This window comes from Molossus molossus, unplaced genomic scaffold, assembly GCF_014108415.1.
Source record: "Molossus molossus isolate mMolMol1 unplaced genomic scaffold, mMolMol1.p scaffold_m16_p_3, whole genome shotgun sequence".
Lineage (NCBI taxonomy): Eukaryota > Metazoa > Chordata > Mammalia > Chiroptera > Molossidae > Molossus > Molossus molossus.
This window is the reverse complement of record NW_023425366.1, coordinates 58080683-58152771: the sequence shown is the minus strand read 5'-3', so window position 1 is coordinate 58152771 and position 72089 is coordinate 58080683. Positions and strand designations below refer to the sequence as shown.

The 72089-nt window shown below is 35.1% G+C and overlaps 1 pseudogene; it reads left to right on the top strand.

Moving 5' to 3' along the window:
• Positions 1-16593: 16593 nt before the first annotated feature.
• On the top strand, positions 16594-62083 carry LOC118642020 (annotated as a pseudogene).
• The last annotated feature ends 10006 nt before the right edge of the window (positions 62084-72089 follow it).

Below are 72089 nucleotides of genomic sequence, written 5' to 3'. Positions count from 1 at the left end.
AACACTGGAAATAAAAACTAATTTGTATCTAATAAAATTAAATTTAATTAAAACCAAATTTAAAACTCAGGATTATTTAAAATATTATTAACCACGGTTTATCACAATGTCATTCATTGACTGCTGACATTTTGGCTCCACATCTTGAAGAACATTTTATATGTATGTATGTGCCATGTATAGCATTTAGTTTAAATTTGCTCATAGGAGTTATGGCCTCAGTTGTGCATATAAATGATAACATTTTCTGGAACAATTCATAGATTTAATATAATGTATTATGAATCAGTCCAAACATGAAATATCCTGATGAATAAAATGCATATCAAACTTGACCTTACAAGTACTCCGAAACACAAAATATGAAAGTCAACTGAATGCTTTTAAAGCAATTTGATTGTGTTTATCAAGTTGCATAAGAAAATTTACAGACATGACAGATGATTTTTTTTTAATGTTTTTATTGATTTTTTTTTTTTGTATTAGAGAGAGAGGAAGGGAGAGGGAGAGAGCAACATGAATCAGCTGCCTCCTACACACCCCAACTGGGGATGGAGCCCGAAATCTAGGCATGTGCCCTGACCGGTAATCGAACCAGTGAACTTTTAGTGCACTGGATGATGCTTAACCAACTGAGCCACACCAGCTAGGCTGACAGATGATTCTTTTTGTTTTTTTTTAATCCTCACCTGAGGATCTTTTTTCATTTATATTCAGATAGAGGGGATGGGAGGAAGGGGGGGAGAGAGAGACAGAGAGAGAGAGAGAGACATCAATGTGAGAGAGACACATTGACTGGTTGCCTCCCATACAACCCCTACCAGGGCCAAGGACCAAACCACAACCAAGGTACGTGCCCTTGACCAGCATCAAACCGAAGACTCTTTGGTCTGTGGGCCAATACTCTAAACAGTGAGCCAAACCAGTCAGGGCCGGAGAGATGATTCTTAAGAGCAAATTGTAGTTTCTGTAAATGGTAAATTATGCTCATTATTAAATTATACTCATTTTTTATTCTGTACATAGCCATTGGGTGTGCTATTTGTTGTTAATATTAATAAAAAATTTTATGAACGGAGACCTATATTTGACTATATCTAAAATAATTTAAAAATATAAAATGTTTCAGAAAATATTAGAAAAAAATAGAAAAATACATCATCATTTTCTTTCCAATATCAGGAAAATAGAGCAAGGACACAAACATTTCTGACTGTATTAGAGAAAATTCTCAAATGAGTAATGCTAAAATTAATTACTATATACAACTATTTTGCCATTGTATATTATTAAGAAAAATCCTGCTGAGTTCCTCACTATATAGTAGTACTACTCTCGACACTTCACTTTTTTTTTTTTTTATCCTCACCCGAGGATATTTTTCCATTTTTTTGTACAGATAAAGTGGGAGGGAGAGAGAGGAAGGGAGAGACAGATAGAAACATCGACGTGAAGGGACACATCGAGTGGCCGCCACCCGCACGACCAACCAGGGCCGGGGACAAACTGCAACCGAAGTACGTGCCCTTAGCGGGAACCGAACCCGGGTCTCTCCAGACCGCAGGCCGACGCTCTAACCGCTGAGCCAAACTGGCCAGGGCGACACTTCACTTTTAACATTTGTGTTTACCAAATGTGTGGGTTTTCCACACCAAGCTATTTTTCCAGCTCTGAACATCAGCTGGCTAGATTCAGTTTACTTCTGACATGGTCCATCTGGGGATAGATCAGACCCTACAGATTTAGGGTTCATTCCCACAAAACTGCCCCCCACTTCAGATGCCAATTGCAAGTCCAGATTGTACTTCTGATAGCCTGGTTATAAATGGGAGGTTTCCATAATCTCACAATATACAAGCCTATTATAAAAGGATATAATTCAGGAACAGACAGATGCAAAAGACCCATACAACAAGGTATAAAGGAGGGGTTTGGACCTTTCGTGTTCCCCCCGGGATCACTAAATACCCAACTAGTTCTTCCACAGAGTCACCAACCCAGGAGATCTCTGAACCCTGTCCTTTAGGGGTTTTTATGGAGGCTCTATTAAGTAGGCATGATTGAGTACATCAGTGGCAATTGGTGAATAAGTCAGTCTCCAGCTCCTCTCTCCTGCCCAGCTGTGAAGGGAGGTGCTAGAAGTTTCAACCCTCTGAGCACATGGTTAGTTCCCCCAGCAATCAGCCCCCATCCTAGGTGGTTTCCAAAATCTACCTTATTAACATAAATGCAGGTGTATTTGAAAGGGGTTTGATATGAATATAAATGATAACTTTAAGGCTCTTATCATTTAGGAAATTCCAAGGGTTTTACATTTCTTCTTACAAATCACAGTATCACATATATAAGGCATATTTCTGGCTAAAGAGAAATTTGAACAATGTGATTATTGCATTTTTAAATATCTTTCTTTTCTTCATTGATTTTAGAGAAAGAGGAAGGGAGAGGGAGAGAGACAGAAACATCAATGAGAGAGAACATCGACTGGCGACCTCCAGCATGCCTCTCACTGGGGACTTGGCCCAAAACTTGGACATGTGCTCTGACTGGGAATCAAACCAGCAACCTCTTGGTGCATGGGTCGACACTCAACTACCGAGCCATACTGGCCGGACTGATTATTGCATTTAAAAATTTTTTTTATAATGTCCCAGTATTAAAGTTTGAAATAAGTTCATAAATAGTATGTGATACTTTATATTGCTTAAACATCGGAAGTGTCAACATAAGAAATATTCAAACCTATAGAATATTTTTTGAGTTTATTTGAGCCAAACTGTTGACAATTGCAGGGAAGCAAAATCTCAAGGGAGTGAGATAATTAGTACTCCAGAGTATGGCACTTTTGCACCTTATTTTATACATTACAATCAAGAGGAGATGTAAGTGGGCTACATGAAATCCACTGGTGATAGATTAGGGATGCTAGAGAAAGCAAAGCTGGGAAACCTCTGGGTTTGGATCAAAAGTAAAATGATAATCACATAACCTTTTACATAGGTGGATACACCATAGTTAACAGTTGACAGTAAACATGATAACAATAGTCTGGCCAGTCTGGCTCAGTGGACTGAGTGTTGTCCTATGGACTGAGAGGTCCTGGTTTGATTCTGATCAGGGCACATGCCCAGGTTTTGGGCTCGGTCCCAGTAGGGGGCCTGCAGGAGGCAGCCAATAAATGTTTCTCTCTCATATCAATGTTTCTATCTCTCTCTCCCTTCCTCTCTCTCTCAAAAAAAAAAAAAAAATCAACATAATAATAACAATGAGAGGATTTATGGTCTCCACACTGGTGCATTGGTTGTGCCCTAAGAACTCTGAAAAAAGAGGAGTTAACCTGACATTCCAAAGAAATATTATCAGAGATGCAAAAGAAATAGGCTTAGTTAAGGTAAAGACTGATGTTCGACAGGGAAGATTCTAGCCTAGGACATGACTAAGTGCCATAAACTGCTTTTAGTTAAAGTTTTTCATTTCAGACCATCCTTTGTGGTTACTTTAGGTCTCTGAGTTTACCATGCAGGCCTCCCCTGAGCTTGTCAGGTTGGCATGTGGCCCTTTTTTGTCCACAGAAGAAATTAAAATATTTTGTTTTCTTCAATAATAGATTTATCACATAGGAGCTCATTACAATCTTTACACCTTGTAATGTTTGACAATCTTGTAGGACTGAGCCCTTGACATTCATTGTTAAATGAATAGTTTTTTCCAAATGTAAGTATGAATATGCTACTTTTAGATATTTTCAGTAGCAGATATTAGTAGAGCAAAGTTTTGTCATACTGAAATTAATATTTTAAACTAATAACTAATCACTCAGGAAAGATTTTATTATGTGATATTATTTTCAACAAAGCACAAATTCTATGAAAAATCTTCATCACACAAAATTTTTATTTATTTTTGTCTGAAATTAATGCAAAGACACCTAAATTGAATGGAAATATAAAACCATAATATGAATTAGGTCTTGATTTTATTATTCATCCTGACACCAGCAGAATCATATGTGCAGTAATCATCAAATTCAGTTGTTTAGGATATTTTACTAAATTTAATTTATATTAAAGCTATAGATTTTAAGATTATTTTGGTATTATTTTATTGTCCAGGAAGGAGGATAAAACATCTTTTACTTAAAATCTGTGGCTTAATTTATAGTTCTTAAAGATTCAGATACATGTGAAAATTCTGAACGTAAACCCACCTTCTGTCTCAGCTGTTTCAGTGAGAATAGTAGGTTTGATAATATCCAACTGTATCATATGTGCATTTTTGTGTTCAGCAAGAGAAGAGAATTACCACTGGCCTGTCCTGGAAAAACCGGTGGGCTCTCAGGACCACAAGGCTCCCATGGACTGGAAGTGCCAACTAATAATAGTGATTAAGTCTCACAATCTTGTACATTTCTGATTCTGCAAAACAGCTTTCAGTACAACTATCTTCTTCCCTGACAACCATGCAGTTAATAGAAAAAAAAAAAGTAAGATTGCAGGTAACATTTTTTCCCTAGAAAGATCATGGTAAATACCCTGATATTTCTGTCTTAGCATTATCTTTTTATCTACATTAGAATAATCTCTGAATATTTCTTTAAATCCTCTAAGTATTCTCAAATTATTTGTGTTTGAGTTATTTCAGGCTCAGTAAACAAACACAGCTTTCGATTCCTGCCCTATACTGTGCCTGCTGATAATGACTACATGTAGATCAGGATATGATTTCACTTAAGTAAACACTAATAACAAATATGGACTTTTGCAGCTCAGCAATAAGGATTTAAATGGGGTGTTTTCTACCAGAGACTGAATCTCATTCTTTAGCTTTCCAAATAATCAATAAGATTTCTTTTCTTCAAAGTTACTGAATTCTCCTGGGGTATATTTGCATAGTTTTACTATCAAACGAATTGCTGGGATAAGCCATTTTCCTTGAGAATGTCAATAAAGAAAGAAGAAACTTCTTATTGTGGAATAGCTTCAGGACTCTTGATGCAAATGAAATTTTCTGATTTGCTGCCAAGAATAGCATCCTCAATTACTACCCACTGAATGAATCTAGTAATTATGTTTTTGTTTTGATTGTGATTCTTTAATAGCATTAAGAGATTGCAAATATATTTTTGTTTGAGATTAATGTGTAGTCTGACGATTGATATCACTTGCACTTCAGTCTTCACTTTTGTGAATGTCCTACGGAGACCAAGAAGACACTTGTGCTCTGGTCGGTTTTCAGTGGTTAGAGTGTCGACCGGCAAAACAAAGAGTTGCAGGTTCTATTCTGGTCAAGGGCACATGCCTCAGTTTTGGTTCGTCCCGGCCCTAGTCGGGTCGTGCAGGAGGCAACCAGGCAAGGTGTCTCTTTCACATTGATGTTTCTCTCACTCTCTCTCTTTTTCCTTCTTCTTCCCTCCCTCCCTCTCACTCTGAAGATAAATGGAAAAATGTCTTGGGTTAATAATTAAAAAAAAAAAAAAAAAGACACTTGCTGTTTATATCTTACTGCTTAATAATGAAGCACAGAAAAGACTCCTTCATGGGTATTACAAAAACAAAATGGGCATATACAAAATAAATCAAGAAATGGTTTTGCTGGTGTTGGTAGAACTCGTATACAAAAGAGAAATTATAGATTGGATTTTCTAAGGAAAAAAAATAAAACTTTTCATTAATTGATTTTGAAAATAAGAAACGTATATTGGTACAGAAACACTGATAGATGTATTACTTAATAAAGTAACACTTAAATTAACAATTACACTCACAACAGAATCATATTAAGAAAGAGATGAATGAGAAAATAGATATTTAAAAATATGAATTCACATCTCACTTTATTTAATTACAATAAACTATATCACAGGGACAGCCAAAATCCCAACATCAGAGCAATTATCATCTAAAAACCAAAATTCTGCTCTGCATACTACCTAGGAGAAAAGTTCTGTAGTGGAATATAGTTATCTTCCAATGAGTTTTTTCTATGAACTCATATTTACTACATTATTGCATGTTTGGCCTGAAGCAACCTCCTAGAGAACAATTTCAGCTGATTTATTTTTTTCTATCATGCTCAAAGAGAGAATGAAAGTCTCTTTTACAATAATGTGAATTATTGGAAACCTGCAGGCTTTTTAACCCGAACAAAATTAGGCCTGGCCTAAAATGAATTATAAGCTAGAAGAGTTACCATTACAACTGACATTATAACTCAAGAATGTTTAGTCAAGGTATCAGTTTCATTGCAGAGGCATCCTATAATATTCCAATATTAAGTTCAGTTTACTTTGATCATCAGCATTTTTTTCCATAGCCCTTGTCAAAATCATGTTTAATTTTGTTTGTTTGTTTATTGTTGACTGCCCCATCCAATAAAATGCAAACGCAATGTTTGTGTATTCTCACCAAAATCACAGTACTTGACACAATGCCTGGCAGTGATATATTGAATAAAGAAATTGACAAGTAGGCATGTTAAAACTTGAGCCATAATATTTTCCTTAATTTTCATCATTTTCATTATACTAATATTTATAGCTATGTTTTCCTTTGAAAAAATGAGTCCATAGTTTATTTTTTACTATTTCTGTATCTTATATGCTTTTTTGCCTCAGTATTTACAATTGGGTTGTTTCAGGCTTAAACATTTTATGATAGGGGATTTGCCCTGGTCCTGCATGATAATGAGACTGCATGGGGAGTGTGAATTTATCCTACTTACCAAGACAACATGTCCTTTTATACTGATGAAAGCAAGTGAAAATATTAGAAATGTTTATATTTTTTCTCTTAGCGTTTAGAAGAATGGGAACTTAGGAGTTTTTAAAAAATTCATTAACTAAAGCTTTTATGTTCCAAACAGATGAAGCAGACATTAATCAATAATGACAGGACATTCTCACCCAGTAGGAGGGTCTTCCAGGGGAGAAGGCAGTTCTCTGACTCTTGATGTGCACTGCTGTACTCTTCGCTCCTCCACTCCATTTGATCAACCTAACCTTGTCCTTGGAGCAGACTACATCAGTAAATAGCGTTAGTTTTGGATTTCACCATTTGAGCCTTTTTTGATAAAAGCAATTAGTACCCAATTGAGTTCTGGTTTATACTACCAGCCAATACCAAAGAACATGGTAAATAGTGAAAACTGTAAACTTGTAATAAGTTTACTGTGGAGATGTCGTTGAGAATATCCTGCAGTGTATCATGCGATGTCTTATTTTTTAAGACCCTCAGGAGAAATTTTTTCTCCTATACTTTGCAGAATGCTCATTCTTAGTACCTATTTTCTTTCTTCTCTTTGGGGTTAGAATCTTGCAACTGACTGCCTTTTCCTCTCCATTTCTTTTTTATCTAAGAGTCTCTTTATGGCACAGATACTGGAATTCTTGCAATCGTCTGCCTTTCTTTCTCTACTTTGCATTCAAGAAGCCTAAAATCAAAGTGAGCAGTCTTTCCTAGAAATTGTGTACATCAAATATGGTATGCATTCCCGTTTGCCAGTGTGGCCCAGGCTCTATTATCTGTTTACTTTTTCCCTGATTCTCTCAACTATTCCTCCCCTTCTTTTTTGCTATCTTTATTTTTTTAAGCCATCTCAATTTTTTTTGCAGCAGGACAGATCTTTATAAATCTATTCATGACATCGTCTTTCTTAACGTTTAAATTAATATCTTCACTTATGAGATCAAGTCCAAATAACTTTACAGCATAAAACCCAGCATAGAATTGCCATCTAAATATTAGCTTTCATGCTAGTAACTCCCACCATATTTCACCGTCTTCTCCCATCCCAAGACAATCCATTCAGATTTCCTTCAGAAAACCATGCTATTCCATGCCTCTGTGCCTTAATCCATATCTCTGTGCTATCTATCTTGGATGCTTTCACCACACTTCCTTTGGTCTTCTACCCCTGTATTCCCTCATCAAACAACAATAAAAACTTCTCCTTTGTTCTCCTAATATATATTATAAATATCTGTCTTATAATTAATACAGGCACTTTGATAAAAATTTTTCCACCACCACCCCCAAATCCCCATCATTTGACTGACAATAAACCTTTTGAAGTCAGAGGTTACACATTTTGGTTTGTGTTTTAAAATCAAGAAACTTTAAATATTTCCTGATATAGTATGCATATTCAAAATATGTTTGTCATATGAATACTGAGTGGAAAATAAATATTTGAATATATTGTTGAATATTGCAGAGTCGATGGGAAGCATTATAGTTTTACTCGAACGGAGCCAGAGAGTGGATGCATCATTGCCCATGTTGCATTCCCTCTCTTAATCTGTGGAGTATGTTATGTGAAAAGAAAAAAAATGATGAGAACAGTAGAATGCTGCTAAAATATACTGGGGTCATATGATGAAAGAACATATTTATCTGCCTAAATTCCAAATTTAAAACTTGAAATTAAGAAAATAGACACTATATTTGTGAAACATACATGTAGGAGGGTTTAATTCTTACAAAGATCCCCAAACTTATGTAAATGTAGACAGAATCCATCTGTTGTATGGTTGATTTGATTTCCTGGGAGCTTAACAGCATCATACTGTAAATTTTTTAAATTTGAAATACTCTTTAGAAAAATTATTTTTGATCCTTGTAGTACTGAACAAAAATGTAGGATTATGAAACCCAAATTAAATACTTTGGGTAAAGTTAATGTTTCAATAGAAATGATACATGTAAAATAGGCCTGAAGTTTTTATTCTGAAGATAATCAATCTCTATTCAATTATTCTGATTTCCCGAAGCTTTCCAGTACTTCTGTTTTTAGATATGAATGAGCAGATTAAAAAATTGATAGGAATTTTTTCAGTAAATCTTTATTTTAAACGCATTCCAGAAAGTTATTGGAATAAAACTTAATACTCTATATTATACTGAAAAATATAAATCATTGCCTTTTATTACTTGACTTTATACTTTTGTTCTATTCAATGTGATTATTAAAACTTTCAACATATGTAGCTTTTCTCACTCCTCCAGTATAAACAACACTCCACAGATAACGGGCTGTTTACTCATGGGTTATGAGATTGTATAATCTTCTGTGTTGTTCTACATTGAAGGTATCTTATGAATCACTCTAGTCTAACTCCCTTTATTAATATCGATATAACTAAGGTCCAGATAATTTAAGCAACTGGCTAAATCTTTCCTATATATTATGGTTTTTGGGGAAAAAATAAGAAATCCTGGACATAAAGAAATGCTTTAATTTTCTTTATATGATAGTTTTAATGCCACTACCACACTGTTTTGATTGCTGTTGTTTGTAGTATGTTACCCATCCTTTGTTTATATAGTAGTATATTAATAAAACTGAGTAGCATATAAATCACCTATATCATGAATATATAATTGGTATCATGGGAAGGATAATAGAGTGTTATTCTCACTGATACAAAATTTACATTTCATAGAATTGGCACCTTATATTAATATATAAAATGTATATATGTAGTGGTTCTCTTTATTTTGCCAAGATTAATATTATTTGGCCTTTCTGTTTACCTGTTCTTTAAAAAATTAAAAATGTATGTGATTGAAAATGTCAGCAACTATTAAGAACACATACATTAAAATATTATCTTGGGTAACAGATTAAGTAGCTACAAATACAAGAAGTATAATTAAGGAAGTTAATACACTAGAAGATTAAGGCTACCTCCAATGTGTTAGTGATAATTTTGTATTTCTATTTTTTGTTCTATTCTTTAGACATACAATTGCAATTGTAATTATATTACAAAATGCAATAAGTATAAAATCATACAGTTTTAGGTTTTGTGTTAAAATATTGTTAGGAAGAAGTAAAATTATCTGTTCATAAATGATATAATATTATATGTAGAAAACCCTAGCGATTTCACAAAACACTATTTTAATGAAAAATCAAATTCAACAAAGTTGCAGCCTACAGAATGAACACACAAAAATTAATTGTATTGCTATACACAAAGAATAAACAAAGTGAAAAGAAAATTAAGAAAACAATTTTATTTACAATAACATGAAAAATAATAAAATATTTAGGAATAAACTTAACCAAGGACACGAAAGATTTGAATGCTATAAACTAAAAAACAATACAAAGAAAGCACCGATAAATGTAAAGACATCCTACCTGTGTAGGGAAGACTTAATATTGTTAAGGTCTTAATATTACCCAGAGTGACCTAAAGATTCAAATCGATCCGTTTCAAATGCCCAACAGTATTTTTTTTTTTAATAGAAATATAAAAATTTATCCTAAAATTCCTGTGGAATATTAGAAAACCAAAATAGCCAAAAGAATTTAGAAAAAGAAGAACAAACTTGGAGGACACAAACTTTGTAGTTTCAAAACATATTACAAGCAACAGCAATCAAAACAGTGTGGTAGTGGCATAAAAACAGAGAAACAACAGATCAATGGAATATGATTGCCCAGATATAAATTCACACATAAATGATGTGGTCAAATGTACTTCAACAAGGGTGCCAAGATCGCTCAATAGGAAAACGATAAAAATAGTGTTGAAAAAACTGGGCAGCCACCTGCAAAATAATTAATTTGGACGTATATCTTAACACCGTATATAAAAATTAACTCAAATTAAGACCTGAAACTATAAAACTCTTAGGAGAAAGCATAGGGAAAAAGCCTTATGACATTGGACTTGGCAATGAGTTCTTGTATATAACTAACTCCTAAAGCACAGGTGACAAAAGCTAAAATAGACAAATGGGACCTTATCAAACCTAAAAATGTTTATGCTTTAAACAAAACAAAAATAGAAAAAATAACCAGCAGAATGGGACAAAAAAAAATTGAACATCATGTATCTGAGGAAAAATCAATATCCAAATATAAAAAACAAGAATTCAAATAACCCAATTAAAAATGGGCAAAGATGTTATAGAAATGGCCCACAAGCTTATGAAAAAATACTTAACATCACTAATCATCAGAGAAGTGCACGTCAAAACCATAATGAGCCCAGCCAGTATGGCTCAGTGATTGAGCTTCGGCTGTGCATCAAGAGGTCGTCAGTATGATTCTTGATCCGGGCACATGCCCAGGTTGTGGCCCAAGTCCCCAATGGGGGCCATGCAGGAGGTGGCCATTCGGTGTTCTCTCTCATCAATGTTTCTCTCTCTCTCTCTCTCTCTCTCCCCCTTCCTCTCTCTCTAAAATCAATAAAGAAAAGAAATATTAAAAAATAAAAAAAAATTGTAATGACATTATTTCATTAAACATAATACACTCTAGGTCCATCCATTTTGTCACGAATGGTAACAAAGACAAATAACATATGATTTCATTTATATGTGAAATCTAAATAACAAAATAAATGAACAAACAAACCATAACAAATAATAGATACAGAGAACAAACTGATGGTTGCCAAATGGGAGGGATTTGAGGGAGCTGGGTGAAAAAGGTGAAGGGATTAAGAGGTACAAATTGGCCATTACAAAATAGTCACAGGAGTGTAAAGTACAGGATAGGAAATATAGCCAATAATATTGTAACACTTATGCGTAGTGCCAGGTGAATACTTGAAATATCGGGGAGATCATATTGTAAATTATATAAATGTCTAACCACTATGAATACACCTGGCATGATAATATTGAATGTCAACTCTAAATGAAAAATAAATATTTTTGAAAAAGGCAAACTGTAATGAGATATCACCTCCAAGCCATTAGGATGCCTACTATCCAACACAAACAAAAATAATGAAAGTAATAAATGTTGACAAGAATGTAGAAAAAATGGAACCCTTGTGTACTATTGATGTGATTATAAAATGATGCAACTGCAATGGAAAATAGTAAAATAGTGTGAAGGTTCTTAAAAAAATTTTAAATGAGAATTCTATGATCTAACAATCCCTCTTCTGGGTCTTCAAAAGCTATCTGTACTACCATGTTCAGAGCAGCACTATGTCCAGTCACTAAGTGCTGTAGGCCACCCAAATGTCTACTGATGGATGAATGAAGAAACAAAATGTCATATATACAATGGAATACTATTCATCCTTAAAAAGGTGAGAAATCCCGTCACATGCTACAACATGGATAAATCTTGAAACATTCATTATTTTTAGTAAAATAAGCCAGTCACAAAAAAAGACAAATGCTGTATAACTTTATATATGTGAAATATTTGAACTAGTCAAATTTATAGAAGCAGAAAGTAGGCTTGGCATTTACTAGAGGAGAAGGGGTAAGAAGAGTTGCTAATTGGATACAGTTTCAGATTTATAAGATGAAAAAGTTCTCAAGCTGTTTCTCAGCAGCGTGAATATACTTAACACTCTGAACACTTAATATTGGTTAAGAGGATAAATTATATGTTATGTGTTTTTACCATAATTTTAAAAATTATTTTTATATTTAAACCTCCCACGTTTTTGCCTTAATTCAAAATCACTGTTATTTGAAATATCCAATAATTAATATGAAATGAAAGTAAAAGTTTACTCTCTGAATATAGACATCACAGAGTAACATATATGATACAAAGCTCTAAATCTGAAGTAAGCTCAAAAACTAAAGAAATTGCCATCTCCATAGAAATTTTCACATCACATGTGGGCGTGTTTCAACATTCTTATTGCACTATGTTTAGTTGCTTAGAAAAATCACTGAAACGGTCCTTAACTTTTCACATCATACTCAAAATAGGGATGGTTAATAATCTGGAAATATAATGAAAATACATATAAAAAATGTAAAATGCATAGAGAAGTAATTTATTTTACACACATGCACACACGTTTTTAAAAAACAGGTACTTAAAAATGTATAAGAAACAGGGAGCAAATTTGTTGAAAACTAAACTGTATCACTTCATCAAAGAAATTTTTTGTAAATTTCTATTTTAATTTTGAAATTTTATGTAATTTCAGCTTCCCCAGAGGTAATTAGAAATGTTAATCAAAAGTTGACAGACTGTTTTTAATAAATCCTTACATTAATTTTTTTCCAGAGAAGGATTTTATGACGGAGAACTCTGAAAACAGTGTTGATAATGAGAGAAAATTAAAAGAAAGATGTGGTCTTTAAAACTATACTTTCTTTGACCCTCCCTTTCTAATGCTAATGGACAAGAATTAAATCTAATTTATTTGCCCTTAAAACCTCCTCCTCTTACCCTGGCCTGTTTGGCTCAGCAGTTGGAGCATCGGCCTGTGGGCCAGAGAGTCCTGGGTTCAGTTCCCACTAGGGGCACGTACCAAAAAAAACCCCTCCTCCTCTCACATACTTTCAGTCATTTTTTAAACTTTCCCTTTGCAAATAGATTTTAACGCACAATATGAACTGTAGAACACGCTTTATTAAAAGTGGAACCTCTAGTAGTCCATAATAGAGGTTATTGTGTCTAACTAATAAAGTCTTACATATTTTCATTCTTCCAATGTGAGTTTAATGCAAGTTAACTTGATTAGTGCTAATACTTACTAATAAAGGAAATTGCCTCACATTAATCCAGTTTTTTTTTTATATCTTTGTGCATTTATTTTCTGTAGGACAAAGATAATTTTTTTTTTAAGCCAAAAGGAAACCCACACCATATTTTTGGTAATCTTTGATTTCTTACTTTTGGGGTAAACTGTATCTTTGGGATTCGGTTACTTATAAAGTTGTGTAGGGAAAGGAAGTGGAATTATAAGAAGGAAATAAACCTAGGCACCTGAATCAAAGTTGCAAAACAGCTCCCACTTCCTAGAGCTCTTTCCCATATTCTCAGAATGCAAATTTGAGGAATGCAAATTTTGTTTCTTCATGAATCAATTATTCCCCCAAGAAATATTTGAAGCCATTCTTTACCTCTATTACCAAGTCATTAGAGGGAACTTGTAATTCTCAAGCCTTTAGATAATAAGCCACAGGCCACTTAAAGACACTATTGAGAGTTAGAAGTTTGACATTAAAATCTTTAGTCACAGATGGTAAATGACATTTTCACTGTCTACTGTATCTCAGATACAGGGATTATATTTTTCTCTCACATTTGTCTCCACATCTTTTAAACTTTTTGTTGCTGTTGTTGTTGTTCTATGAAATCTATTTAGTTCTGCAACATTTTAAATTTGAGCTTCTGATGAGATTGACACCTTCTCATTTTCTGGGGAGGAAAAGTAATAGATGGCCTTTGAGATGAAGACTCTTGCTGTTATCGTCTGCGGTTCGTAGTGGTAGTGTTGGATGAAACAGCACTCTGGGCTTCCTATTAATTGTGGTGCATCCTGCTGCACACTGCTTCCTTCTTGTTGGCAGACTCCTACAGAGGAGCACAGCTCAGTTCAGAGAAGCACATCACAGTGCAAGCAGCTCATTGACTCCTGCCTTCCTCCCCGTTTCCCATGACAAGCTGAAGAACCTTCCCTCGCTAACTTTAGAGAGAGATAATAAAGTTTTATTTCCCTTTCACAACATTTCAAGGGCGGTTTATAATGTTCTTTTCTTCTGAACAAAATTTGAACAGAAGCAGAGAGACTCAGAACCAAATTTCAGAATTTCACCATTGTATATTATTTCTTTGGGTTTGTCTCTGCACGCATTTTCTAACACTGTGAATGTCTTTGGAAGGGGGTAAATATACATGTCTGGGTGATTTAGTAAATACATTTGATTCAGTCTGAATGCCTATGCTATGCTACGATAGTAGTCAACCCCCAAAATCCTAGTGACCAAACACAGCATAAAATGTGTTTCTCTCTCACGGTACAAGTCCGATGTGGCAGAGGGCCTTGTACATCGTATCAGCGGTGATGGGTGAAGGAAACCCCATGTCCTCACATACTTCCATGACAGCTGGAACAAGAGAAAAAAAGATACTGGCTTTGACATTGGCTTTCACAATTGCTTTCAGAAGTGGCACATGCTACTGCTCACAATAACTCAGCCCAAGTGAGTCCCGCTGCTGGTTAGACTGGTGGAGTCAGACTGACTTTGGTTTAGCAACCTTAGTACTTGAGTTCTGGCTAAGAAAGAATTCAGAGTCAAGAATCAAACTATAAGAAAAAATTTATTTAGAAAGTCGCAGAGGTAGAAGAAGTGAGCTGTAGGAGAAATGGGCTCAGGAAACAAGTTACAGAGGCAAAAGAAGGGCCCTTGGAGCTTAGGAGAAAGACAGAGGCAAGGAAAACGGGCCTGGGAGAAGGAACGGGGAAAGGCATGGGCATGCTCCATAGAGAGAGCCAACTGAGTCATCATTCTTGAGGGTATGTATCTGGAGATCTCAGGGAAGGATCTCAATAGAATATTCATCAGCTTCCAGGTTTGTCTTTTCAGGGTCATGGTCTCTATTGATTGGTCAGTGCCAGGGCAGAGGGCCATTAGTCACCACAGCTGGTCCTGATGTCAGCCTTGGTGTCCCTTGTCTGTTTTTGCTGTTTTTCTGGTCCTGGAGCTGAAACACAACTGAGGCCTAGATGTATTTGAGGCAAGTCAGAACCTCCTTGTCCTGGGTGCTTAATGTTTAAGAGCTATCTCCATTCTCCAGCTCCCTTGTTTGTTCCCCTTCTACAGGGGTCTAACCCGCAGAACTAGCAACATGCCAGGGGAGGAAAGGTCGGGGAGGATCTGAACTGCATGACCAGTGATGTGCTAGGAGAGGAAAGATTTCCCTGGGGATGAGGTCCTTGTTTTCCCTGTTTTGCCCGTTGTTAGCTGGTGACCTTCTGTACCTGGCCCATCATCTTTTTTCTGCTTATGTCTATCTAACTGCCTATCACACCATGGCCATGCTTAACTTCCAGAGGGTGAAAAGTTACAATCCTACTCAGAAGGAGCAGGGCATTTGTGAATATCCCCAACAGTCAACAGCATACTCTTGTATTAGTTCCACTTACCACATTCTAGCTAATAGCTAGCTGGTTTGAAAGCTAGAAAATAGTATGTGAGGAGTAAAAGAAAAATACGCTTTTACAAAAACAAATCCAGAAGGCAAAGAAGCAACATGAGGCCAGGCACCTATCTCAGTGACAAGGAGAGGTTATGCAGAACTGTGTTCTAGCTCACCAACCTTCAGTGTTCCTCACTACACATAGTAATTCTAAATGTTAGAAAATAATACAATAGTGCAGTATATCAATAAAATGTAAGTAATCAGTTAGTATATAATAAATGCCATTGATAAGGCTTTCAAAACCATAGCATTTTTGTGAAGAAACACTATCCATAATTTTGCTTTTTATGGCTTTATTTACCTGTGGTAAATCACAGTTTGAAAATATTAACTGAAAAATTCCAGAAGTAAACAATTCATAACTTATAAATTGCCATTCTAAGTAGAGTGATGAGATCTTGTGCCATCCCACCCTATTTAACCAGACATGAATCACCTCTTTGTCCAGCACATACATGCACCTGCCCATTAGTCACTTAGTAGCCATCTTGGTTTTCAGATCCACTGTCACAATATCATAGTGCTTGTGTTCAAGTGACCTTTATTTTACTTAATAATGGCCCCAATGCACGAGTAGTGATGCTGGGATTTTGGATATGCCAAAGAGAAGTCTTAAATTGTTTACTTTAAGTAAAAGAGTGAAAGTTCTTGACTTAATAAGGAAACAAAATGTATACTGAGGCTGCTAAGATCTACCGAAAGAATGAATCTTCTGTTCGTGAAATTGTGAAAACGGAAAAAGAAATTTGTGTTAGTTTTACTGTTGCACCTCAAACTGCAAAACATGGCCACAGTGAGTGATAAGTGCTTAAAATGGAAAAGAAATTAAATTTATAGGTGGGAGAATAAACAGGGAAAAACCACATTCACATAACTTTTGTTACATGAAATTGTTATAATTATTCTATTTAATTATTAATTGTTCATCTTACTGTGCCTAATTTATAAATTAAATTACATTGTAGGTATGTATGTTTAGAAAAACATTGTCTACATAGGGTTTGGGACTATTTGCAATTTCAGTCATCGACTGGGGGCCTTGGAACGTATCTCCCATGAAGAGTGACTACTATAAATTGTGGATGATGAAACGGTTGAGAACTACTGATTTACAATCTAAGATTTGTGGTTCCCTAGGAACAGGAGCTCTGTGTCTTACATTTCTGTCTCCAGTTGCTAAGTTACAGCTGACAATATTTGTTGTAGATAAAAAGCTTAGAGTGGGAACTAAATGGCCTAAGTTTTTAGTCCTTGCTAGACTATTTATTTGCTGAGTAACTATGAGCAAATAGCTATTTCTTTAGCCTACTTAACATCCATTTGTCCTTCTGGTAACAGTGCCATAATTCCCCACCCGCACCTCCTAGATGACTTCAAATATTTAGTCTATGTGATTCCATTGAGGTTCTATCTTCTAGTTTCTGGGGTAACACATACCTAAACATAACTGACCCCTGGGATTACAGTGATTATTTCAGAAAGAGATACATTTTCAACATTTTCTATGGTAGATTTTTCTTAACTACTAGAAAAGAAAAGCTCTATTTTTATCTGATGGCTGCTGAAAGGTATGATGCAAATCTAAAGCATTTGGTGTCTATATTGTGACCCAAAAAGGTGAACATCTGTCTGACAAAGGAGGCAATGCAGGAAACCTAAACTGAATAGTAGAGAAGAGGAAAAACATATGAATTATAAAGTAATTGTTTGAGCTCCATGTGATTTGACCTTGACTTTTCAATTATAGGATACAATTCATGTCTTTTTCATGAAATCAGATGTGGGGTTTTTGAAATACCAAGCAACATGACAGAAAAACCTTCTTGAGCTTGTTTTCACATGTATAAAATGAAATATTACCATAATAGATAGGCTTTCCTAAAATAATTGCAAATCCTTTAAAGTGCTATGTGCTATAGACTTGTGGAAGATTATAAATCTGATTTGTAGACATGTTGGGTTTGAGATGTCTGTGATACACATTAGCAGAAATAAACATTTGAGTTGGATATCCTTGTTTGGAGTCCAGGAAATAAGCACTTAAGGGTAATACAGATTTGGAGTTATCAACATAGAAATGGTCATCAAAACCAAGGTGATAAATAGAAGTTTCCTGTCAGAGTATGTATGTACTACAAGAGAAGAAAGGAATAATGTATATTTTAAATTTGATAGGACATAAACCATAGTGGGAGCCTGGCACATTTTAATCTAAAGTTGGCAAGAAAATTCAGTGGATACTTTATGTAGGACCGGGACCTAGAGTGAGTTACTAAGGAACTTAGTGTTTATTACATAGGCAAGTAAATGGGAGTCGATGAAGTGTTTCAAGCCAGAGACAGAATAGCATTTCAACTTTTATTAAGCTCACTCTTGTGGAAGAGGAGAAGATAGATTATAAGTGGAAGTGAATGATACTAATCGATTATTCCAATTCTTTAAGCAAAAGATATTAAGGATCTAAATTAAAGTAATGGCAGTGAGAACTAAGATGAGGATAAGGTTGAAAAGAGATTTAAGAAAGAGAGTGTTACATGATTCAAGGTATTTGAGAGGTGAAGGAGAGAAATAATTTCAGTATAAGTGCTTTTACTGAAATAATGGAGAGAATAGTGAAAATTCAACTAAAGAGGCATTACAAATGAATAAGTTTACAGGCAAATTTCAGTTTTGAGCAAGATGATATTAAGATCTGAAGAGAAGAGAAAAAAATTGGAATTGATTTACCCACAAAGAGGCACTTAAACACTTAAAGCCATGACATAGAATTTAAAAAGCCTGAGAGATGGTATAAGATAATGAAAGTTTGAACTCTAAGGCTATAGCCCTGAGAATTCCAGGGCTCTGAGAAGACTTAAGGATGAAATACCATAAAAGTAGAAGGAAAAACATAAAAGAGTTTGAATGCCTTCCAAAAAGAGGATAATATCAACTATGAGATAGTAGAGGGTTGGCCACTGTCTATCTAGGCTCTGCATGAGAGAAATTGGGGGAAAAAATATTTGAGGAAACAAGCATTAACTAATATGGTAATTCAGGTATTCTTTAGGGTTACAACACCATTCTCAAGTACAAAATCTCCATTTACATAAATTTATTTACAATTTTAGAATCCTATCTGTCAATGAGAAAGGGTTATACTTTTATAAATTACAAGGTTTTAGATCATATGATTTAGGATATTACTCAAGTTTTAAATCATCTTCAAACCTCCTTCTTTTACTCATGCCTACCATTCTGTGAGTCCCTTCTATGAATCCCTATGAGCTCTTATAATTTTCCATGCATACCACCTTCTTCACACTTACAGCACTCCATTTGAATCATTGGTTATAGTCTTTCCTTTCCTAACAAACTGCTTAGTCTTTCATTTCTCTGTACATTCATTGCATTAAGCACCTGGCCTGGTTCAGAAGAATGTTTATTTAATGTGTCACCCTAATATCTACCATTTTCTTTTCTAAGTGTGGTCTACCCTAACCTACCACCCAACTAGAAATTTTAATTTTCCTGTCTGTCTTACATATTTGTGCTCTAATTCTTTCCAAGTTGTAAGTCTTCCCCACTACTAATGATAGCCAGTGTTGTAGACCACTGACTAGCTAAACGCTCCTTCTTACATTGAGTTCTGAAGAAAATTGGATGGAGCAGAAGCAAACCATTTTATTATATCAACATTCACAATACCAATGATTGAACTGCAATTTAAATATACAACTTACCAATACATGGAAGAGAACGATATAGGAGGAACTAGGTGGAAATTCTAGTTAACTTAAATTTTTCCTAGTACACATAAGGGTTGAAGATTTAATATAAGGGCCTTTACAAGAAGAGTAGACCTTAATAATTCTCCCTTCCTTTAATGTTTATGACTCTGCCAGGGCACCTAATTCTTCAAGTGTCTTCATCCAGTAGAATACATTCTCTTTCTTTGGGAAAATGTCTACTTTATTCACAGGAAAAGTTCCTGGTTCTCTCCTGAATTCTTATTTCAGACTAGTACCTAGAATTCACCTGCATATGCAATGACATATCTCTTTAATTGCATAAATTCCATGGAGATTTTAGGCTGTGAACGCACAGTAAGATCTTAGATTCTAGTCCAAATTTTCCACCAGCAAGAGTATGAGTCACTGATTTCTTTGCTTGGTAAATAATTCACTCTCTCCAACATGTATTGTAGTATTTTCCTCTGAGACATCATACTCTAAATCAATTTTTAAAGAAAAAATATTTTTCTCATTAAAACTCTGAACATGACATTATAGAACAAGGAATATAAATGGCTTCTAGTCTACCTCTTCACTACCATTTAATGCCTACTTTATTTATTGGCTAATTTCTTATCAAAATTGATATCAATTAAATTGTTTTGATTCAGAATCTTGCTATGATGTGGAGTCAGGTTGCAAAATCTGTCCTCTAAGAATGAATGAATGAATGGATCTTGTTAATATTATGTACATTTTATCACATTAAATAATTATAATCGCTACATCCACTGGTCTTTTTTTTTTTTTTTTTTTTAGAGCGAGAGATAGAAACATCGATGAGAGAGAAACACATTGATTGGTTGCCTCCTTCACGACCTGGACCACAGCCAGGGATTGAACCTGCAACCCAGGTATGTGCCTTTGACCAGAACTGAACTCTCAACCCTTTGGTCCATAGGCCAATCAATGCTCTAACCACTGAGAAAATCAGCCAGGACCATCCACTGGTCTTTTTAATGGTTTCATATGACATTGTCACATACAGAACTCATTTAACTATAAGTGTTCTGTCTCTAATAAAACTGGACTTGGTTTTTATAGATGATATAATAGGAGAGGGCATTTACTACACTTTTGAACACACTTGCCTGCTAGGACTAAGTATTTAAAAAGAAAAGGGAGCTGTAATTGTTTGCATGTTAATTTACCATGAAATGTTTTCCCAACCCTAAGGATAAAAAAGTTTTATGTTTAATGTTTTAATCCAGTGTAACAGATAATTTCAAAAATCATTAAGACCAAGAAGTATTCTTTTTTTTTAACCTGAATCATTTCTTACTGCATCTATTACTAACAGCACCAATTCTTAAATATAGGACAGAAACCTAGAATTTATTTGCTCTCTGCTTTCCTTTCTACCCATGTCCATTATTACATCAAGTTTATCTCATTTTCTCAATGTCTCAGTTGCTGGCCCATCCCACAGCACTCATAGTCATCATTCCTACCCTGATGATCTGTGGCAACAGTCACTTGGTTCACCAATGTTTTTCTTTCTAGTAGGTACTTCATTCCAGGTGACCACATAAAATAATTTAAGAAATCCATTAACCATCTTATGCTGTGGACTTCCAGTGTACCATTTTCACATGAAAAGCAACTCAACATTATCTGCTACTAGAAAACAAGCCTAATACCAGCACTTAATCAGTCAGGTTTTAGTAATCAGTAGGAATCACTTAATGCATTTATTTTAATGGGGAGATGTTTAATGTAGCCTTCTATTAGAAGGCTAGAAAAATGAGTTTTACACTGCCTGCCACAACCTTTTTAAAGGCATCTAGATATTTTAAGAACAAGTTTTCTCTCCCCACTGAGTTGCATATCTTAATTTTTCAAAAATTGTGACACATTGCTTCTGAAAAGTTGTTAAGTTGATGGTGTCTTAGAGTCATGGAAATGTAGCATTTATCATCAAAGTCATTACCTAATATCCACATTGTTTTCAGCAAGTGGTATTTACTTTGGTTTCTCTAGTAGCCAATTTGGTTAATTTCTCCATTTCAGCCGCAACCCTAATCCCCTTCGTTTTTAAAGTCCTGTCTCTTGGGACTTTTATCTTTCAGCCTCATCAGACTTGACCCCACATTTATATAAATGTATAAATGAAAGAATAATTCTTTAAATATTCACCAAGTACATGCAGAATTATACTTTAATGCTGATGAAAGCATAAAGTTGAAATCATGAGATATCAGATGACTATTGTTTACAACTAAAGTCACACCCTTATGAAAGGTTTACTTTTCTAGATATACACAAAGAAGTCATGTATATCTGATTGTATTAGGCTTTGGGATTTTCAAGTATTGTGTATTTTTGATGTAGATATTGTTATTATTTTAATGGCTGTTTCTGATTTAAAAAGAGAATGACAATATAGATTGAGATCTAAAAGTTTATTAAGATAATTAAGCAGGGAATATGAATGGGGCAAACACATGTAGATAGGAAGGGCTATAAGCAAATACTTCTTTGATTATAATGTACCTTATGTGGAAGTCTTCAAGGGATCCCATTATTTTGGTATTTTGGAAGAACCTGAATCTGTAGACAAGAGTCAAGCTCAGATCCTGACCGTGCTACCTCAAGAGGGTCACACCTAAGCTCTAACCTTCACATTCCTCTTTAATAAAAATAGCAATAGAAATATCCAACTCTGAGGATTAGTATGAAGATCAAATACAATAAAGCAGTTGTAGAAGTTGACAGTATGACATCTAGTGAGCTCAAAATTACAGAATATCTATGTTCTCCTAGCCAGCTTATATTTCTAACACATACCCCTAAAGGTGGGGAAGAGGACAAGTAATTACTTCCTGCTGATATGAGCAATATACTTAATGTTGGTAAATTCTAAAAGCGGTGTATATCATGGTGGGACAAGAATATATTTACAATTGTGAGTACGTGAAACACAGAGCTTATTCTTGTATTTTTTAAAATTAATCATTGTATTATTTTCCATACAAATAACTGTGAACCTACTTTTGCCCCACCCTGTATTTATAAAATCCCCCTGATGTACTTTTATATGTGCTTACACAACATGAGTTAAAATTCTATAAACAAAGAGAAGAGATAAAAGGACAGAGAAGTAAAATTTCTTTAAATTTGCTTAAAATCGTTCCATTAATGAAGAGAGGTGAAGCCTATAACCTTCAAAAGATTGACATGGAACATCTCCTTTCTATGCAAATTTATATCATGGAAAAATGATTGGTATATCTTTCCTATTGTGAGACAATTTATTAAGTGAAACATTAGAAATATCATGTCATTTTCCACAGGCATGTAAATGTTGGGGCATGTAAATTAGCTTGCAAATTGACTGGAATCACAAAGAATCATTTGAAAATGACTCTGAGTCTGAAAGTTGGAGAACACAGTATGAAGTGATGGGTAGAAAGTAGTTGCCAATTATGACTCAAGTAAATGACACATAGACCCTGAGAAAGGATCTGTGTCCAACTGGTCAGGTGCAATTGGTATACATGAGTCTCTAGTTCCTGCATATTAAGTTTGTGGTAAAAGATAACATATTTAATTTTTCATATTTAATATCATTGAATTAGAGAATTATAAAAAGAAATATTTGTGAAGTATATTGAACCAACCAACTAAAAGAACACCCCCCCCCCTTTTATTGAATTTATTGGGTGACATTGGTTAATAAAGTCATAGGTTTTAGGTGTACAATTCTATAGTACATCATCTGTACACTGTATTGTGTGTTTACTACCTAAAGTCAAGTCTCTTACATTACCATTTATTCACCCCATACCCTCCTCCACTCCCCTGCCCCACTGTAATCAGCAAACTATTGTGCTTGTCCATGAGTTTTTTCTCACTTTTTCTTTTTTGGTTCAATTCTTCTACCTCCCCCCAACTCAATCCTACCCTCAACAGCTGTCAGCCTGCTCTCTATCTACAAGTCTGTCTAAGACAACACTCTGAACCCACTAATCATTTTCAGTGCATTTAATGTGAGGGAGAAGAGAGAAGGTAGAAGTTAATTCCCAATTTTATCACCAAGTAAAATAAATGCCTAGCCACTAGGATTATCATTCTGTTATAGCCATATTCGCAAGGGTAGCCCCATGACTAAGGGGCAAAGGAGCTATGATACTTAACTCCAGCTCTTATAAGCTAAGGGTGCACTTCTTGATTTGATTTAGAGGAGGAAAGAATGAGACTCTGCCTCAAGGGAGGTTGCATCTCTGATCTAATAGGTGGTAAAAGAGAGAAGAACCAGAAGAATTAAATTTTATTGTAGAACAGTTGGTTGTCATGTGTATTTAATTCAAAGAATCTTTTAATTCAGATGGATTGTGGGGGCCATTGAGTCCAGCCCTCTGAAGTGCATGCCTTCCTTTAACAAAATCAGCAGCAAGTGGTAATTTGATTCTGTTTGACTCACCTAATTGAAATTCACAAAATTTATGAGGAAGCCTTTTCAACAGTTAGAGTTTTGTGATTATTTCAGAATGTCTTTAGATATGACCAGTCTACCTAAATATAATTTTTTCTCAGTTATCACACACGCATGCACGTACGCACACACAACACTCACCTCTTCTCAAAAGGTAGTTATGTTCTTTGTAATTCTCTTCAACCATGCCAAAAACTCTATACATTAGTAAAACGACCACGTCTTTCCCCAAATAATGGCAGCAATAGCAACATGAAATATGTCCAATAATTGGTATGTACTTGGCTTGCTACACATAATTCCTACCATCTCATTTTACCAGATAAAGAAACTGAAGCTCAGGGAGAATAGCAACCTGCCCAAGATATATATACAACTAAATGTCGGCGCCAAGGCTTAATGCTAAGTATTCTATCTACAGGGCCAGTGCTCTTAACTACTTTGTTTTACTGACAAAAAGAAAAATGTTATTTTGTCTATTTCAACACTTTATATTTTTCAGATAACTCTTAAAATTAAAAAAAAAAGAAAAATAAAATGAATATATGACAAAAGTTCATAATAAAATGATTAGGGAAGCACAAGTGTACTTCAATGGATCAGTATTTTACTAAAGAATTCTCAAATATTTATTAGACCTCAAAAATAAAGAAATTTGGAGAACTGTCAAACTAGGTAAAGGGTAACAAAGTGATTACATTTATACTATTTATTGTATACTTAATAAACTTAGTAACTTTTAAATCAATTTAACTATAAGAAACAGGACACACAGAAACATCAAAATACTCAACCTGTGTAGAAACCTACCAGAACTGAAACAGAAATTACACAGATTTTGTATAAGTGAGATTAGCTTAATTAGCTTTCTAACTGTAAGCTATGTAATGAGTCCAGTGTCTTTTGAAACTGCACTGTCAAGAATTATTATATCCTTAGTAGATACCCTTTTAGATTACTTTACCATGTGTAGATACTTTAGAATTTACTAATAAAGATTTAGTCATGTAATAAAACCTAGAGATCAATAATCTAACAATAGCTTTTGTTTGCAAATAAGAATGTTACTTTGCTTTTTATTCCTAATGAACTTTTTACTTTTCTGAAAATCTTATAAATTTCTGTATCATTATCCCCGTATAGAATGAATGGTTTCAGGCTCCATGAAATATACGTAAAACAGTTCTTATCATAAATCATAAACCTATGTTATGGCCTAAATATGGGTTTTAAATGTGACAAGAATAGAGTATATGTTAGATTTTTTTCCCCTGATGAATCATGTTACCGTTATTTCTTTTTTGACAATCAGTCACTAATTATGTTAGTAACACTTCTCCTACTAACTGAATTTCTCAGTTTATAAAATAAATGTATTTGGAAGCTGTATTAGTATAATTATGTGGTTGCATCACTAATTATTAAGAGGAAGTTAACAGGTTACTACACCAACCTCCCACCTGGTAATTCCACCATCTACAAATAGGGCACTTCTAAAAATTTTTATTATCCTCTTTAGCCCACTCTACTCTAATTCTGTCAATATCATCAACATTCTAAAGCATCATCCATAGGTTCCAAATACCAGAACCATCTTTGCCTCTTCTCTTTAACTTGCTGCCACATATCTGACCTCATGTGTGCTCACGAAGCCTTATTTAATGATGTTTTCACTAAAGTTTTCACAGATGTTCTTTCGTTACTATTCCCAATGGGGCCAACCCACTCCAACTCATTTCCAGGCTCATCTAATGTATGCTTCGTGTTCTTCCTGCCCAACCAGTCAACGCCCTGTTTAAAAACCTCTGGGAAAAATTTTCACCTACCCTCTATTGTTGGCAGGGATGGTATTGATAACAAGAACTTTTGGCTCTGAAAAAACTGATTGCCTACAAATGTATTTGTATTTTTCTGAATGCTAATAACTGTAATGTCTGTTACACTCATTTGTTGTGTCATCTCATATTTCTTTAGTTTGTGATTTAAATATTTCTTTTTTTTTTCCATTTTGTCCATAATCATCAATGAATTATATTTTCTTTCTATCCCCTAAATGTGGTTTGATGGATAAGCAAATGCATGAAATCACCACATATTTCTATCTATGGTTCAGTTTCCTTTTTTAAAAACAAGGACAGCAATAGTATTTATTGACAGCGTTCCTGTAAGAATTAAATGAGTTAATAGATATAAACCATTAAAACAGTACATGGCACATGGTAGGGGCTGCGCTTTGCCTGTCCGCCTCGCAGCCAGCACAAAGCACCCAGCCGATCTCTCCGGCTGCCACTGGCAATCCCATCATTGGCTCTTTTGGAGCCTCCCTCTCACCTCCACCCCCCACAACCTCTGATAAACATGTTTACCTAAAACACAACACTAGCCACCTTGCTATAAGCAGTGCTCCCCAAAATTTCTCACTTAGTAAACAGTCTTCTCAGGGTCTTCCTATAGATCGGTTTGAAAGGTAGAGATAAGGGTAACAGGACTGGCGATGTCTCCATAAAGCTGAGGAGTGTCCAGCAACCCCTTGGATTCTTTCAATCCCCATGTAGCATCCTGTTCAGTGCTTTTCATTATTATTTTGAATTGTTTTTTTTCTCCACTGTATCATTTTTCATAATCATTTGAAACAATGCTTAGAAATTTGTTTTACTCATGCAAAATGTTTATCTTTAAAAAAAAATAGGCAAATATTTTTACTTAAACCCAATTCTCAAGTGAGGTAGAATACCAGGATTATAAAAATAATGGAATGTAACTTGGTCATAACAAATTATTCACGCAAGTCAATAAGGGAAACACTAGAAAAACACTTAGCGCAATGATAGCAAGTGATATTATTTTAACCTCTCTGGGTAAATAGTAAACAGCCTTGAGAATAAATTTGATGTTGGATACTGGAAACCCCTACATGTATAATAGAATCTTGTTGTAGATTGAAAACATAGCCGCATTATTTTATACCTTCCCTCATTAAGAGATGTTCTTTGTATCCCACCCTTTAAATCGGGGCTTGCTTTGTGACCTGCTTTGACTCATTGAAATGTGGCAGACGTGACCTCGACACCGTGTGAGTTCCCAGAAACTGGCTTTAAGAGGTGTGGTGGCTTTTACTTTGCCTTGTGGAACATTGCCCTGAGATCTCCAAGGAAGGCAGTCTCTGCTATGGAAAGATGACAGGCCCTGTGGTAGAGACAGAAGGCACCCAGCCAGCAGGCAGTGTTACATGCCAGACATGTTCACATGAGTGAACCCAGGCAAAACTGAAAGACAAATAGCCTGCCCAGTTGATGGAATCATGAGAAATAATGTCACAATTGTTCTAAGCAACAAAGTGTTGAGGTAGTTTGTTACACAGCAATAGATAACGTAAAAGGAAAAAAAAATCCCAGATTACCCTACTCTCATAATGTACATTTTAAAATACACATTCTAGCATGTGGTAGAAAATACATTGTTTGAGATTCGGAACTAGGGAGTGAGTAGTCTTGGGTAAATTATAACCTCTGTGGGCCAGATTTCTCATCTCTTTATAATTCTGTGTTCCATCTATACACCGAAATCCTTCTGAACCCTATTCTACCAGGGATGACTGAATCCTTCTCCCAGAGAGAAAAGAAGGTCAGGGCAACCAACACTAACACTTCTCTGGCTAGGTGTTCTCCAAGATTCCAAACCTCCAAAGCCCCATCAATCAGTGATCTTGATGAGGGTCTTAGGATGTAGGAAGGCTGAAATTTCTGTACATATACATAAACCACTTAAATGTACATCAGAAGATGCACATCCGAACACTGCCTCACACAGCAGGGAATCAGGACCAGCGCATATGGATTTAAAGTCAGTTGGTGGTTCAGGAAGAGCAAGCATACTTGTGGTTCTTAGGGTAAACATGGTAATCATTGACCCTTGTGTTATAACAGAGACCCTTTTATGTGATTCTCAATTCTGAGGGAGATACTCCTTAGAGAATGGAATGAGTGGTTCTTTTAATATCTGTTTGGGACCTATATAGTTCATTTGATCATCTATTTATATATTTGACAAATTTGAATACGAGATACTATTCCTGTCTATGAGGTTAGCCATCTGGTGAGAAGGTAGATATTGAAATCAAGCACATTACAATACTGAGCAAGTGTTATATATACTAGAGATGGACAGAATACTATGCAAGCTCAGAGAAGGGATTAATAAACTCTGGGAATTTAAAGTAAATCTTGTGAAAAATGTGGTATTTAAGATTAGTTTTAAAGGTTAATTCTGACCTTGCTTAAGTGGAGAAAGGATATACAACATCCAGCCTATCTGTCCACGCTTGTGTGGGAGATTAATCAGGTTAACTGTATTTGACATAAAATACAGTTCAGGTGTGTGGATTCTATTATGATTTTCACTGTCAAACTAAATATATTTTTACATAATATAGATTTCCAGCCTTAAAGCTTATTTAAATGCCTTGGTTTAAGACTCATAAATCCTGTGGACTTTAGATAACATCAAAAGCTATTAAGATGTTAAATCTGAACATTGACTGTATAATACAGTATTTAATAGTCTTTATACTTGCCATTGAAAGAGACCTAATATCTTTATCTTTGTAAATTTAAGGATTGCTTATGGTAGCTAAGCAGGTTCTGGGTATAAGCTGTGTAAAAGAATCCTTAAGTAGCATATTTAATATGTGGATCTCAAAATAGCTAAACCATTTTTAATTTTGCTAATTACACTAACATCACATCTTTGCCTAGATGTTTTGACTAAGGTAGAAGAAAGAAAGAATTAAAATTTTTTGAATGATGCTAAGTTTATATCCACAGGAATTTTTTAGTTATGGAAACTTATTCAATCTTTATAGTTTAAAGTTTCTGGACATATCATATTTATCAACATTTTAAATGTACTCAACTTCACCAAAAGAGATTTTTAAATTTAAATTTTTCATTATAAAATACTCTAAAATTTTTCAAACTTACTTTTTTTTTTACTAGCAATCAGTGAGTTGGAAGTTACATGAACAAGACTGGTGGTAAATGTATTCAGATTCTCAACCTCATATTGTCACGCACATTAACAACTTCAGAGAGTTCACTGAATTTTTTTAAATTAAGTTTTCAGGACACTTTTTTTTTTTTTTTTTTTTAGCCAAACTGTCCCTCAAGCAGATGGTTCAAATTGTTCATGCAAGTCAAAAATTTATCTGTGTTGGAGACCATGACTACATAAGAAACATTTAGCATACTTTGAACTGAATTTATTTTTAAGCTCAAGAAATAATTATGTTTCTTTTCTTCCAATTATAGAATTTATAAGCTGGGTTGTGTTTTTCTCTCATCCACTGGTATTTTCTTTTTTACTTTTTCTATATTTTATTCTTCTCTGTCTTAATACACACACAAAAGTAGGTTTAAATTTTTAAATATCTTTTAGTCATTTATCTTCTAAAACATGTATATTTAAATACATTTATTTAATAGAATGCACACATAAAATCATATAGTAACAAATGACTTAGAATTCTATATTCTAAGTTATTTCTATATTAGAAAACATTGTGTCAAATGTCAGCAGCATCAAACCATTTTATATAAAAATTTAACATCGAAAACATTCTAAAACAAAAGGATGAAACAGTTTATTTATTAGATGAGAACTTGAAGCCATATTAATCTTAATATATTATATGCATATATAATATCTATAAGTAACTATTTATAGCCATGCATGTAATACATACATAATATATTTCATATGCAGTACATATATATGACCACATATAACATATATATAATATACATATATAGTTAAATATAACTGTGTATAACCACACATAGTTATATAATAAAGGAAGGAAATGAGGTGGTGAGAGAAAAGGAGAGTGTCTATAAATTAAAAAAATGTTAAAAATTATTTGCAATGCATAGTTGGTTAGCCTGGCTGTATTTCAAAGCTCTCCTTGATAATTTTCAACTTGAGTGAATGTAGTGCTCTCTCTCCACACCTATCCTCTCAAATGAACATGTCTGCTTTTGCATTTTAAAAAGGAAGCAAACTAAAATTTAAAAAGAGCCAATGGAAAACTCTGTAGCAGTCTTTCATATATAAAGTGAAGAGGTTACAGCTTATTTAGAATACTTTAATATTAGACATCTAAGATCTCTCTTTCATCTTCCATCTTTTATTCTTAACACTTGTGGTCAAACCAGGCCTTCATTTCTTTCGTTTTTTACTTTTTCTTTCTGAGAATTAAACTTTTTTCTCCCAATTACAGACTCAAATTTACTTACTATGAACATTCACTTTATGAAGATTCTAAATTATTGCTTACATAATTGCAGGTTATTTAACACGCAGCTCCTTAACCAGTGAACCAAATGGTACAGTTGGTAGAAAGAGGTTAACAACAACAAGAAAAAATCAAAATGAGAAATTTCATTTTTGTTAAAATTGAAACTTTTTTAAATGCTTTTCTTTTTAACCAGAATCTCATTTGTATTCTGTCTTAATTAATTTGCATGTTCATTGAGCACAAATCATAATATATTCTACAAAATCAATTTTTATATGGCAAACAAAAAATATTGACAGTAGATATTTCCTAATTTTAAGGCCCTTTAATTATGGTTAGGTGAGAGGGAAGGAAAGCAACAATTTTAATTCTCAAATATATTTTTATTCTTGAGGACTGACCATGATGTTCTTAAATTTCTAATAGAAAAAATTGACCCCTAGGTCCCCTGTAGGCTGTTGTTTTTTTAGAGAGAAAGCACTTTTTCTTTTAAGATACAGTCATCCGTCAATATCCATAGAAGACTGGGTCTAGGAGTCCTACAAATACCAAAATCCTCAGATGTTCAACTCCCTTATACAAAATAGTGTTTAAATATAACCTATACACATCCTCCCATATACTTTAAATAACCTCTAGATTGGTTATAATACCTAATTCCATGTAAATAGTTGTTATACTATGTTGTTTAATTTATAACAATATGAAAAATATGTCTATACATCTTCTCTACAGATAGAACCATTTTAAGTCTAACTACATAGTCCATGTCAGAAACAATGTAGCATTTTGTTTATTACTTTAAAAAATATTTTTTATTGATTTTTTAGAGAGGAAGAGAGCAGGAAAAAGAGAAACATCCATCAGCTGCCTCCCACACGTCCCCTACTGGGGATCGAGCCTGCAACCTGGGCATGTGCCGAGACCAGGAATCGAACTGGCAACCTGTCTGTGTGTGGGATGATGGCCAACAAACTGATATGAGCCACACCAGCCAGGGCAGAAACAATGTAGCATTTAAAAAATATTTTCAGTCCCTGGTAGGTTGAATCCACAAATGTGGAACCTACAGATATGGAGGGCTAATTGTATAAACATTTCACTATTACAGTATCATGGGGTGGTTTAAGCATTTTGTTTTTGTTTATGGACATAAAGTTGAAAACTCTGGATGGAGAAACAAAAAGAAAAAAACTAAAATGTCCTCCTTTCAGCTATAAATTATAGAAATAAATGTTCTCTATAACAAGTGAATACTATTCTATTTCTCCAGTCTAAACATTTACTATTTCCCAAAAACACATATAACAAGGAAACCTGAGAGTTATGCACAATTGCATCACCTGAAAACTTTAATTCTGGAGGTATTAAAATGCCAACTTTAACCAAGGAGATATTAAAATAATTGTCACTTGAATATTTCCTTGATGACAATAGCCATTATTATTGTCAATAGATTAAATACAAAATGAGTCATAATCTAAAATGTTTAACAGTGGAAGCACTAGTGCCTCAAACAATAAGCACTCAGCAGAGCATCACTGGCTAAAAGCATGCTCTCAGAACAACTCTGTGAAGTATCAAGAATAATCGCATCTGATTTCTATTTATTGTGCTTAGAAATGTAGCTCTCTACATATTGCACTCATTAGAGCCATGCATGTGCTGTAACTTAATAGGTAAAGAACATAGCAAAGGACTTACTTTTCACATGTCATAATAATTACACACTTCTTGTTGACATGCAGTCTACTAATTAACTATCAAAATGGCAGATCAGCGTCTGCTGTCTGGATTATTTTGATAGCTGCTCTTGGCATGTTCCTGTCAGGAAGAAAACAGAAAACCTCAACACACTTCAAAGGAAACAAGTTTTCAGGTGTTTTGAGTTGCAATTTTTACTTTCCTACAGCTTCATAAAAGGGAAATTATGGTAGAGTGTGGCAATGTTTTTAGAAGGAAAAAAAAAAAAAAAAAACAAGGAGAAAGACAGTTAAATAAAAAGGAGAGGAACCCAGAGAAGGAGGAAAGAGGGAGAAGAGGGATGACGAAGGGAGGGAGGAAGGAAGGATGAAAGAAAGGAAGGAAAAGGAAAAAATACTATTATTACAATATTATATCACAAATACTTGCAAGATATGTCTTTTATTGCCATTTTAAAAGAGTCTCTTAAATTCAAAGACTGTTAACTTTATTTTCCTCCTCGATTGCCTTTAATCAGTCATTGACCATCAGGGCAACACCTATTTTTAACTGTTTCTAGTCTATACACTTACACATCAGTGTAGTAACTGGGTTGCTGCCTATAGATCAGCATGATATCATACCAGTGGTGTTTTCATTTGCCTGTTAAATCTCACGGAAGCCTGAGGGGGGATTCATCATTAAGGGAAAGTTACTTAACAACAGAAGAAAATCATTGAGTTGCCATATACTAGCAGCAAAGCAGAGTACAAGGAAAATAAATGACAGATCTTTAAAGTCTATGCTTATTACATTTTATTTTGAAAATATAGATTCACTTTAATCTTCTCCTTTTTACTCCTCCTCTACCCTCTCTTTTTTAATGTTACAAAACCAATGCCACATAGCTCTCCTTGCCTGTCTTTCTTTGATTTTGCATATTTACATTTAGTACAAATTTAGAAAGAATGCCCGGCTGGTGTGGCTCAGTGGACTGAGCATCATCCCATGGACTGAGAGGTCCCCAGTTTGATTCCTGGTCAGGGCACATGCCTGGGTTTTGGGCTCGATCCCCAGTAGGGAGTGTGTGGGAGGCAGCCAATGGATGTTTCTCACATCGATGTTTCTATCTCTCTCTTAAAAAAATCAATAACAATATATATATTTTTTTAATTTTAGGAAGAATATGTCGCCAGAGCTCTTTCCATTTTAAACCCTTTAGAGTTACATAATAAAAGGGGTTGACCTGATTTGCATCTCTCTGATGATTAGTGATGATGAACATTTCTTCATATGTCTCTTAGCCATTTGTATGTCCTGTTTGGAGAGGTGTCTATTTAGTTCCTCTGCCCATTTTTTAATTGGATTCTTTGTCTTCCTTTTGTGGAGTTGTATGAGCATTCTATATTTATTGGAAATTAACCCCTTATCTGATATATCATTGTCAATTATGCTCTCCCATACAGTGGGTAGCCTTTCCGTTTTGATGATTGTATCTTTCGCTGTGCAGAAGCTTTTGAGTTTGATGTAGTCCCATGTGTTCATTTTCTCCTTTGTTTCTATTGCCTTAGGTGATGTGTCAGTAAAAATTCTGCTGCGTATGATGTCTGAGATTTTGTTGCCCACAGTCTCCTCTAGGATTTTTATGGATTCATGAGTTACATTTAAGTCTTTTATCCATTTTGAGTTTATTTTGGTGTAGGGTGTAAGTTGATGGTCTAGTTTCATTTTTGAGGTATCACCTCACACCTGTCAGAATGGCCGCCATCAACAAATCATCAAACAACAAGTGTTGGCGAGGGTGTGGAGAAAAGGGGACTCTAGTACACTGTTGGTGGGAATGCAGACTGGTGCACCCACTATGGAAAACAATATGGTGTCACCTCAAAAAATTAAAAATTGATCTCCCATTTGACCCAGTGATCCCACTTCTAGGAATATACCCTACGAAGCATAAAACACCAATCAGAAAGAATATATGTACCCCCATCTTTATAGCAGCACTATTTACAATCGCTAAGATCTGGAAACAGCCCAAGTGCCCATCAGTAGACGAATGGATCAAAAAGCAGTGGTACATATACACAATGGAGTACTACGCAGCGGTAAGAAAGAAAGATCTCTTATCCTTTGAGACTACATGGAGGGACCTGGAAAGTATCATCCTAAGTGAAACAAGCCAAACAGAGAAAGACAAATTTCATATGATCTCACTGATTTGTGGAATATAATGAACATAACAGTTTGAGGACAATCCCCTAAGGAGTGGAGAGGTGAGAGAGGGATGAACCACAGAACTTATATGCATGTATGCATGAACAGTGGACATGGACAACAATCTGGGGAAGGGGCAGGGAGGGAAGGGGGAGGGGGAATCAGTGGGGGAAAAAAGGAGAATCATTTGTAACAAAAATTAATCAATAAAAAAAAAAAAAAAGGGGGTTGACCTGTTCTAATATTCCACAATTTAATCAGAAGAAAGGGATACATTTTATTTAGGTAACTCACATGATTTTCCTGGGATCCTGAGTTCCTATTATAAAGGCAACCACTTGCCATGGAAAAGCACTCATTAATCAACTATGATTAGCTATAATCATGAGATTATTCTCCGTATCAGGGTTTGTTTTTCAAGCAGCAGAAAACTCATCACTGACCCAGCATCTGTGAAGGCTCACTAATGTTGTGTGGGGATGGGCTGGAGAACCACAAAGAAAACAAGGTGGGGTGTTTATTAGAACAGGGCTATGCCAAAATGCAAAAAGGAAAAAGAACAGGGAAGTCTCATGACAACCAAAGAATTTCTTTTGCAGCTAGAATCAGGGATATATCACTCAGCGCTACTTTATGTATCCCTTCCTCTTCTGTGCCTCAAATAGCAGAAACAATAGCCTTATTGTTAAAATAAATGGCAACTTCAGTATCACACAATCCTATTTGGGAAACAAAAATGACAAGGAAATAGTATTTGCCCCATCTGCTCCAGGGATGTCCATATCAGAAAATTCAGAAACCAATACAATCTGTACATTGTTCTGTTTTTATCAGTGAAGTCACAGAATATGTTGCTGCATTTTTTTTTCTTTATTGACTAAACCCATTTATAAAAGAGGTACTAAACAATAAAACGATTTTAAAGTAGATAGCCTGATTACTTCCATTATATTTTCTCCCCACTGAAGGAGTTATATTAGGCTCTACACTACTTAGCAATGATTAAACTTTCAGTGCTATAGTGTCTATAGAATACCATCGATTATTACTTTTCTTATCCAGATATTTTAATCCGTATGACACACTGTGAAATCTTCCGAGACAATAAGTGAACCAGAAACTAAAACTAAAGCATAACATTAACTGATGTTTCCCAAACTAAAGTGTATCGTTAATATTTAAAACTAGGTAAATAAAGGAAACTTAACAAGTTCAAAAATAGCATAATCTCTATAAACAAGTTCACATAAAGCAAGTACTATATAATGCACTGGATAAAATGCCAGTACCCTTTAGATTTCAGTTTTTAAAATAAATTATGGAAATTATATACATAAGAGTATAATGTTGCTTAAGGCACAATTGCCCAAGCCACCAAAAAAAAAATCTTTTCTTAAATATTTACATTATCTTTCTATTTTCTGACATTCAAAAAAGGCCTCTAATCAACAAATTATATGAGAACATATCATTTTACAGAAAAAAAATTTTGCCCAAGTATTGAAGTCTAATTCAATTATAAATTAATAAAACTGAAATACTGAAGACAATTAAATTTGACATTCTTCACTTTTGAGTTTTATTATGTACGTCTCCTTTTTTTTAGTTCTCACCCAGGGACATGTTCATTGCTTTCTAGAGAGAGAGGAGAGGAAGAAAGAGAAAGAGAAAAACATCAGTTGGTTGCCTCCTCTACACACCCAACCTGGAATTGAATCTGCAACCTAAGTATGTACCTAGACGAGGAATCAAACCCACGACCTTTTGGTGTACAAGATGACGCTCCAACCAACTGAGCCACACTAGTCAGGCTTATTATTTATTTCTTAAGAGAAACTTCTTTCATCTACATCCAGACCAAATCTTCGCTAAAATGAGGGTGTTATTTTTTTTTTTCTTTCTTTCTTTTATTAGCTTAGATTCAAGTAGAGTTTAAGGACAAATCTCATTAGACATTAAAACTCTTCACTATGACTTTTACTTGTCATATCATATTATTTTCATGATTTTTGATTATTTAAACATAGATTTTCTACATACTTTTAAAACCATGCCTCTAGGGTTAAAAATAATAGTCAAAGACAGAACATATTGAGTTGAAGAGAATCCAATTTTACATTTTTGTCCTGGATGGTTATAACAAGACTGTATTTAGATTAAGGCTATTTCTTTTTCTACTCTGATGCACACAACCTTTTAAGATGCCTGCAATAGTGATATAGGCTTCAATATGAATTGCAAATGACCTTTTAAGGCTTTCAACTATTGCTTACATGTCTTAAGCCACTGCAAAGTTTCACAATAGGGAAACTTTTTGCTTTTCAACATTCTTTACATTTACATTCATGTATTATGCATATTTAATTTTCACATTTGCACATGTACATATGTTCATTTCCTATTAAGGATATAGGCATGAGATTTATAGAAACAAACTACAAAGTATTTTTCAGAGTGACTTGGCTGCTCAACAGTATCCTCTAGCCTTGAAAGCAACACTATAAGGTCTCTTCCAAACATTGTAACCAGGTAACAGCAAGTGAGATACCTAGAGCCTAGTTAACATCTTCCTGGTTGGAAGTTACAGCAAGTTCATATGCTTTGATTAGGATTCAAGAAAGTGTGTGTTTTACCACAGGTAGAACAGGAAAACATAAAATTTGAACAGCTAATAGGAAGACTTTTTTTCTTTCCAAGAACAAAAAATAAATAAAAGGCATTTTAAAAAGTTGAATAGAAATGTTTATAGATATATTCAACATGCATGAATGCTCTTTAGTGGTATCAAAGCATCAAGAGGTAGACTTTTCAACAATTTCCACAAATTATAGCTATTAATATTTAAATAATAATTTTATTTTCAAATGAGCAATCTCTGGCTGGTTTGGCTCCATGGTTGGAGCATCGGCCTGTGGACCAGAGAGTTCTGGGTTCAGTTCCCCACCCACTCAGGGTACGTACCAAAAAATAAAAATAAAAAATAAAAAAAGTCGAAGGACTAAAAATGGTGGCGGAATGAACGGAAGCTACACAGACCGTCTCCCAGAACCAAACTGGAATTACAACTATAACACAGACAAATTGATGGGAAAAAGCAACAGAAAAGCAGCTTGCGGGGACCATATAACGAGGGACACTGACTCAATCCCGGTAGGCTTGCGAAGGCGCGAGACAGGGGCTGGGAGCCCACGGTCGGCAGCTCGGCAGCGGCCTTAGCTGGGAGAGGCGCCCTGGGGTCACACTCCCAGGCGGCTCCACAGCACAGAGCCGGGGCAGAGGCTAAAACAGCCACAGCCACTCACCTTGGGCTCCAGCAGAGGGAGGGCAGACTGAACTGGAGCTGTGTAGGGATACTCGGGATTTGGAGGGCACTCAGAGCTTTTGCTGAGTGCAACCAGGGCTCTGGGGAGAGGCAGCAGCCCCTCCCTTGGAGATTCAACCCCACCCTGTGGGCCATTGAAGTGCTAATTGAGGCTCATTAACAACCAGCATATGCCCCACCCTCGTGAAATCCCCTTGTGCTGAGCACCTGAGGGAGTTTTTCAGTCAACTGACAACCCAAAACTCATCAAGTAACATCAACTGCTGGCCTCCAGGCAAAAAGCTAGAGGATAACAGTACCTTTCCTGGGCTAGCAACTTTAACCAGGAAAGTAAGACTTGACAGTGGTGTTTAACGTGGGTCCTCCCTCGCTCATCTAAACACAGGAGAGGGAGCCACAAACAGCAGAACACCAAAACTCAAGGGAAAACTTGACAGGCTTCAAAGCCCACAGTGATAGCCAAAATGGTGAAACACAGAAACAGAAGCCAAATGAAAGAGCAAGAGACCTCCACCGAAGATGAGATCAATGTGGAGCAATTAGGCATGTTAACAGAGCTAGAATTCAGAGCCATGATCTTGAGGAAGCTGAACAGCATGAGTAAGGACATAGAGACACTGAAAATAAGCCCATTGGAAATTAAAAACCATCAAGAATAGATAAAAAATGACATATCAGAAATGAAAAACACATTGGAAGGTTTAAAAAGCAGAGTAGAGGAAGCTGAGGACTGGATCAGTGAATTAGAAGATGGGGTAGAAAAAATCAACCAATCAGAAAAACAAAAGGAAAAAACTATTTAAAAACAGGAAGACAGATTAAGAGAACTGTGGGACAACTGGAAACGTAATAATATTCGCATCATAGGAGTCCCCGAAGAAGAAGAAAATGAGCAAGGGATAGAGAATATATTCAAAAAAATAGTGACAGAAAACTTCCCTAATTTGGTGAAGGAAGAAGGCATTCAAGTTCAAGAAGCACAGAGTCCCAAGTAAGAAGAACCCAAACAGGCCCACACCAAGACACATAGTAATTAAAATGCCACAAATTAAAGACAAAGAAAGAAAACTAAAAGCAGCAAGATATCAGCAACAGGTTACCTACAAAGGAAACCCCATAAGGCTCTAAGCTGACTTCTCACAAGAAACACTACAGGCCAGAAGGGAATGGCATGAAGTAATCAAAGTCATGAAAAACAAGAATCTAAATCCAAGACTACTCTACCCAGCAAGGCTATCATTCAAAATAGAAGGTCAAATAAAGAGCTTCCCAGACAAAAAAAGGCTAAGGGAGTACATTACACCAAACCAGCACTGCAAGAAATGTTAAAAGGACTGCTGTAATTAGTAGTAGAAATGAGAAGAAAAATAGAACCACACTAAACAAAAATGGCAATAAATAAGTACATATCAATAATCACCTTACATGTAAATGGATTGAACGCTCCCATAAAAAGACACAGAGTCGCTGATTGGATAAGAAAGCATGACTCATCTATATGTTGTTTACAAGAGACCCACCTTTCAACAAAAGACTCACATAGGTTGAAAGTGAAGGGATGGAAAAAAATTTTCCAAGCAAATAGAAAGCAAAAAAAAAGCTAGGGTAGCAATTCTCATATCTGATAAAATAGATTTCAAAATGAAGACCATAACTAGAGACAAAGACGGCCACTACATAATATTGAAAGGATCTATCCAACAGGAAGATATAACCTTGATAAACATATATGCACCCAATATAGGAGCACCAAAATATATTAAAAATCTTTTGGAGGACTTCCAAGGAAAAATCGACAACAATACAATCATAGCAGGGGACTTCAACATCCCGTTGACAGCACTGGATAGATCCTCTAGGCAAAAAATTAGCAAGGAAACAGAAACTCTAAATGAAGCACTAGACCAAATGGATTTAATAGATATCTACAGAGAATTACACCCCAAAACTACAGAATACACATTCTTCTCAAGTGCACATGGGACATTCTCAAAGATAGACCACATGATAGGACACAAACTAAATCTCTACAAGTTCAAGAAGATTGAAATCATATCAAGCATCTTCTCAGATCACAATGGCATGAAACTAGAAATCAATTGCAACAAGAACATGCAAAGACATTTCAACACATGGAGGCTAAATAGCATGTTATTAAACAATGAATGGGTCACCGAGGAGATCAAGGAAGAAATTAAAAACTTCCTGGAAACCAATGAAAATGAACACACAACAACACAAAATCTATGGGATGCAGCGAAAGCAGTTCTGAGAGGGAAGTTCATAGCACTACAGGTTTACCTCAAAAAACAAGAAAAATTTCTAATTGACTGTCTATCCTCACAACGTAAAGAATTAGAATCCAAACAAAAAGAAAACCTCAGAGCAAGTAGTAGGAAGGAAATAGTAAAGATCAGAGCAGAAATAAATGACATAGAGACCAAAAAAACAATTCAAAGGATCAATGAAACAAAGAGCTGGTTTTTCGAAAAGATAAACAAGATTGATGGACCCTTAGCTAGACTCACCAAGAAACAAAGAGAGAGAACCCAAATACACAAAATCAGAAATGAAAGAGGAGAAGTAACAACCAACACCACGGAAATACAAAAGATTGTTAACAGCTACTATGAACATCTATATGGCAACATATTCGACAATCTAAGCGAAATGGACAAATTTCTAGAAACACACAGTCTCCCAAAACTGAACTGGGAAGAGATAGAAAACTTGAACAGACCAGTAACAACCAAGGAAATTGAAGATGTAATCAAGACTCTCCCAGCAAACAAAAGCCCAGGCCCAGATGGCTTCACGGGGGAGTTTTACCGAACATTCAAAGAAGAACTAACACCCATTCTCCTCGAACTATTTCAAAAAATTCAAGAAGAAGGAAGACTTCCAAACACATTCTATGAGGCCAGCATAATTCTAATTCCAAAACCAGAAAAAGACACTACGAAGAAAGAAAACTACAGGCCAATATCCCTGATGAACATAGATGCCAAAATCCTGAACAAAATACTAGCAAATCGGATCCAGAAATACATCAAAAAAATTATTCACCATAACCAAGTGGGATTCATTCCAGGGATGCAAGACTGGAACAATATTCACAAATCAATAAATGTGATACACCACATAAATAAGATGAAGAATAAAAACCACATGATCATATCAATAGATGCTGAAAAAGCATTCAACAAAATCCAGCATCCATTTCTGATAAAAATGCTCAGCAATGTGGGAATAGAGGGATCATATCTCGACACAATAAAGGCCATATATGAAAGACCTACAGCTAACATCATACTCAATGGGCAGAAACTAAAAACATTTCCATTAAGAACAGGAACAAGACAGGGACGTCCACTTTCGCCACTCTTATTTAACATTGTACTGGAAGTCTTAGCACAGCAATCAGACAGGAAGAAAAAATAAAAGGAATCCAAATTGGAAAGGAGGAAGTGAAACTGTCATTATTTGCAGATGACATGATATTATACATAGACAACCCTAAAGACTCCATCAAAAATCTACAAGACTTAATAAACGAATTTGGAAAAGTAGCAGGATAAAAAATTAACGTCAAGAAATCGATGGCATTCTTGTACACCAATGATGAACTCACAGAAAGAGAAACTGAAAAAACAATCCCATTTACCATCACGCCAAAAAAATTACGATACCTAGGAATAAACTTAACCAAAGAAGTAAAGGACCTATTTGCAGAAAACTACAGGTCATTGAAAAAAGAAATAGAGGAAGATATAAAAAAGTGGAAGCACATACCCTGTTCATGGATTAGAAGAATTAACATCATTAAAATGTTCATACTACCCAAAGCAATCTATAGATTCAATGCAATCCCCATCAAAATACCAACGACATATTTCATAGAACTAGAACAAATACTTCAAAAGTTCATATGGAACCAAAAAAGACCCCGAATAGCCACAGCAATCTTGAAAGAAAAGAACAAAGTAGGTGGGATCACAATACCAGATATCAGGTTATACTACAAAGCGACTGTAACAAAAACAGCCTGGTACTGGCACAAGAACAGGCATATAGACCAGTGGAACAGAACTGAAAACCCAGAAATGGACCCAAGGCAATACGCTCAATTAATATTTGACAAAGATGGCAAGAGTATACAGTGGAGTAAGATAGCCTCTTTAATAAATGGTGTTGGGAAAATTGGACAGCTACATGCAAAAAAATGAAACTAGACCATCAACTTACACCATACACAAAAATAAACTCAAAATGGATAAAAGACTTAAATGTGACCCATGAATCCATAAAAATTCTAGAAGAAAATGTAGGAAACAAAATTTCAGACATCATACGCATCAGAATTTTCACTGATACATCACCTAAGGCAACAGAAATAAAGGAGAAAATGAACACATGGGACTACATCAAACTAAAAAGCTTCTGCACAGCAAAAGAAACAATCATCAAAATGTAAAGGCAACCCACTGTATGTGAGAACATCATTGCCAATGATGTATCAGATAAGGGGTTAATTTCCAATATATATAGAGTGCTCATACAACTCAACAAAAGGAAGACAAAGAACCCAATTAAAAAATGGGCAGAGGAGCCGAATAGACACCTCTCCAAACAGGACATACAAATGGCCAAGAGACATATGAAGAAATCCGCAACATCACTAATCATCAGAGAGATGCAAATCAAAACAACAATGAGGTATCACCTCACACCTGTCAGAATGGCTGCCATCAACAAATCATCAAACAACAAGTGTTGGCGAGGGTGTGGAGAAAAGGGGACTCTAAGACACTGCTGGTGGGAATGCAGCCTGGTGCAGCCACTATGGAAAACAATATGGTGTTACCTCAAAAAATTAAAAATTGAACTTCCATTTGACCCAGTGATCCCACTTCTAGGAATATACCCTAAGAAGCCTGAAACACCAATCAGGAGGAATATATGTACCCCCATGTTCATAACAGCACTATTTACAATAGCTAAGGTCTGGAAACAGCCCAAGTGTCCATCAGTAGACGAATGGATAAAAAAGCGGTGGTACATATATACAATGGAGTACTATGCAGTGGTAAGAAAGAAAGATCTCTTATCCTTTGAGACGACATGGAGGAACCTGGAAAGTATTATCCTAAGTGAAATAAGCCAAGCAGAAAAAGACAAATACCACATGATCTCACTTATATACGGAATATAATGAACATAACAGTCTGAGGAATACGGTAGACCCAGAAACATGGAAGTAGGGCACAGACTGACATTCCTCAGAAGAGGGGTGGGGGGGTGGGAAGAGATAAACCACAGAACTTATATGTATGTATGCATGACCAATGGACATGGACAACTAAGCCAGGAACGGGACGGGGGTGGGGTGGGGAGGGGGGTGCCAATGGGGTAAAAAAGATGAAATATCTGTAACAAAAAAATAAATAAATAAATAATTTAAAAGAAATTAAAATTAAAAAAAATAAAAAAGTCAATAAAATGAGCAATCTGATTTTTTTAATACATTGCAATAAAGGAGTTTGCAGAGCCCCAAAATTGGAGGTGCTGTAATTAGAAAAGTTATCTTTTATAAAAGTTAAAAGCATTGTGATCCCCACTGATATAATCATTTTAAATGTTATCTAATTTACTAATCACAAGAAAACCTATATAGAAGTACTATTATTACCATTTCCTTATTACAGAGGAGGAAGCTGATACAATTAAAGGTTATATAACTGTTCTTATGGTTAATAAATGGCAGTGTGAGGATTTGAATTGTGGCGGTTTAATGCTAGAACCCATTATTTTTATATCTTCACTACATTTATTATGAAAAAGGTCATGTGAACAAATATATGGGAAAACAAACAAAATCAGGCAGGTTGGGGGGTAGGAGAGAGGCATACAGTCACGACCATATAAGGCAGGGGAGTGTCTTCTTCTCTTTGGAGAAGAGATAAGAAATGATGACCTGATGAAACAAATCCAAATGTTGTTCACAGGGCATTCTGATTGTCGGGGTTGATGACAGCATTCCTTCTATCATCGATGAGATCATTCTCTGAAAAAGAATAAGAAAAATGGAGAATCTGGGGCCCCTGATTCCACACTTAGGTACTCTCAGAAAAGATTTGAAATAGCCACTATAGGAAATACAACTGGGAAAAAATAAAAAAGATAAAAACAGCTAAGCCATACTGAAAACATAGTTGCCATATTTATGACATAGAAATATGGTAAGAAAATATATGTTCAGTAAGAAAATACATGTGATTGAAGTGCTGGGGATGACCAACCATTGAAAAGGCAGATATATGATAGATAGGAATGTTCAAAAATTTTTAAGAATCGAATCTATTAATAAAATATATTTTATGTATATGTGATAATGGGAGGTACAAACTAGATCTTGGTATCTGAGTCTTTTTGAAAGAATGAAGAGGAATTTAAGTCAAAGAACCTGGACATCAAAGTACACAACTTTTCGCCAGTGTGGATGATTCACAACCAGAACTGTGACAGGTGGTAGGAAGAAAGAGAAATGAAGACTCAAATGTTGCAGTCTTTGGGGGAGGGAGAGGGCACTGTGGAATGGGGGTGCAGATGTGGAGAAAGCTGTGTTATTCTCACCTGAAAATTCAGTGTCTGACTCCATGATGGAACCTTGGGCGTAAAAACATTGAATTCCCGGAGTAACTAAGAAAACAGAACAGTGATCTGGAATTGGTGAACAGGGACCAGGTTCACTTGCCTTCTCTTTTAGAAAGTCATAGTCCATAAGGAAGGTAAATCCTCCTTTGGGACAGGCTCTGTGGTAACGTGCTATTTGGAAAAACCTGTGGATTTTAACAAGAAAATCTGATAAAATAGACAATAGAAAGAATATACCTGGAAAAGAAAGGTTGTTCTCCCAGGGTAGGAGGTGTGGTGGAGAGAATTTGCTCATTTACACCAAGTTCCCTGGTTTACAGCAGAAAAAAAGGGACAGAGATTCACCAGGGTAGAAATGACAGCCCAGGGGGGAAAAAAATCAAAGGATAAGAATTGTGCCGAAGGACAAGTTCAGCCAGTAATAAATAATTACAACTAGAAAAGAGGTGCAGCCCAAATAGATTCATGGAAAAGAATTGAAAGGCAAGTGGTTTTAATTTAACCGAAATAGTTGGGAGCTGGAATGTTGGAGAGGCAGCAAGGGAAGGGCAGTCTTTGGAGGCCTGGCTACAGTAGCCCTGGGGCAGACCTGGTCACCTCAAGTAATCTGAGCGGGGACAGGAAGCCCGGCTAATGACGTGGTGACAATACTGCGAGCTATAAATATTAATGTTCCTATATTTCCCTGGCACCCAAAGAGAGGCACTAGCCAGTAGTAATTTTAGAATTCTTTAAAATTGTTTTTTTCTCAGTCATTAGTGTTTAAAATATTTTAGGTCTAGGGGACCTTCTGATGTTTATGCTCTAAAAACTTCCTTTGTCCCCAAAATAACCCATGGCACTACATGGTATTGTATGTGATTTCAGTAAATTTGACCATATGAGGAAACATTTGTTACATGGATCCTTTTCGACCTCCCACCTCCCACTATATATAATCCTATACAGAAGTACATTCACACAACTGCAAAAGAAAATTTAATTTGAGCAACATTATTCCCACATGTTATTTGCCTCTGTAAAATATCAAAGGAGGTTTTTTCATCATTGGTTCAATTTTTTTATGTGGGTTGTTTCTATGTTTGCCCCCAAGTCTCTTTAAATATATATATATTTTTTCTGTTTCAGCTTTTGAAATTCTGTAATTTTTGCCCTCGAACCCATGTCTACATGGCAGCGAACAAACGTTTTGGTTCCTGGAGGAACAGAGGCAGCATTGGATGTCCAAAAATAATGATGAAAGTAGTTCACTGCATTCTAAAAAATTGAAGGGGACATTTTGAACCAAATATTTTTATAACATTTCAATAATCAAATAGTCAAAATGTGTTATAACCTTGCATGAAGTTTAAAAAAAAATGTACACGCAGTGTGAGAGTTCCTGGAGATAGCCCACATTTAATTCTCCTCCAGAAGACCTGTAGAACTTTTCTGGAGACCCTCCTTTCTCTCCCACTCCACATGGTTCTTTGTGATCCACAGTAGTGAACTCTGCCTCAAAGCCGGAATTAACATTTTAAATTTAGTTAGTGAAAACAAATATCATGAATTCCTCCATTATTTTGACAGGACTGAAATTACTCTGGTGATTCATTAATCAACTTATCAAATATAGCCTGGGAGAGTGAATATACTAATTGAAAGTCAAAAAACTAGAGCTTAATTGTTTAATGTCAAAAGCTCAGGGACAGATTTCAGGTAATTGGTAGGAAGCCTATTCACATTCGTTTTAAAATATAAGTACTTGATCTAGGTTAAACTAAAGACACTTTCTAATTATTTGGAAAGGGCTTCTTGGGCACACACTTCACTTTGGATTAAATAAGTAACTTAAATAGAATGATGTGCCTGGTTGTGAATAAAATTCTAATTGAAGTCTAATATAGTACTACAAAAGTGAAAGCAAATTATCTGTATGCAAAAAAGAAGAAAGATAGAAAGATGGAAGGAAGGAAGGAAGGAAGGAAGGAAGGAAGGAAGGAAGGAAGGAAGGAAGGAAGGAAATTGCCCTATTAAAAAACACATGTTAGAAACAAATTATATTCTGAAAAGAAAGCAGTGCCTATTACTTGTTTAGACCTCATTTGTTTTAATATGTGCTTCAAAGCAACTATTGTTACATTGGTATCACATAAAATGATAATGTCTCTAAATATTCAAACTGAACAGAAGAATTTAACCAGTTTAGTCTCAATTTTGTCTCAAACTTACTTTCTATTAAAACACATAAAAATGGTCTACATATATTAAGGGGATTTTATATGCTTTGATTTTTTTTTTTTTTTTCTTCCCCTTCAGTCGTAAGTCTAGGAAATGAAAGGCCTGGAGAACTTTGAAGGTTAAGAAATTATTGTTAAAATACAAAATCCTGAATGGCTTCAATAGTCACTTCTATTGAGAATAACTTCCATAAAGTTCTGATATACTTCAGAAAATCAAGTTTCACATTTCAAACTGCTTTAAATGCCTTTCCACCAGGATGTCTTGCCAACATTGATTTTTAACACGTGCCAGACTGAACTTTTCACACAGCTCCTCATCCAAAAGCGGCTCTCTTCTTTCATTTTCTACCATCTTTCTGTTGATTGTACCACCACCCTCTTAGTCACTGAGATTCAAAAACTTGGCATAGTTCTCTTTGTGTGTATGTTTTATTTTTAATAGACTTTATTTATTTATTTATTTATTTATTTATTTATTTATTTATTTATTTATTTTTCTCACCAAGGACATTTTCCCTTTTTTTTTTGTTCAGATAGAGTGGGAGGGGGAGAGAGGGAGAGAGAGAGAGAGAGAGAGAGAGAGAGACATCAACGTGAAAGGTACACATTGAGTGGCTGCCACCCGCACGACCAACGAGGGCCGGGGACAAACTGCAACCGAGGTACATGCCCTTAGCAGGAACCGAACCCGGGTCTCTCTGGACCGCGGGCCGACGCTCTAACCGCTGAGCGAAACCAGCCAGGGCTAGACTTTATTTTTTAAAAGTAGTTTTAAGTTCATAGATACAGTGAGCAAAAGGTTCAGAGATTCCTCAGACCTTCTGCCTCATCCAGTACAGCCTCATCCAGTATGAGCATCGCCCATCAGAGTGGTGTATTTGTTACAATCGATGAATCTACATTGACATATCAGTGTCATCCAACAAGAGTGTATTATAGGGTTCACTTCTAGTGTTGTACATAATATAAATTTAGACAAATGTATAATGACATGTATCCACCAATATAGTATTATACACAGTAGTTTCACTGTCCCAGAACTTCTCTCTGTTCCACCTATCTATCCATTTCTGCCCCAGTCCTTGTGAGTACTAATGTTTTTAATATGTCCACAGATTTTCTTTTCCCAGAATGTTACATAGTTGGAATATGACAGTATGTAAGCTGTTCAAATTAGCTTCTTTCACTTAGCAATATGCATTTAAATTCTCTCCATGTCTTATTATGGCTTGAGAGTTCAGTTATTTTTAGCGCTGAGTAATATTCCATATATGTATGTACACCCAGTTGCTCACCCAGTGAAGGACATCTTGGTTGCTGCCCAGTTTTAGCAATTCTGAATAAAGCTGCTATAAGCATATGTGTGTAGGTTTTTATGGGTATAATTTTTACCTCCTTTAGTTTAAATACAAAGAATCCTAATTGCTGGATTTTAGGCATCACTTTTATAATTTAGTTTGTTGTTAATATTGAGTGAATAAACAACATATAGATTATTATATATTTGTATATTTAAATGTACATTAGAAATATACAATAGTACAAGTATATATATATATTGTTTATAAACATCACACTAATAATTGCAATGAAAAGAGTGCTGAATAATGCAAACTTTAGTTTTGGTTTATGTTTATTTATTTTAAGAAGATTAAAACTTGGATGTGGTTGTGGGAGAACGCGATACTGCGTTTCCCTACGCCGCCATCTTGACCGGAAGTCTAAAACCAAATTTTTAAATATGAGGTTTGTGTGATAGAAATATAGACATTTACTATATTATGCTTTATATCTTCCTGTTTTTAAAAATCATTTCCCCAAAGCTAAAAAGGTATATATACCTAAAACAACAGTGTCAAAGCATAAAGACCAGAAACAGGAATTGAAGGATGGGAAAGATAATCCAAGACAGAGTAAGTACACAAAGTACACAGCAAAAGACCCTGAACAGTACAAATGATAAACTTGCCAAGTTCTTCTCCCTCATACACTTGACCTTAGCCTATTCTCACCATTCCTACTCCCTCGCCCTCTTTACCAACCTTATTGTCTTGTTCATCTGGACAAAGCCTTCCCGTTGTGTACCCTGATTATAAGCTCTCTATTGATGCTAAATTGTGTTCTTTTATATTTTTTATTAGTCTCAATTGCAAAAGGAATGAACATCTTCATTTTAATTAAATATTTAAGGTTAGTGGTGATCTGGCAATTCCTTCCTTAAATCCTTTGTTTTTCCCAACTCTACCCTTTTCAAAAATACTACATATTGCTACCTCTGTTTCCTTTCTTCTCTTTTGTTAGTTATCTGCTGTCCTCAATCATAAATGCCTTTCCCTCTGTCTCTAATCATACATTTCAAACCCCCTTCTCATTTTCAAGTTTTTAAGGTAATATTCAGATGTCATCTCATCTATAAAATATTTCCCAATGTCTAATAATAAAAGTATAACTTCATCTTCTGCTTTTGTATAAAAATTATAAGTTTGATGCTTATTAGTTTCTTGTTCATAATATAATTAGCAATATGTCTACTATCTAAAACCACATTTGACTTTTTTTCTAGCATGTGAGATCTTGGAGGATGGTGTCTCTCTATGTATATCTACCTACAGATATATAGCATCCAAAATGCATAGTGCAGTATGTTGTACTTATTAAGTAATCAAAATATATATTAATTACTCATGTCTAAACAGAAATCCTAGCATCTGCCCAGTCATTTGCTCTGTTTTCTTTTTGGTATGTCATCTTGTCACTAGAATATGAACTCTTTGAGAGCAGAGGACATTTTTAGCTTCCTCAAAGCACTATGCACATAGGATGATGCATTAATGTATTATATTCAGCAGAAAACTTCACCCTCCAGTGTGCCCAGTGTGTTCTCCCATATTATCTCCTTTGAGTGCAGAGGACAAATCCTTCTATGGTAGCTAACACAGAAATCTAGGATCATTTCTCCTATCATTATGCCCAAAATTTCAACAACAAAAGAATTTTTATTTTAAAAGGGCTTATATAGTTAATTTTTGTTTTTAACAACTAAAATAAAATTAATTTTTTCTTTATTGATTTTAGAGAGAGAGGAAGACAGAGATAGAAACATCAATGAGAAGAGAACATCAATTGGCTGCCTCCTGCATGCCCCCCACTGGGAATTGGACCCACAACCTGGGCATGTGCCCTGACCGGGAATTGAACTGGTGACCTCTTGGTGCATGGGTTGATGCTCAACCACTGAGCCACACCGGCCAGACCAAAATATAATTTTATATAAATCTAAAAAGAAAATTATCTTTATATCAAGATATATTTTTGGTATCACAGAATAGTCAATTCTCTATATCTATACATATATATTTCTACATTAAAATTGAATCACGCCCTGCTTAGTTTGGCTCAGCGGTTAGAGCGTCGCCTTGTGGCCAAGAGAGAACCGGGTTTCGTTCCTGCTAAGGGCACATACCTCGGTTGCAGTTTGTCCCCGGCCCCAGTTGGTGTCATGTGGGTGGCAACCACTCGATGTGTCTCTCTTACATTGATGTTTCTCTCTCTCTCCCTCCCTCTCTGCCTCCTACTCTGTCTGAAAATAAATGCAAAAAAATATCCTCCGGTGAGGATAAGAAAAAAATTGAATCACACTCTGCATATTACTTTGCAACCTATGTTTTTACTTGTTTATGTAATAACTTATAATCACCTCACATATTATTAATATCAGTAACATATACTAACAAAGAAAGTATTTAAGACACCTATTTGGAATATGGTTTCAGATCTGTACTTTTCTGACTGGCACTCAAAGAGTCATTTCACTCTATTTAGTTTAATAGATGAGTTTTCTATTTCCTAGTAGAAAAGCACAATGTTTTAGGCAAGAATTAGATAAGAATTGGAAGTCTGGGATACATAATACAAAATGGGTCTGTTAACATTTCTAAATAAAGTGATCAAAAAGAAAATGTTTTTTTAACAATATAAAAGACAGATTGGAAAAGATATGTATATATGTAACTATTTAAAATAGAAATTGAGAAGACACCTATTTGAAACAGCCCATGAGAAAATTAGTGAGCTGTAGAACTGAAGAAATTGTCTAGATCAGCGGTTCTCAACCTGTGGGTTGCAATCCTTTTGGGAGTTGAACCACCCTTTCACAGACATCGTTTAAGACCATCGGAAAACACGTATTTCGGATGGTGATTCATAACAGTAGCAAAATTACAGTTATGAAGTAGCAACAAAAATAATTTTATGGTTGGGGTCAACACAACATGAGGAACTGTATTAAAGGGTTGCGGCATTTGGAAGGTTGAGAACCACTGGTCTAGGTACTCACTTCCAAAACCTGTATCAGAAAATAGAATTTACAAAACTTTAAAGAGTGAGGTCTAACATAAGAAAGGAGATATTTTAGAAGTTATGACTAAGCATTTTCTGTTGAAAGACATATGCACACAAAATCCCCAATGCAATGATTACAAAAAGAATCAATGTAAAATAAATGCACATCTAGATATATCATTGTAAAACTAAACACCAAAGACAAAGAAAAGACGTTAAAAGTGGCTGTAGGCAAAGGATAAATATCTAGTAAGAGTTACCTGTTTAGTTCACAATAACAGAAATAAGACAGTAGAAAAAAAATTTTTTTCAAAATGCCAACATAAAATATTAATTAAAAGAGTATTTGAAATAAATCTTTAAAAAAATTTGAGTGAAATAAAGACAGTTTTAGTCATGCCAGAATGTAGGAAAGTTTAACAACAATACAGTTCATTAAATACTCTTCAAAACCTTGTTTTTTTAAGGAGGTGGAAAATAGTATAAAGGGAAGTTCTGGCATACAAGAAAAATTTGACGAGTAAAGAAAGAAGGGTAGATCCAGCCTTTCACTGACTACAAAGCATAGCAATAAGAGTGACTGAGATGTTACAATAAAAAGGGGAAAAAGATAGAACTATGATATTTCATTAAAATGCATGTGAGCCACCACAAGGAGCATGATCTGAGACAGAGCTTTCTCTAGTCCTTAATTATTTTTAAAAATATGAAAATTAATAAATTTTACCCTGTATTAAACCATGTATGGAATTAAAATATCAACATTAACATTTAAAAGAATAGAAACAGAATGTGTACCTTACAGATTAATGTGGGAGTAAGATAGCATAAAAACGATTTCAGTTAATCATAACTCAATTAAGTAGTTTCTTAATTATTTTTGAAAGGCAAAAAATAAGTCTAAAATGTGATTTGAAAAAACCACACTTCAGGTTATATATATGATAGAATAGCTGGTATCAAACTAACCTTTCCACAGAAGACAACTTTACCCTGGTGACTATTAGATAGAAGGATAGAACAAGATAATTTATTTAAATTTTCTTTGTCCAATCCTAATGTTTTTTTCTTTCTTTTTTTTTTTTCTGGTCAAAATTGTTGATCTCTATTGAATATCTTTTCCCCAAAATTTTCTCTCAATGTCTTCTTCCAAATGACCTAACCTCCAACAAATTAAATATTTGAAACACATCCTTATGTATCTATCAGTCTTTTCACAATTTTTAAGTTGTTTAGGTATTTCTGATTTGTAATGGTGGTCAAGTACCAATATCTGTTGTTTTTAAATTTTTCCTAATAGCACTATCACTAAAAAAAAAAAAAAAAAAGTACAAACACCTTATTTTTAATAATATCATTAAAATAAATATATATTTTGCAATATTGTAAAATAGGTTTTATTAATATGGGCTTCATCTTGAATCAATAAAAGTAACACTTGCATTATTCTTTGTATGAAGCAGCCACAGTGTGTTTTTTTTAGGTGGCAAATTAAATAAAAAGCTCTTTGACAATCCTGTTAAATTTGATATGCTAGAACTCCTAGATGTATGTCTCTCTGATAATTTCATAAAAAATTTTAGCTTCTTTTTTTTAAATATTATTTTTCTTTATTGATTTTTAGAGAGAGAGGAAGGGAAAGGGAGAGAGAGAGAGAAACATCAATGAGAAAGAATATCGAAGGGCCACTAAGGATTTGGCCCACAACCTGGGCATGTGCTCTGACTGGGAATTGAACCTGTAACCTCTTGGTGCATGGGTCAATGTTCAACCACTGAGCCACACCATCCTGGCAGAACTTTTACATTCTTAAATAAAATGTTAAGTTTTGAAAATTTGTATTTAGCTATGAAACAGAAAAGCTTTCAAAGTCAACCAAAGATGACCACCTTATCGAGAACGTTGGCTCTCAGGGTATCATATTCACCTTTATGTTATTAAGTCTTCCCACTTACAATGTAGCAGAACTGAGTGTATGTTCATACAGGCTTATATCATGTCAGACTTGACACTGAAAATAAGTGTCTAATGGTTGACCTTATTTACAGAATATTTTCCGAGGTAACAAAAGTACTATAAAATTTGACCTGTTTTTATTTAGCATATTCCAGAGGGGAAAGAAAGTTTTATATATTGTTACCTTTGAAAGGATAGTTCCCATTCTTAATTTATCTCTCATTGTACAACATAAAGTAGACATCAAATATCAATTGATATAATTAAGATTTTGAAAAGTATTATTATTTACCTTGTACTAATTTATTTTTCTTACCTTCACTGTAGGTAATATTTAACAGCTATATAATATACATTGTTGATGGTATAACATTAACCTAAGGTTAAGGTTAATATTTAGTATATCATATATTTTCCTTTTTCAAGTTTCAAGAATTGTATATTTCAGAATAATAATAATTGAAATCTGTTCTCAGACTTAAAACAGATGTTTTTAGTGTCTTCCATGAACATCGTAAAACCTCTGAGCTATTTCTATCTGGTGCATTATTTTAAGTTTTCTAAAGTAAGCTGTAGTATGTACACATGCACCAGAATAAAATAAAAATAAAACAATAATCAACATATGAATGGGCTATATTTCTTCTTTATCTCTCTCCATACAATGTAATCCAACTTTTTCAAAATGATTTCATTATTGATATTACCATAACCATTGCTTAAACTCAAGGCAGTATTATTTTCATTTAATATGCCCCTTAATACCTTTTATAATGAAGTTAAAATATGTCCTATTCAAGTTTAAAGGCCAATAAATGTATATTGCAATATCTTACCCAGGCTTCTACCAGCTACTTGTGAGAACACATTAAGAGGGGTGCAGGAAAGCATATTAGAGAATCAAGCCTTTAATAAGATTCTTACTAAGTGCTGAGTTTCAAGCCCAGCATGTTAAAGAGTTTAACATGTTAAAAAGTTTATCTTGTATTTGACCAGTCAATGTTTTTTGTCTTCCATTTCAAGTGTTAGGTAAAGTATTTGTTATAGCAGTTACCACTTTTGCAGTCTTAATGTCCCCTATTCTATTTAAATTTAATCTTTTGTTTATATAATGAGATTGTAACTATGTACTTTTCCTTATAGTGTAGTGTGATACAGTCTCACACTTGATGGTCTTTAACACTCACAAAATATATGTTTGAAGTTATATTGTAGACAAAGAAGAAACAATACTGTCTATGAGAATTTACCTTTAAATAGTGGAGCCAGTTGGCAGATCTTGTACCTATGGATTTAGCTTTGCTCCTTCAAATCATGTTTCCTTATGGGACCTAGGACCCTCAAAACCACCAATAGATTTCTTTTTCTATTGCTGACACTATTATAGATGTCTCCCACTTTCCTTCCTTTGCCCACCTCCACCCTGCCCCACCCCCTCTGGCCTTCACCACACTGTTGTCTGTGTCATGGCCTGTATAACATTTACTTAACCATAAGATAAAATCAAATTAAAGGACATACATGAAGTCAATGAAACAAAGATACTAAGGCCTTCCCTTTGTTTTCCTTTGGTAGACATGTCATGAAATGAAAGATCCAGTATCTTTCTACTCTTTGACCCACGCAGCCCTGCTACTTTGCAGGCAGCCTCACAGCATTCAGAACTGTCGAGGATTCCTGGCCAAAAGTGTAGAAAGCCTGGCAGTGAAGAGCAACATTCTGCCTGTTTGTACTGTGCCCACTGCAGTGACAGCTGCTGAGACAGATTTCAAAGTCGTTTACACCACCAGTTACCCATGTATTCCTATCCTTGGCACCTCTTCCAAGAATAGCAAATGCCAGCTGTTCCTTTTGGCCACCAAAGCAGTACATAGAATTGCCTCTGCCTCCAAAATAAATAAATTAGAAATAAATAACAGTGACGGAAAGTAAGAGCTATGCTGAGATGGGTGATAATCAACCCCCAAAAGATTTCTGTTTGCACTTCCAACTAACACATCAATACTTTGGCTCACACTTAGATCCAAACATCATGCCACTCCTATTCTTTCCTGAAAATACAAACAAAACTGAAAGAAAAAAAAATCTGCTAATAGCCTGGATGATGTGTTATTTGAGGGCTTGGGGGAATTTCAGTGTGTTTCTTAAGAAGTGTCAGAAAATACCAATCTTCTATTCATTCAGAAGTCAATGCAGTGCTTCCTATCCGAAACTTTGTTTTCATGAAAAGATTTTTGAAATACTGTGACAATGATATAATAATTAAAATCTAGTTAATAAATAGAAACAAAAACAAACACAGCTTTCTAATTAATTGGGACATCCAGGAAAGACCTAGATAACAGAACCTAAGTATGTATACATAGGTTTTGTTTTTGTTTTTGTTTTTGTTTTATCCTCATCTGAGGCCATCTTTCCACCTTTTTGTTCAGGTAGAGTGGGAGGGAGAGAGAAGAAGAGAGAGAGAGAGAGAAACATTGATGTGAAAGGGACACATCGAGTGGCTGCCTCCCGCATGACTCAACCAGGGCTGGGGACAAACTGCAACTGAGGTACGTGCTCTTAGCAGGAACCAAACCCCGGTCTCTCTTGACCTCAGGTCGATGCTCTAACTGCTGAGCAAAACTAGCCAGAGCAGTTTTTTTTTTTCTCCATCCATTATAAACAGCATTGATAAAAATAGAGGATAGCATCATATATAGTAAAACCTTAAAATACTTATCTATTATTATAAGCCCTCCATAAATATTTAATAAGCTTCCTGGTTTTACTTTTATAAATATTACTTTTCATAGTTTTTATTATTTAATATAGACTTAGAAATATATTAGCATAACATTGAAACAAACTATTTTTTCTGAACTCCTACAGTCTGTCAGTCAAAGAAGAAAAACATTGTTAAACTTCCCAGTTGGTTTTAAGTTCTATATTGGAAGCGCATGTTCTTTTCATTATTTTGATAAATTTTTGTAAAGCACATTGCAGTATTTGTTCAAATTAACATTTGAACTGATAAACATTTTGAAGCTTTCCTGTCTAATTACATTAAGATTGTGGTAGGTTAACTATCATTAAAAGTTAAATGTCTGTCTTAAATTAATTGATGAAATGAGGATATAATTGATTTTTTCCCTAATTCTTGCTTGTACTTTAGCATCTACTTACTATATTAAAGGACTATTGTAATATATGAAGATTCAACAAAACGAATGATCTAGTGGCCAAAAAATAACAGTTCCTTAAGAAATGAGTGTGCTACTCATATAATGTATTTTAAACTTTGTTCTAGTTTCCAATATATTTAGAAAAGCAAAACAAAAAAGTCTCAATTTTTGTTGAACATAAGGATTTAAATTATATTGTGCATTAAAAAAATCGACATAATATCTGGGTCATGATAAATGTTGGATTTTCATACTAGCTACTTTCTACCAGGTTGTTAGTTATTTTTTCTTATTGTTTTAATTTCTTAGAATTTTACTAATTCTTTTATTTCAAAAAAGCCAAAATGTATTTGTCCAAAATCCAATTTATTCTTTCTTCTCTTTAAGATATTTATTATCTTACACCCAAAACTTCTTTCTTCCCTTCAGAATTGGAAGCTTGCCTGTTTCTCAATTTGGTTGTACATAGGCTAGCAGATTACATATGGAAGGTAAAGGATTCTCCACCTAAATCCTCTTATTCACATTAATAATTTTTTAAAAAACATGCAAATGACTCCTCCTCTCTCCCATGTCCTTGCCCCAGCCTCCTCCCAGAATAATATTTCTAAAGCTTGTGTTCTTTATATTTCAAGCATAGAGTCTTCGAAGTTGAAGCAATTGGTTTAAAATGTCCCTGATATTACAAGTGTAAAGGGAATATTCCCATATTTAGTGCTATGAGAAATGCCAATTCACAGATGGTGCTCTCACGGAATAACATACGAATCTGACCCATAGGAATATACATGGTTTTAAGATACTTGAACCACCGGTTTAGCATTCTGCATTTAAAGAGGTTTATATGACCTTCTTCAAACATCATTTGGGGTGTGTTTTTATTATCAATTTCACCTTAGCGAAAATAGTATGAAAATAAAGCAGGCAATATAGGATTGACTTGAGTATACTTAAATCCATGTCATTTGTAATTCTGATTCTTTTTTTCCCCCTCTGGAATGATACACTAAGAACAGCAGTCCTATTTTGTTTACACTGTGAACACTAATAGTAATGTTTTGTTCTGTTTTGCTTTTCTTTATTCTGTCTTTGGCTCAAAACATTTTTGTTTTTCACACAGTTCCTGTCTTTTGCTCCAGAGGCTCTTCATCAGAGGGTGCGCATGTGTGTCTTGGAAGAATGTGATTTTGTAACTATGGAATTCATATCTGTAGATATGTCATCAGGAAAACTCATCTCTCATTTTTTTGGTTAAGAATGTTGAAATAGCCCAGCCTGTGTGCCTCAGTGGATTGAGCATCGTCCCATGGACTGAGAGGTCCCAGTTCCATTCCCAGTCAGGGCACATGCCAGGTTTCGGGCTTGATCCCCAGTAGGGGGCGTGCAAGAGGCAGGCAAGTGATGTTTCTCTCTCACTTCCTCACATGGATGTTTCCATCTCTCTCATTTCCTCTCTCTCTAAAAAAAAATCAATAAAAACATAACTTTTAAAAAATTTTTTAAAAAGAAAAATATGTTGAAATAATCTTACTAAGCTTGTGTTTCTTTGCCCTCAGGTCAGAATTTGTCATTTTTCACTATGTCTTTGGTTTTCCAATACTTTTGTATTTATGGTTTCTTTAATAATTTAACAACCATTTATTTAGCACCTAGTACATAACAGACACATAACACACATTACCTCTAAAATCTCATTACTATTCTACATTTTACATTTAAGTACACGGATACCTAGAGAACTTAAAAGATTTGCCTTAGATAACACAGCTTTAAATTCACACTCACATAGTTCCACGGAGTGTATTTTTCTCAACCTTACTACTTTGCCTTCTGGCTTAAATTATATATTTTACTCTAAATTTATTTGGAGGAGACTAGATTTAGGGTTAGGTGGGTATAAGAGACTTTGGCCATATCGGTAGTAATTAACATCATAAAAGACATACATTCATTGCTTATTAGAAATAAAATATTCTGAAATTCAATTGGACCTCAAGTTTATAAAGTTTCTATTTTAATAGCTGAGTTAGAAATAAAATATTTCACCATAAAACTCTGGAAGTAGCCCTGGCCGGTTTGGCTCAGCGGTTAGAGCGTCCGCCTGCGGTCCGGAGAGACCCGGGTTCGGTTCCCGCTAAGAGCATGTACCTCGGTTGCAGTTTGTCCCCGGCCCTGGTTGGTCGTGCGGGTGGCAGCCACGCGATGTGTCCCTTTCACGTCGATGTTTCCCCCTCTGTCTCTTCCTCTCTCTTCCTTCCACTCTGTCTGTACAAAAAATGGAAAAATGTCCTCGGATGAGGATAAAAAAAAAAAACAAAAAAACTCTGGAAGTATAATTAAGTATTTTGTGGTAAATCATGAGCTAGTTTAGCTATATTTATCTGTTCAGTTGTGGCAAAGCTGAGGTCTGGCTTTAGTTTTGTGTAAGTAGAGATTCTGCCTTACTAGGGGATTATAAGAAAAGTGGGTGTTATCTTCAGCTGAGAAATATATGTGAATAACAAGCAGCCATTTTCTCTAGGGAAGATATAATTTGAGACCTAGGTCTTTTACTTGGATTTTCTCCTGTGTTGGTAACCCAATACATATTAACCTAAGAATTTTATGTGTTTCTCTACTCAAAAGTTTCTTTGGCTTACATGTAATTTCCTGAGATCTTAGGTCAATCTAGGACAACACATTTTTTTCTGTGATTTTTTTGGTTTTCATAAGAGACTTTTGGTTTTATTATTTGATATGTCATGGAATTACACTTAGTCACAAGATTTTTCAGGAAAGAAACATTACACTGTGATATGTACTACAATCAGGTTAATAAAAAATACTTTTAAAGTGGAAATTGTTTGCAGCATTATTTAATAGCCTCTCATCAAGGATATTCTGTAGCAAAGATGTGCTAGAAAAGATTTATAATGCACATATTTGAAGACAGAAAGAATAGAAAAAAGCATATGCCTATCACATTAACATATAAGTTTGTATTCGTCCCCTAATAGGATAGTTATGAGTGCATCAATCCATGTCATCCTTTTAGGACAAAGTAAATTGCCAACTATGATACATTTCATCATGGCAGATCAGCAGGTAATGACAAAGTAGATGTGGTCAGCAACCAGGAGGGGGACATACTATAGACTCTTGACCTTCTTATATGCTTCTTCTACTGATCATTAGCACTCAGGGATCTAGTGTGTTAACCTGGTATAAAATACATACCTACAATCAGTACAGAATTTTTTGCTACAATTGGTTGAAACAAGGAAATAAAGTGCCCAGATTAAGAGCTAAAAACATTATCAGCTATATTTCCAAGGTAGAATGTTAAGCAGAACATGAGACTTTTTCCTGCTCTACTATTCACAAAGAGTTTCTGAGACATTTAGTCTTTTTTGCAAAAAAATATGAAAATTTCTTTTCTTAGATATATGCTTTATAAAAACTTGAACTTTTGTCACAAAAAAATCACAGTGGCTTTAATGTGAATATGTAAAAACAGACTATCCTGGATCTAAACAAAAACAAATATAAAGTTTCATTCATTAGAAAATAAAGCTAAAATTTACAATTTGGTAAGTAATTTATTTATGATTTTTCCTTTAAGAGTGTGACTTACATTTCAAAAATCATGAGCTTTTGTTTGAAATGTCATTACCCCCACGCATGGATTACTGAAACTCAGTTCACAAGTCATGATCATTTTATTTGTTCAAGGATGTAGGAAGAAGACAGCTTGATTTTGTACAGCTAGACTGCTGAGCAGCAAAATGGCTATGCTTTAGCACATGATTGTATCTAAATGGAATCAGCAGATAGAGAATAAGCAAATCAGCCTATTTCTAAAAAGATGGCCTCAAAAATATTCACTTCCGGACACCTTTAGAAAACCATGTGAAGTCATTATTATAAAAGGCCAGTATCCTTAGGAGCAAGTTAGCATTGATTGTGCCTTCCTATTGCATATGATGACATAAGGGACTTGCAACATGTTCATCAAGCTGCCTGTGTGGCATATCTTAGAGGTTAACGTCATAAGATTAAAGGCAGCCTGAGAATAAAAATAAAATCTAAGAGTTTTAAGACCATGAGTTTAATACTCAAAATATAATAGAGAAAAATTAAAGTGATTGTTATCTATGTTTTAGCATACATGTGTATTTAATAGAAACACATTCCCCCAATATGCATGAACACATCAACAACGGTTATTCATCAACTGGTCTCATGTAACATTACCCTGCTTACCTGCTGATTTATTAACTACAGAAATAAAAAGATAGATTTAGAATATTTGAAGCAACATTTGAGGTTACTCGGTTTTACATCGATTGCATATTACCTACTCTAAGTAACTAAACATCCATAAGAATGGATCTGGTGGTCCGGCCGGCATGGCTCAGTGGTTGAGCACTGACCCAAACACCAAGAGGTCACTGCTTGGATTTCCAGTCAGGGCGCATGCCCAGGTTGTGGGCCAGAACCCCAGTGGGGAGCATGCAGGAGGCGGCCAATCAATGTTCTCTCTCATCAATGTTTCTATCTCTCTCTCCCTCTCCCTTCCTCTCTCTAAAATCAATAAAGAAAAAAAAAAAAAAAATTCGGGCTTTGTCTGCAGGTCCCGGCCATCTGCTGAGATGGCGAGCGCAGCTGCACCTGCAGTCCCCACTCTGGCCCCGCCTTTGGAGCAGCTCCAGGGGAGCTAGCAGGGGAGTAGCAGGGGAGCTGCGGCTGCTCTTGCCCGGAGTGCGGGTCGGGGAAGCCCAGGAGACCACCGAGGAGTTCAATCCGGAGACGTTTTGGCGAAGACTCAGTGAGTGCCTCTCCTGTCGGGTACTCCCCCCTCTCTTCTTCCGGCGGCCCGATCCCTTTCCCCTCGCTTGAGGTGCCTCAGAGGTTGAAATAGAAAGCATTGATTTTTGGAGGTGTTTTTGAGACGTCTTAGCCGATGAGGCAGCTGGGAGCGGGTCAAGGGAAGCCACGACTCTGACCGAAGTCTTTTCTCGACTTCGGCTGCCACCGCCGTCCTCACAGGAAACCCAGAGGCTCTGTGAACAAGTCCATGCTGCCATCAAGGCAATTATTGCCATTTACTATTTGCTTGCCAAGGACCAGGGAATCACCCTGAGAAAGCTGGTTCGGAGCGCCACTTTGGACATCGTGGATGGCATGGCTCATGGCTCAGTTGTGGAGGTGCTTCACATCACTCCAGCTCAGAGCCCCGAGAACAGTGACCTTCTTTCTTGCAACAGCGTCTGAGTTGCGTGCCAGCAGGTGCCTCAGATACCAAGAGATAACAAAGCTGCAGCCCTTTTAAGGCTGACAAAGAGTGTGGATTTAGTGAAAGATGCACATGAGGAAATGGAGCGGGCCGTGGAAGAATGTGACCCTTACCATCTCTTGAATGACGTTGAGGAGAACAACTCTGACAGCCATGGTAATGAACAGGATGATGTGTTGGGGTGTCCAAACAATCAGGACTCATATTGGTCAGAGGAAGATCAAGAGCTCATAATCCCACGCCTTGCACTGGTGAGAGCATCCAAAGCCTGCCTGAAGAAAATCCGGATGGCAGTGGCAGAGAATGGGAACAAGGACCAGGTGGCCCAGTTGGATGACATGTGGATATTTCTGATGAGATCAGCCCTAGTGTGGATGATTTGGCTCTGAGTATATATCCACCTATGTGCTATCTGACTGTGCGAATCAATGCTGTGAAACTTGTGTGTCTGTTCTAAAGAAGGCACTTGAAATTACAAAAGCAAGTCATGTGACCCCACAGCCAAAACATAGTTGGATCTCTTTACTCATTAATGCCATTGATCATTGCATGAACAGAATCAAGGAACTCACTCAGAATGAACTTGAATTGTGAGTTTTCAGGCCCATTTGTCCTATCCTCTCTCCTTTTCTTACTGTCACAGCCAGGCTGTGACATCTGCTTTTAAAATGAGGCTAGAATGCTTTCTGGTTTGAAAGGGAGTTTCTGTCTATACTTATCAAGAGACCCCGTTACCAAAGATTGTTGGTTAGGCCAGACTGGCAATTATTTATAAAACACATGAGCATGATATATTTTTCTGTGTTAGGTACAAAAGATAATGGCATGAGTTTGTGTTTCTGAATCACTTCCCAGAGATTCCTGGGGAAGCTGCCTTATTCCCTATTTGCAATAAAGTGTGTTGTTTCATTGTTAAAGATGTTGTCAGTCTCAATAAAATGCTAACCTGCCAGTGGTAAAAAAAAAAAAAAAAAAAATTAGAAAAGAATGGATTTGATGAAATATAGAGTAAGGTTAGTATTTACAGAAATAAAATTATGTGTAAGAATGGAAGAGAGAGTTGACGCGATAGATTCAAAACATCACATCTTCCAGTTAGCAGTCTTGAGGAAGTCTATTTTTTCTCTGGAGCACGAAATGTTTAATAAGCAAAATAGTTTCTATACTGGAGAAATGAGAGGCCAAGAAGCTTATGAAGATAATAAAGGATGTTTAAGCTTATTTTCAAATATAAAAAGGCAATTGTAAATATTTACATGATATGGATTACTAAACCCATAATGTACATAAATTTATTATAATCAGTAATTGTAATTTGTTAGATCAATTCTTTCAAAAGATGGGGCCCCATATTCTTTATTCTATACCTGTTGTCTGTATGGTATATATTATCCACACTTTTCTTGCTTGTTTGCATAATTGGATGATTCAGCTTTAACATATCCCTGCTATTTTTTCATAAATATGCATATTAAAACCATATGTTCCATTGTCTTTTCTCATAGTCTCAAAATTCCTGGAAATGTATCCTATGATTATATGAGTTACTTTTCTGTACATAAAAAGAAAGATAAAACATCACCACTCCCTAGAATAAAACAGTCCACATTGGAGCAGCTGATGATACTGCCACATGCTGGGAAAAATATTTTACTGACAGACTCTGTCATCTGGATTATTGCAAATGACAATGAGGCAATTGATCTGGTAAATTTCCAAATACATTTCTGACAAAGCCAATCATGTGAGTATGTCAAATCGGTTGTTGCACTATTTTAACTTAAATCCCAATCCTGAAATATATTCCTACCAGTAAGTAGGATTTTATAACGTGAACAAACATGGTGAATAAAGATTCATGGAGCTGTTGGGAAAGCTAATTGTCAGTAATGTACTGTTAATTATTGAAGATCTTTTGTCAACTTACCTTCCACAGTATTAGTAAAACTGCTCTTTAGTAAACTTTATTATAAAAATCACTTTATTTGTCCTGTTAGGTTCAGCGGTTAGAGCGTCGGCCTGCGGTTCAGAGAGACCCGGGTTCAGTTTCCGCTAAGGGCGCGTACCTCGGTTGCAGTTTGTCCCCAGCCCTGGTTGCACTATATTATTTCTTCAGATGACGCACACAGTTGTTGACAAGATGAAGGTGTGTTCATTATGATCAACAGCATATTTAAGAGTCTGGAGGGGGAATATAACTGATTTATTCTTACATCTATAAAGCATGTCAATTATTGTTTTTTATATGTACTATTGATATTTTAAAGAAAGAAGAAGGGAGGGAGAGAGAGAAAGATTGATGTGAGAGAGAAACATTGATTGGCTACCTCATGCATGCCCCATACCGGGGATTGAGCCCGCAACCTGGGCATGTTCCCTGATTGGGAATCTAACTGGGACCTCTCAGTCCATGAGACAATGCTCAATCCATTGAGCCACACCAGCCAGGTAGAGCATTTCAATTAAAGGTACATGGTGCAACTGTATAAACCTCTACAGACCTGAGTTTGAAGTACACAAAACACAATAGAAAAATAAAGATGCATGTGAAGTTGATGAAATAAACCTAAAAACCTAATTTTTAATAAGATGTTGAAAATTTAATGAATAAGATACTAATCAAGAAAATCATTAGACTGAGTTAAACTCCAAAGTGGATGTAGGATCCGTTTGTGTTACAGCTCTGTATCCTTGTGATACAACTGACTTCAGCCACGTACCCTAATATAATATGCATTATGGATTTTTATATTTCAGCATATTTTTTCTCTTAAAATTGAAATAACTTTCTTTCTTTTTCTTCTCTGAAGGTTTGCCCTAAATTGTCCTAGCTTTTCTTTTCTTTCATAGGAACATGGTCTAATCTTTATTTGATCACCTCTTACAAGATACCATGGTGTATATCTTTCTCCCTCATTTAGCTGTGAATTTCTCAAGAGGCAGTCCCTGTTTTATTTATATTTACATTCCATTATTTCCTCTATCACCTAACACAAAGTCTGACACAAAAAAATCCTCCAATAATTAGTTCCATTTACTCCATCAGAGGAGAAATTTGGGAACCTTTACTTTTAAGAGATACAGCCTTAAATGTTTTATCATAATTAACAGTCATGTATGAATGTACAGAAAGACAAATGAGTAGTTAGAGCCAGAAGTTGGTGGCATTTTGTCTTTTGCCTCTTGGCCTCAGCTTCCACAAAACTCCTGAATGTGTTACATAATATATGGTGAAACCATTTAGAAAATACCCGTGGTATGATTTTTAACCACAACCTTCGACTCAAGGCAACATGCCCAGGACCTGCTTTGAATGAACAGTGTGTCAACTCAGTACTGTATTATTAGAAAAATTTATTTCAGGATCTGAGTAGAAAGACTTCTCAGAAATTCTAATTACTTACTAAGGGGGAAAAAATGAGGAGAAAATAATTAAAAATAAATCAAAGTCTTGTGAGTTGAGATGAATAAAGTATTGACTAACCTTCTAATTTTCTAAGCAAGATTTTTGAGCATCCAAAACCCTATTTTGAAAAAGCTACATTTTTTTAGTGAGTTAGCTAGCATAAAGGAATAAAAATAATATAGCTAATGGGTGTTGGCTCAGAAAACAATATCATTAATTTGATACTGTTTAAGGGTAAAAATGCTAATATTCCAGTAAGGACTTGTTTTAGGGAAGTTCAAATAGATTGTGGAAAATAAACTATGGAAAGAGAATAAAAACCGTAGAAAGGTACCAGTTCTTCTCTTGACTATCTTCAAAACAGATGGTTAATTAAACAATCCATTATGGCAATTCCCAACTTTTATTGGAAATACAATGTATGTGATTATGTTCTGTATTTTTCTTTATTCTCATAGCTCATATTATCTCAAGTTCTGCATGCTTTAAAAAAAAATGTATTAGCTTTATAAAAGAAAACTGATTTGGACCAATGAGCCATTTGTATATTTAACATTATAGTCTTTGTTTCTCTAGAAGACAATCAACATATAAATGATAAAACATTTCCTTATCATTTTTCCTATGCCTTCTGAGTAGAAATATTGATATCAGTTGTTAGATCTTTAGTTGATAATCTCATTCTCACAAAAGGGCTTCTAATTCCTACAAAGCTTTTACTGAGAGACATGACAGAAACCCTTTGGACTAATAATCGGGTGATTTATAAATATTTACATCTCATTTAAGAGACTACCATTATACCTATAAGAAGGATCAAGTATTGGTTGACATTTCCTTCATGCAAACCGATTCATAAAAGAAGGGCTAAAATACTCAGATCCCTCTCAGCCTCCTTAGTGTACTAAAAGGAGCACTAATGGGATAGAATGAAAAAAAGGTACAAAATGATTAATATACCTTGCCACCAAACCTCAGCATCCTTTGCTATTGAGCATGTTAGGTGTTGTTGTTGTTTTTTTTATTTTTCGATTAATATATCTTTTAGTGAAGGGCAGAAAGATCCAATGCTTACTGGAATCATGTGGTTATTGAACCGTGGCATAAAACAGATGAAAGAGAATTATAGACTATTTCATTAGAGCAATGTCAAATGGCTGTTCTAGTCATTTATTGTGCAACAAGCTACTCTAAAATTTAATGGTTTCAAACAACTATAATCATTTATTTTTCTCATGAAATCTGCAATTTGGTCAGAGCTCAGTGGGAAAAGCTCATTTCTGTTCCATTCAGCAGTAGCTGGAGTTGCTCAACTGAGAACCAAAGGATCTGTTTCCAAGATGATTCACTAACATGGTTGCCAGGTTGGTGTAGGTTGTGGCTGAGAACTCAACTTGAACTGAGGGATGGGGGGGGGGGGGGTCTTCATTCTTCTCCTTTGGGTCTCACTGTGTGGCCTGGACTTCCTTATAGCATTTGATCATAGATTTGAGAAATAACAATTAAATACAATGCAGGATCCTCTATAAGATTTTGGGACAGAAGAAGGATATTAAATGAAAAAGTATTAATATTTGAATAAGGTCTCCAGTTTATTTAATAATATTATACCAGGGTTAATTTAGTATTCTTGAGAATTTTATTATACTTATAAAAGTAATTAATATTAGTTTAAATAGGGCAAGGTATACAAATGAACAATTTACAATGCTATAAATTTTTATTTAATTTTTTCAATTGAGATATGATTGATTATAACATTGCATTCGTTTTAGATGTTTAACATGATTTAATATATGTATATATTATCAGATGATTAGTACAATATATTTGGAAAACATCCATCACAACACATATATACAAATTTTGTGTGTGCATGAGTGATGAGACATTTAAGATCTTTACACAGTATTGTTAACTATAGTCATTATGGCGTACATCACATCCCTGGGATATATTTATCAGAGTGCAAATTTATACCATTTGACTAGTTTCACCCATTTTGCCCCCCACCTACCCCCACCTCTGGGTAACCATCAACCTGTTCTTTATATCTCTAAATTCTGATTATATACGTATATATTATAAATGATGCTGCAATGTACATAGGAGTGCAGAAATATCTTCAAGATAGTGATTTTATTTCTTTTGAACAAATATCTGCAAAAAGGGCTGGATCATTTGATAGGTCTAATTTTAATTTTTTGAGAAACTTTTATATTGTTTTGCATTGTGACTGTATCAATTTACATTTCTACCAATTTGCAGAAGGATTGCCTTTTCTCCATATCCTCACCAAAGCTTATTTCTTGTCTTTTTTATAATAGCCATTCTCAAAGGTGTGAGGTGACATTTCATTGTAGTTTTAATTTGCATTTCCATAACGATTATTGCTGTTAAGCATCTTTTCATATACCTGTTGGCTATTTTTATATCTTCTTTGGAAAAATGTCAATTCAGATCTTCTTATTTTTTAATCAGATTTAAAAAATTGAGTAGTAGATGTTCTTTACATATTTTAGAAATTAATCTCTTATCAAATATATAATTTGCAAATATTTTCTCTCATTCTGTAGATTGCCTTTTCACTGTTGATTGTTTTCTTTGCCATACACATTTTTTTTAGTTTGATATAGTCCCACTTCTTTATTTTTTATTTTGTTGCCTTTGCCTTTAGTGCCAAACCAAAAGTAAATAAATTGATTACTTAATTAATTAATTAATGCCAGGATCAATGGTAAGGAGGTTAGAGCCTATGTTTTCTTCTAGAAGTTTTATGGATTCTGGTTCTATGCTTAAATCTTTAATCCATTTTAGTTGATTTCAGTATATCACGTATGAGAGGGGTCCAGTTTCATGCCCATGCATTTGACTGTCCAGTTTTTCAACACTGTTTATTGAAGAGATTATTTTATCCTCATTGTATATTCTTGGCTCTTTTGTCATAAATAGAACATATAAGCATGGGTTTATTTCTGTGCTCTCTATTCTGTTCTACTAATTTCTTTGTCTGTTTTTATGCCAATGTCATATTAATTTTATTACTATATCTTTGTAATATAGTTTGAAATTAGGAAGTATGATGCCTTCAGCTTTGTTCTTCTTTGTCAAGATTTCTTTGGTTATTTGGGTTCTTTTGTGATTTTATTTTATTTTATTTTATTTTATTTTATTTTATTTTATTTTATTTTATTTTTATCCTCACCCGAGGACATTTTTCCATTTTTTGTTCAGGTAGAGTGGGAGGGAGAGAGAGGAACAGAGAGAGAGAGAGAAACATCGACATGAAAGGAACACATCGAGTGGCTGCCACCCGCACAACCGACCAGGGCCAGGGACAAACTGCAACCGAGGTACGTGCCCTTAGCGGGAACCGAACCCGGGTCTTTCAGGACCGCAGGCCGACGCTCTAACCGCTGAGCTGAGCCAAACCGGCCAGGGCTCTTTTGTGATTTTTATACAAATCTTTGAACTGTTTGTTCTATTTTTTGGGAATAATGCCATTGGAATTTTTATAGGGATTGCATTAAATCTGGAGACTGCTTTGGGTAGTGTGGAGATTTTAGCAATGTTAATTCTAATCCATGAGCTCTTAATATCTTTCCATATATTTTTGTCTTCTTTAATTCCTTTCATCAATGTCTTATAGTTTTCAGTGCACAAGTCTTTCACCTCCTTGATTATATTTATTCCCAAGTATTTTATTCTCGTATACTTTCCTCTAATTCTAAAATTAGTTCACAGTAAAATGGGAAAATAAACTCTGGTTGGTGTAGTTCAGTTGGTTGGAGCATCATCCCAGATAAAAGGGTCTCAGATACGATTACTGGTAAGGGCACATTCCCAGGTAGTGGGTTTGATTCCCAGTTGGGGCAGTGTGGAGGCAACTGATTGATGTTTCTCACAACAACCCATCTCCCTTCCTCTCTGTCTATCTCACTCACTCTCTTTCTCAGAGAGAGAGGGAGTGAGTACATACATGAGAGAGAGAGAGAGAGAGAGAGAATAAATAAATAAATAAATAAATACTCTTCCAAGATGATTATGCCAGGTTGATACTGGTGCAGAATGGGTGCATTAGGTGACCTTCTACAATAACTCCAATGATTCTTGCCTTCTGATATCCACACCTTTGTGTAGTCCCCTCCCTTGAATGTGTGTTGTACCTAGTGATTTACTTCTGCTAAATAGAATACAACAAAGATGATGTGATGTCATCTCAAATATTCAGTGATAAAAACCATCAACTTCCATCTCCCTGGTATTCTTTCTCTCTTCTCAAATGCTTGCTCTGATGGAGAGGTTCACTAGCAAGGAACCAAAAATTTGCAAAGCACTAAAAATTTCAGTCAACAGTCTGAAAAGCATGAAATCCTGCCAAGAAACACTGAGTCAATGTGGAAAAGGGATCTTGATTGAGTTGAACCTTGAAATAAATGCAGCCCTAGGTAAAACCTTAAATGTAGCTTCCTAAAACCCTGAATCAGAGGTGTCTTGACTGATATCTGACCCATAAAAAGTATAAGATCATAAACATGTTTTAAGGTGCTAAATTTTGGTGTAATTTGTTATGCAACAATAGATCATTAATGCAGTAAGACCAAAAGGAACTAGGTTGGATTCTGAAGACTAGAACCTAAATGTAAAGAATTTGCAATTGAGGATAAAAATAAAAGAGAAGAGGTAGTGTTTCTGTGCATGTAATTTCAGCAGTAACTAAAAAATTCTAAGAATCAAAACGTCTAGTCTCTTCACATACCCAAAGTTTTAAATGGACTCAACCAGACTTCAAAGAAATTACTACATATAATGTATACTTTGGTCCTTAAAAAAATCATTTTTGAATCAGATTGAGTCTGAGTTATATTTTGTTTTTACTGTAAATAAGAATGTATTGAGGCCACAGGCTTGGATTTGAATACTAGTTCTATAGTACACATTTTTCAATTTGATCCCCTAAACAGACTGAACAAGACGGGAAAAAAGAACCTTTATTTATTTTTCAGCTTAATTTGTTATGCTTTTCAATTTCAATTTGCTTTATTTTTAAAAATTGGATTAATTTTCTTTGAAATTTTGAACTTTTTCTAATGTATCTAGATTGTTAGGATTCTATGTTTATTTTAGAAAATAATAATCTGTGCCAGCTTAATTATATCTCTACATGATATACGTAGATTTTATCTACATTGTTATTACATTTCATTAAATAGTGAATGAATTTAGGCATCCTCAGAAAAAAGAACAAACCATCAGTAAAATATCAAATCAAAATGAATAGACAATCTAGACAAATTTTCAATGTCCCTTGTAATATCCAGCTTTGCTGATCACCATTTTTTCTCTGTTATGGTCAAAATATAACCCTAACCTGGGCTAACAATTATATATACGTGTGTGTGTGTGTGTGTGTGTGTGTGTGTGTGTATGGATACTGCTGTATGTGTGTGTGTATGCTGTTTGATACTAGGGAAATAATAGAAGAGCATGTGGCTGTATTGGCATGAAACTCTCACCACTTAAGAAATTCTCATTGAAGATAGGCAGTTATACAGGTGGATATATAAAGAACATGCTTTATTTGCTGCTCACTTTAATTACTCCTGAAACCTTCTATCATGACAAATTCACCTTGAATCCTCTTACAGGGACTTGACCCAGCATCAAATGTAATTCTCAAGGATGTTTAATGTTATATAGAAGTGTGTTTTTTAACCCTAAAATGCACTTTAAAATGGAGCCACAGCAAAGAATGTCTAGTATTTTTTAAATATTCATTTTAAAACATGAAGATTTTTCTAAAATTGAATGTTCTTATTGTCCTTCTTGGATTAGAAGTCACACTTCTTTCTGTAATCACTATGTGCTGTTTTTGTGTACTATTCAATTGTCCATTGAAAAACAACAAAAGAGTTATTTTTATTTACTCTTCCATATCTAACAAAAAATTGATATTTGTTCATATTTTCTCATTTGATTTATTCTCTCCTGCTTATTCTACCACACACTTTTATTTCTAGAAAAGACTCCACTGATCCCATTATCTCTACTGTTTCCAGAGGAAATGTCATTTGAACATAGTGTGGTCCAAGCGTCTAGCCACATTTGATTGGATTAGGTGTGGGGATATAATCCAGCCCAGGTCAAGGAGTACATTTTATATAAACTTAAAATTGGTATTCAGGAAGTCAAGTTAGTTCCAGGGATGCTGGGCTGCAGTGTAAAAAATAGCAATAATCTGAGCCTCTTAAATAAGATTGGCCACATTTGATTCTTTTCTTCATCACATGTTAGATGTCTAGCCACAGGTTAGTTATGAACCTCTGTGTCTCAGTTTTCACATGTGTAAATTTCCAATAATAAAAGTGCTTATGTCTTTGGGTTCCTGTGAGGATTACTTAGGATAAAATATAAGTAGAGTGCCTGGCACTTAGTACATACTCAATAACTGTTGTTGTTTGTTTCACTGTTGCTTAGATATATTATAGATAAAAAAATAGCTTGGCTGGTGTGGCTCAGTGGTTGAGCATCGACCCATGCACCAAGAGGTCTTCACTGGTTCAATTCCTGGTCAGGGCACATGCTCAGATTGTGGGCCAAATCCCTAGTGGGCAGGCATGCATGAGGCAGCCAATAGATGTCCTCTCTCATTGATGTTTCTATCTCTCTCCCCCTCTCCATTCCTATCTCTCTAAAAATTAATAAAAAAATTTTTTTATTAGATCAAGCCTACCTGCATATAGAGAAAATTAATCAAGAAATACATCAAACAATGGCACTGTAGTCCTTGTCTTCAGTTGTCTTTGAAGTCTAGTGAACGCCTTTCCTCACTTTCTATGAGTTGTTCATCTCATTCTAAAATTTATTTTTGCTTAGCCCTGGCCGGTTTGGCTCAGCCGTTAGAGCATCGGCCTGCGGTCCTGAAAGACCCGGGTTCGGTTCCCGCTAAGGGCGTGTACCTCGGATGCAGTTTGTCCCCGGCCCTGGTCGGTTGTGCGGGTGGCAGCCACTCGATGTGTTCCTTTCCCATTGATGTTTCTCTCTCTCTCTGTTCCTCTCTCTCCCTCCCACTCTACCTGAATAAAAAATGGAAAAATGTCCTCGGGTGAGGATAAAAAAAATAAAATAAAATTTATTTTTGCTTACGATTATTTGCTATATATCTATATTCAAGAAAAAAAGTCATACCTGATATGAGGAACTTACATATATCCAGATTACTATTTATGTTGTTAGTTCATCTTTTATTACTTTTCTCTAGAAAAATAATGAATAGTTGGTGACTTCTTAGAAAGTTTTATTATATTTAAGTAAGAAAATTATAATTTTCCATTGGCCATAGCATTGTTGTTGCCCCTTTGTAGTAAATATATGCTTTCTATGCAGACACTAGTGTTACTTATTATTCTTTCTAGCCACCTTCAAATT